We start from the raw sequence: 71,559 nt of genomic DNA on the forward strand, positions 1-71,559 counted from the left end.
AAAAGTCCCAGTCTTATTAATCTCTCCTCATATAGCAGCTGTTCCATGCCCCTAATCATTTTTGTTGCCCTTTTCTGAACCTTTTCCAATTCCAATATATCTTTTTTGAGATGTGGCGACCGTATCTGCACGCAGTATTCAAGATGTGGGCGTACCATGGATTTATATAGAGGCAATATGATATTTTCTGTCTTCTTATCTATTCCTTTCTTAATGATTCCCAACATTCTGTTCACTTTTTTGACTGCCGCTGCACATTGAGTGGATGTTTTCAGAGAACTATCCACAGTGACTCCAAGATCTCTTTATGTACAACCTGTACATAAACCGCGTGATTATATTCATGACCAGCATGTCACCAATTTTCATACGATACCTTACAAGACCCTTAGCCTTTGGCTAAGTATTCTGACGACAGCGTGTTGGGTGTGTCCTTTGCCAATTGGCACAAAGGGGCTGTTAGGGTCACACCTACTGTGTTACCTGTTGGAGATCTGGAACATAAATCAGCAAGTTCCTGCACTGGGCACATGCCACAAAGATGTGCCAGCATCAACTTGTTTGCCTCCATCCCACCCTACATAGACTACCTAGGAGTTTGGCCAACCCAATACCAAGCTCATCCAGGAACGAATCGGCACCCAGGTGAGAGAGGTGTGCGCCATCCTTCCGATAAAGCTCGACCGCGCTCTGGGCTGTGCAGCCACGTCCAACAACCGAGCCACCTTGCGACTTCAGCCATGTTGATACTTTCCAGCTGGCCTTCCTCCAGGCATCCTCTATCTTTTGTGGGTGGACTGCAGTCTGCTAAATCCTGCAGACGACTATCTCCAACCAAGCTATCCCCACACCAAGAAGCATATCCCCCAGCAATCCAATATCCCTCAAGACAAAAGTGCATCCTGGCTGAGGCCAAGCTGTGAGCTTTTCATTGAATTACACTCTCTCTTGTAAGCCCAATGCACAACACTGTGCCTGCAAATCCATATCTTCAGCGGTGGGCATGCTCTGATACATTCTATGTGATAGACATGGGGAAGGTTAAAACCTGTGGTGCCTACAACCCACCACATGCACTGGCCTCCCGTCAGGCACCCTGAATCACCAGCATCCTACGGCCTGGACCTCTGGCGCACCCAGACCCAACTGGGTAGCCACTGTGTGGAATGTGTAGGATCCAGACTCTCCTGGTAGCAAGCGCAAGAAGGACAGCCCCTTCCTGACCTAAACACTCCCATAGACTGGAAATTGGTTTGGAAGGACCAGTCCCCCAGGTAGGAACAGGGGACCCTCACCGGTGGCCATCCAGCCACAGAAGCCCACAGTGCCAATACAGGACACAGGTCCGTCTCACCAGAGCGGTGTAGAGCAATAGCCTTACCAAGTCCAGTTTGATCTGTTTTTGACCCACGGACTGAGACGGAGAGAGTCACCCTCCCACTGCACGGCCTGTCGTTTGAGAGCTGCCCTGAAGTGTCTCCCTGGTCGAAGTAGGGTGACCAGACTGCAAGTGTGAAAAATCAGGACGGGGATAGGGGGTAATAGGCGCCTATATAAGACAAAGCCCCAAATATCAGGACTGTCCCTATAAAATCAAGACATCTGGTCACCCTAGGTCGAAGGGACTCAGAAGGCTACGAAGAAAGCCAACCGACAGGCTGCATTGAAGAGTACAGCCTAACCTCACCACAAATGGCAGATCAGAGGAAGGACCTTGACTAACTGCCTAAGGACCTGCAAGGTAACTGGCTTCCTGACATCACTCCATGTCCCAGCTGTCCGGGCCCAACCCTCCAACATCTTCTGCGGACCATGAATCTCCAACAGGGGTCCAGATGACCCACATACCTGCAGTCAAAGGCCACCTCAGCGAACCAGTTAGCTATTGTAAATCATAGCACCCCCCACCTGTGTAATGAGCCCATGAACCACCACATTTGGGGTTCTGGTATAAGCCAGACCCTGGGTAGACCCACTCCCACCCGAATGCCTGAAACACCTCAAATACCGTTGTGTAACCTAAAAAGGTGCATGGTGCAAGTTGTGCCTTGGCTGCAGATACAGCTTCTAGCAACTAAGTTTCTATAGGGCTGCCAGCGTCTGTTCGGGCACTTCCTTGGTTTCTGGTGCTAGTGCTCAGAATCTGTTGGCCAGCAATTGAGAGCGAGCATCGGCTATGCCAGGGTTTCTCAAACTGGGGTCCACAAAGGTACTCCAGGGGGTCCGTGAGTCATGCTTAGGGCCGCTGGCCCTGCTGATCAACTCCTCCCCCTCCCTTCCAGCACCGCCTGCACGCCGCTGAAGAGCTGTTCCATGGCTCAGTGAAATGAACAGTGCATTCAGGGCAAGAGAAGGAAAGGCCTCACCAGCCTCATTACCCTGAGAAATTTAGCGGACTGAGAGTTCACCACCAAGACAATTGCTTGATTGTTGCACCAAAACCTGACTCTCTTCTCCCTACACTCCCCACCCCAGAGCGTGACCACCCCCAGAATGGGAAAGAACTTGAGGAATATGAGGTCCTTTACAATTCCAGCCTCCTCCCACTCTCAGGGTCACTTGTGGACATGCCAATGCCTCCTGAAACACACGCTGAAATCTATCCCACCTGCTGCATCTGAGTGGACCTGAAGTGCCAGAGTGGGGAATCAGCCTTGACAACGGAGCACAGCTTGAGGTTAATCGCCTTGTTCAGCGATCCCCCGGTAGGGCACAAGAGATGGTGAATGGGGCAATACTCATCAGGTACTTTCTCATGGACAAGGCCCAAAGGGGAGATATGGAGATTAGGCAATGGCATTTGCCAGAAAGGACCCACAACCTTGCCTAAACGAACCTCCTTTTGGATCTCATCCCTGGCCAGACCCTCCATGCCCTTAACCAATCTGAGGTTATTTGCCATGACGTTCACCCTCTCCCCTTCATACAGGATCCTAAAACCCTGAACAAAACCATCCCACAAGTATATCACATTCTCCTTCTTGGGACACTCCCCTAAAAGGGGGGGGCTAAGACACCCAAGTTAATTGGCGACATTACCTTTGTTAGCCGGGTTGGCCCCAGTCCTACTCCACATGCAGCAGCAGCCCACACCTTCCTGGGGAAGGTATGCTTACCACATGGGTGACCAGAAGATGCGTGCCCATCTCTACCATGCCCACACTCAGACCAAAACCTAAAGGATGCACACAAACATTTCCCTATCTCATTGTATTCCTAGCACGAAAGCCTTGGCTGGTCAGGTGGCACGAGCCCCCATCCCTCCTTTCACACCCTGACTTTACCACTGTATGGTCGCTATCGGAGTGGGGTCCCATCAGAGGGTGTCCCCAAGCCATGCACTCCAGCCATAGTTCCTGGTCAATTTTATCCCAGTACTGGGAGGGATTCAGGACTGCCCTCATTCTAAAGCGCTCATTGTACGAGAGCCATGAACTGAATTATATGCTCTACCTATAATATCCAGGTACCTCAGCAGAGGTCCATACGCTGCCAGATATAACTGTGCCTTCACCCCATGTAGGTGATGCAGGCTCCAAGCCAGGTGTCCCAATTCTCTCTCTCGGGATATCCTATCTTTTTCTCTTCTCTTGGCCTTAGCCCTCTCTTCCTGAACAGCAGGGAAGACACGTCCATGTGTTCCACCCGCCATACCTTCTCATGCGTTGACCAGAGAAGATGGGCCCCCAACTCACCAGAAGCAGCTGAATATGAGACCACATGCAGGCCAAAATTGGTACACCAGCTACATTGTTGCAGTAAAGGCTGTGGGGCCAGGAATGGGGGACCCAGAGGCTGTGGAGCCCTGGGCTGTGGGGCCAACAGCTCGCACGCTGGAAGCCCATCAGCTGAGGAGCCAGAGGCTAGAGGGCTGGTGCCTGGGGGCCCCGGGCTCCCCCACTCCATACCTGTAGATACTCGGCTTGTTCTGGGATTCCCCCCACCTTTCATATCTTCCCTGTGCTCCCCCACGGGCCTGATTCTGAGGACACCCAGAGCTCCACCATTGCTCCCACCAGCACTGCCTGCCTGAGACCCTGCAGACACATTGCGGGGAGTGTGCTGAGCCCCACCTCTGCCTGAGGGGACCAGACCACCAGGGCCTGCCCCCTGCTCTCCCTCTGGGCCCCGACCATTTGTGAAATCGCCCTGCTGCAGGGATCGGGGGGGGGCGGGGGTCCTGTTGCGCTCGGCCATTGTCTTCCAGGACTCCAAGCCGATCCCAAATGGACTGCGTCAACTTCTTGAGTGCCCCTATCCCTGTCACCGCTCCCCTCCTGTCTTCTTGCTCTTTCGTCTCTGCTTCCTGACCCTTCGGCTGCCTCCTGGTCTGAGATCTGCAGCACACAGGCCCCTGCATCAAGCGGTTGGAAGGGGTCGGTTAGCCAGCCCTGCTGCCCTACAGGGTCTTGGGGCGTCACAGGGTATGGCTGCCCTTCGAGCTCATGTAGCCCACCCCTGGCAGTTGCGCTGTCCCAGTCCTGCAGCCAGCTGGCTACAGGCCGCAGAAGCGAGCAGGATTTGGACAGTGTCTATGATCCATGCTGAACTAGGCTGCTCGACAAACTGGCAAACAGTAGGTGGCCCTGAGCACAGGGCTCCTTTTATGGCTCCAAATCTCATGCCAAGTCTCGCGAGACCTCCAGCCCACCCCTAGAAGTCCTGTGGGGGGCGGAGATCTCGCAGGGATCTGGCCCATCCTGTCCTTTAACGCCCTCTCCCCTTGTGGAAGCCACCAAACTCCCCCTCTCACTAGGCTCAGGACCCCGGTCTCCCTATTCTGGAGCCCCTGGTGACTTTCTTTGAGGCTCTGGAGGTTGGGACCAAAACTGGATTTACGGTGGAGTGCCTGCCATCAGTGCTTCCTCTCCTTGCCCCCAAGTGGGACCCAGCTCAGCTGCAGACAGCAAGTGTGACCAGCTGCCTGGCACAGCATCAGAGCTAGCCCTGATGCAGAACAAGGTGGGACACAGGAAGGTCACCCAAAGGTCAGGCAGTAAAAGAAACAGCTACTGAAAGTGCATCTCCCCAGACAGAACTAATGGAGGTAACGCGCTTCACTGGGTTCTTCTCATTCACCGCAGTTTTGGATGCCACTTCACAGGGGAATGATTTGCAGCAATTAACAGTGAGATAGCATCCGGTCTGGGTGTGACAGGGAGAGCTGAGGCTGCACTGAGTGATGGACGCTTTTAGCAGCACGTGCCCCTGACGTGTGCATGAAGCTTACAAGTCGGTTTAATGCCACTCCCCTCCTGAGCCGCGCCCTGAAGTCGCAGCCTGATGTTTGAAGTCGGCATGAGCTGCCGGAAACTAAAGGAATCCTACTGACTCACTGTGTGTCCTTCTAGCCTGCTGAAACAAGCCATGGCGTCAGACTAATTGGAAGTCCCTGCCAACGCCACTAACATGGCGATGGCAGGCTTTTTGCATCTAGATTGATTTGCAAGTTGAGCCACCTCCCAGAAACATGGAAGGGTGGGAGGAATCAGACAACCTGTGGCAGTGAACTATTCTCAGCCTTATAACCAGTTTGCCCTCTGATGGCTGGTTTCAGATGTGAGAAAACAGTAAGGGTCCTTCTATACCAGTGGCTCTCAAACTTTTGTACTGGTGACCCCTTTCACATAGCAAGTCTCTGAGTGTGACCCCCCTTATAAATTAAAAACACTTTTATATATTTAACACCATTATAAATGCAAGAGGCAAAGTGGGGTTTGGGATGGAGGTTGACAGCTCGCGACCCCCCATGTAATAACCTCACGACGGGGGTCCCGACCTCCAGTTTGAGAACCCCTGTTCTATATAGTTCAGCACTGACACAAAGGTTTGCCTTTAACTCAGATATTTGACGCCTGGTCTATCTGAAACTACGGAGCAGGTTTCTAATCCCAGCATTGCAGATGTGTGGTTTATCTATTAATGGGGTGGTTTGTTTATGACAATTGATCTATCACAGAATGGTGTCCAACTTTTATTTTTTTCCTGTAAAATCTAAAGACAATTAGTCAATCTGTTTTAGGGTTAGAGACCATTACAATTTACCATAACTACAGCACTACTCAGTAGCAGTTCCACACTAGAGGCTACAACCAGGATTTCACTATAAATCACTCACCTTAACTTCACACAGGAAAATTGTCCAGCTTTTTCTGAATTCATTATTTAAAGACAACTTGACTGTAAAACTTCAAACTCGACGTACAGTTAAATCACTTGAAAATCTAGGGCATCTAGGGCTAGGTTAAAATGTTGTTAAGGATTTATTTACAGAAAGTGGCCTTATTGCTTGATCTAGCAATAGGGGCTAGATAAAGTCCACAGGGCCCGATAGGTGCTCCATAATTCCCTCTTAAAGACGCACTTCTGCCAGGCTGTCTATAATGAATCTAGATTTGCAGTCAACATTCTCCATTTTTATTTCCCTTTCCTAAATTTCTATCAATCAATCTATCTGAGGGTTTTATACTGCTGTCCATCACTGTAATATCGGAGCCCCTGCCATATTAAATCAGTAGCAACAGTGAAATTCCTGACCTCGTCGACTTCATGGAGTCTCAGGCATTTGCAGGGTCAGGATTCTGCTTGGGGTAGGCTTTTTGGTGGGGAGGGATTGGAAAGAGTTTTAAAATAAAAGGGGTGTTCAAATTGTGAGCCTCACTTATGGGGGAAAGGCTTTCTCCAGGGGGAAGGTTGTGACCCAAGAACCTCTGCATGTCAACTGGCAAAGAGCACTTGGATACATACGATACAGAGATCCCCTGGGTTCACCAAAAGGGGTCACTAAGTCTCTAATGAAAACCTGTGTCACACTGGTCATTATATATATATATATATATTCTTTAGGTCTGTGACTATTGACTGGTCAGAAGAAAGGTGAAAAGCAGGTTTTATTTCAGGGGAGAGCCCTGTTTACAAGTAAGGACACTGAGCTTTTGGGGGTATAATGAAGTGATTCAGAGGTACATCCTTGTTCCTTCAATCTGTGAGGACAAAGCCACCAGCAGCTTGATCTTATGGCAAGTGTATCTCAGCCAAACTGGTTGATGATGCTGGGAAAAGGACTCGGGATAAACTAACTTGTAGGAGATAGGGGAATGTCTTGTTAGTTTGTCTCTGGGAAGCATGTTGCAGTTTTGTTCTGTATGTAATCAAATCTGCAGGTTTTTGTATGTAATCAAATCGGCAGCTTTGTATAATTTTTGTTGGTGCCCAGAATGGGTCCAAGTCCCGCCCCCCCCCCCCCACCTGCCTTGTAAGCCGATATATATTTTTTAAAATAATGTCAAAATGTGTGGGCTCTGGGGTGGGGCTGGGGATGAGGGGTTTGGGGTGTGGGAGGGGCTCGAGCAGAGGGTTGGGGTGCAGGGGTGAGGGCTGCGGGGTTCACGATGCTGGGGGCTCAGGGCTGGGGCAGACGGTTGGGGTGAGGGCTCTGGCTGGGGGTACAGCCTCTGGGGTGGGGCAGGGCCAGGGATGAATAGTTTGGGGGTGCAGGCAGGCTGCCCCCAGCTGGGGCCAGAGAGGAGGACTCCCCCAACCCTCCCCCCCTGGCAGCACACTTACCTCACACCACTGTCACTGCACGTGCTCCTAGGGCCCCTCTAAGGTCCGGAAGCCCCCTCGCCTCCCCCGTGGTAGGTGCCGCGGGGGGGGGGGGGGGGCTGCCATCACATGTGTGCCCCCTCCCCTGCTGCTGCCCCTCACTGGGGGCGGAGGATGGGGCTGCCCCTTGCCCAGCTTGGGGCAGGAGTGGTGATTGCGGGCGGGGGGGAGGGGAGGGGGCTGTGCTGGTGGATGGTCCTGCCGGAAAAGGGACGGGTCCGTCCATCCAAGGCAGAAGGGCAGGGGCAGGGGCAGCCTGCCCTGACACTAATGGAGGGGGGCGCTAGGACCCTGCGGCAGAGCGGAGCACAGTGCAGCACAGAGCTGCAGGAGACAGCCGCCAGCTGCCCAGGGCGCAGGCAGGGACGCTCGGGGGAGGCGCCTGGGGGCAGAAGGTGGGGCCGTGTGGGGGAGACCTGTCCCCGGACATTGGTGGAGCCGAGCCCCTAGGCCCTGAATATTGCTGGAACACGGGCACCACGGGCCCATGTAACTCGCCACCCCTGGGGACTCACACAGCTGCTCAGGTTTCAGTGGTAGCCATGTTAGTCTGTATCAGCAAAAAAAACGAGGAGTCCTTGTGGCACCTTAGAGACTAACAAATTTATTTGGGCATAAGTTTCGGGGGCTAGAACCCACTTCATCAGATGCTCAGACAACTTCCTGTGCTGCCTTCTTGGCTTAATAACAAGTCTGAGCCAATCAGAGAAGCTTCATGACTCCTTCAATTGGGATCTTCATGAGCAGTGCCTCTGGTGAGCTAAGGTCCACCAGCCCACGCTCCCTACTGGTACCAGTAAGGGATTAGGTAACAGCTGAAGTTTTGAGGACTGCCTGTGGATGTGGGTTTGAGACCTGAAATCCCTCCCAACAGGGCCTGGAAGGTAGTGCTGGTGTTGCCAGAAAGAGCAGAGACGAGGCTGAGGAGAGCATGAACTTCATGGGTGGTAGAGTCTGGGGTGAGGTAGGAAGCTTACTGATCTACAGAGCAGTAGAGGGAGGGGGAACCAGCAGAGCGCCTTAGTTCCCTGTTGAAGTATAGATGGGACTGTGGGGCTACTAAGCTCTTCACCAGCCCATTCGTTAATAAAACAAAGAAGTGGGCTGTAGTCCACGAAAGCTTATGCTCTAATAAATTTGTTAGTCTCTAAGGTGCCACAAGTACTCCTGTTCTTCTTTTTGCGGATACAGACTAACACGGCTGTTACTCTGAAACTAGACAAAAGGTTTGTTAACGGGTTGCTTCTAAGTACACATACCAAGGAATATTAGTTTAAAAAATAACAACATTCAACAATAAAGCATTTAAGAGTATAGAAATGCAGTTCCATAACCCACCAGCCGCGCCTCCTTTTGTCCTATGACTACAGGGGTGTTAACGGGGCACCTCACCTTGAATGATCCCTTAGAATATGTGCTCAACTATCTGTTTGATCTTGTATTTAGCTGGGACACGCTCAATAACATTCCCAGGCCTGAAGAGGAGCTCTGTGAAGCTCAGAAAAGAAGTTGGTGTAAAAGATATTCCCTCACCCACCTTGTCTAATATCCTTGGATGGACACGGCTACAACACCACTGCATTCAAAGAAAGCAGAGAAATATTCCAGTACACTCATAGCAAAGTTCATGTTGGCTCTTAAATAAATGGACAGGTGTAAAGTATCAAACAGAATATCCTAAAATCCAGTTTAACTCTGTTCCAGGCCCAGCCCCAGGTTTTTTTGTTTGTTTGTTTTGAATTGACACTTGGCTCTTTCCTTAACAAAGGACTTAAATTTCTAGGGCTGCAAATCTAGCACCTCTCATCTGCACAAAGTGCAGTGCTATTTTTGTAATGAAACAGACGCTCTTTAACCCTAGCATCAGCTTAAAATCACCCAAAGCAGCGTGCCAGAGAGCATCACAGGCCCATTTGGAATACTCTGAGCATTAAAGTCTCAGTCCTGTTCATACCCCTTTATAAATCCGAGTCGTCATTACTCACACAAGTAGACCCATTGACTTCATGGGGACTACTCATTTGATTAAGGGCCATTCACATTTGCAAGGGTTGCAGGATCAGGCCCTCCATTTGTATGCATTTATACATGATGGGGTGCTGCTAAGATGATTTCTAAAAGATGATGTTGTAAGAGCCATAATGCAGTGATTTCCCATGGGAATGCTCTCCACGTTGGGGTCAAATAGCTGGCTGAAAGAGAGGAAGGTCCAGGGATCAATGAAAAGCAAAACACCATAAATTCTAAAAGTTACAAAGCTACCTTAGCTCAAATACTATAGCAGATTAAAAAAAATAACAGGTTCCCTTTAGTCTTTAACACTTCCGTGATCTTCTCCAATAGGTATCGTGCACGGGAAGGATGACGTCGGAGGCAGGAAGGGCATGAGGGTCCTAGCGCTGTCTTGCAAGCAGGTTCTATGCTCAATTTTAAGACCAGTCACTTTAACTTTTGAAAATGTTTCTCTGTAAAATGTTAATGGTATGTCATTATAACATGCAAGGCAACCAAGGCCTCTGTTCTTGTGCTCACACTTGAGGACAGGTAGACATGTATGTGTGTATGTATGTATGTTTGCTCTATACCTGCAAATCAGGTTCTTAGATTTATTATAATAATTTATTACAGTACCACTGAGAGGCCCCAAATGAGATCAGAGCATTGTATGTGCATATAATAAAAGAGAGTCTCTGCCCCACAAGGCATGCAGTCAAAATAGACACGACAAAGAAAGCCCACAAAAGCTTATGCTCAAATACATTTATTAGTCTCTAAGGTGCCACAAGGACTCCTGTTCTTTTTGCGGATACAGACTAACAGGGCTGCTACTCTGAAACCTGTCAAAGAAATATCATCCCTCATTGTACAGATAGGGAAACTGAGGCATAGTGGCATCAATTTGGGGCTTAACTTTAAGTATGTGCTTAAGTGCTGTCCTGAACAGGAACGGACTTAGGGATGAGTGCTTTAAAACTGTCAGGGCTAGAGAGATTAAGCGGCTTGTCCAAGGTCACAGAGGTCGCAAGGGGCTGGGAAATGAACACACACCTTCTGAATCCCATCCACTACCTTGCTCACAAAGCCATGCTTCTTTCTCAAAGCCTTGATCCAGCAATTGAAGTCTCTCTGTGTGTTTGACAGTGCAGTCGCCTTCTGAATGTGGGGCTCAGACCCCCTTGGTTGTAAATGAAGGGCTAGAAACCCCCAAATGTGGGGCTCAACCCTTAGTGTATGTGTGCGTGGGCTGGGGGGTGGGAGGGATCAGACATACATAATATATAGGGGTCAGGGAATGTGTGTGAGGAGCACACGCTCCCAGAATAGAGGACTCTGCAGTGGCATGTTGTGTTGGGAGGCTGGCACAGGCACCCCCAGAATGTGGGACTCAAACCCTGCAGTGTGTGTCTATGGGGAGGGACAGACATGCCTGAGGTCATGTGGCTGAGATCTTGGTGTGTGTATGTGAGGGGGCACAGACACGCCCAGACTGTGGTGATCAGCCCCTGGAGTGTGTGTGTGCCCGCAGTGTGTGTGTGGGGGGGGGCATAGACATCAGGGGCACTGGAACAATTTGTATAGTGAGGGTGCTGAAAGCCACTGAACCAAATGGTAAACCCTGGATATGACGGAAACCACTTCAAACCAGGGGGTGCAGTAGCATCCCCAGCACCCCTAGTTCCAGCACCCATGACAGACATCCCCCAAATGTGGGGCTCAGACCTGTTGTATGTCTGGCACAGACACACCATGCTCAGGGCTCAGAGCCTGGGGAGGGGGGAGGAAGGGAGCACAGATACCATCAGGCTGTGGGGCTAGGACCCCTGGGGGGCAGAGACACCCCTGGGCTCAGATTGTGAGTGGGAGCACAGACACCCTCAAGCTGTGGGGCTCGGATCTCAGGGGAGGGCACAGACTCCCCCAGGCTCTTACCCAGAGAGGGGGCACAGACACCCCAAGCTCGGACACGGGCACAGATACCCCAGGCTCAGATCCTGTGGGGGGGGGCATAAACACCCCAGACTCGGATCCCACTGGGGGGGCACAGACACCCCAGGCTGGGATAGGGCACACACACCCGAGGCTCGGATGCCGGAGGGGGCACAGACACCCCCAGTCTCTTATCCCGGGGGGGGCATAGACACCACCAGGTTCGGATCTCGCGGGGGGGGCACAGACACCCCCAGGCTCGGATCCCGGGGGGGGGCACAGACACCCCCCCAGGCTCGGATCCCGGAGTGGGGCACAGACACTCCTCAGGCTCGGATCCCGGGGGGAGGCACAGACACTCCTCAGGCTCGGATCCCGGGGGGGGCACAGACACCCCCCAGGCTCGGATCCCGGGGGGGGGCACAGACACCCCCAGGCTCGGATCCCGCGGGGGGCACAGACACCCCCCCAGGCTCAGATCCCGCGGGGGGGGCACAGACACCCCCAGGCTCGGATCCCGCGGGGGGGGGCACAGACACCCCCAGGCTCGGATCCCGCGGGGGGCACAGACACCCCCCCAGGCTCGGATCCCGGAGTGGGGCACAGACACCCCCCAGGCTCGGATCCCGGGGGGGGGCACAGACACTCCTCAGGCTCGGATCCCGGGGGGGCACAGACACCCCAGGCTGGGATAGGGCACACACACCCGAGACTCGGATGCCGGAGGGGGCACAGACACCCCCAGTCTCTTATCCCGGGGGGGGCACAGACACCACCAGGTTCGGATCTCGCGGGGGGGGCACAGACACCCCCAGGCTCGGATCCGGGGGGGGGCACAGACACCCCCCAGGCTCGGATCCCGGGGGGGGCACAGACACCCCCCCAGGCTCGGATCCCGGAGTGGGGCACAGACACTCCTCAGGCTCGGATCCCGGGGGGGGGGCACAGACACTCCTCAGGCTCGGATCCCCGGGGGGGGCAAAGACACCCCCCAGGCTCGGATCCCGGGGGGGGGCACAGACACCCCCCAGGCTCGGATCCCGGAGTGGGGCACAGACACCCCCCAGGCTCGGATCCAGGGGGGAGGCACAGACACTCCTCAGGCTCGGATCCCGGGGGGGGCACAGACACCCCCAGGCTCGGATCCCGGGGGGAGGCACAGACACTCCTCAGGCTCGGATCCCGGGGGGGGCACAGACACCCCCCCAGGCTCGGATCCCGCGGGGGGGGCACAGACACCCCCAGGCTCGGATCCCGCGGGGGGCACAGACACCCCCCAGGCTCGGATCCCGGAGTGGGGCACAGACACCCCCCAGGCTCGGATCCCGGGGGGGGGCACAGACACTCCTCAGGCTCGGATCCCGGGGGGGGGCACAGACACCCCCCCAGGCTCGGATCCCGCGGGGGGGGCACAGACACTCCTCAGGCTCGGATCCCGGAGTGGGGCACAGACACCCCCAGGCTCGGATCCCGCGGGGGGGGGCACAGACACCCCCCAGGCTCGGATCCCGCGGGGGGGGGCACAGACACCCCCAGGCTCGGATCCCGGGGGGGGGCACAGACACCCCCAGGCTCGGATCCCGGAGTGGGGCACAGACACCCCCAGGCTCGGATCCCGCGGGGGGGGCACAGACACCCCCCAGGCTCGGATCCCGCGGGGGGGGCACAGACACCCCCAGGCTCGGATCCCGCGGGGGGCACAGACACCCCCCCCCAGGCTCGGATCCCGGGGAGGGCACAGACACCCCCCCCAGGCTCGGATCCGGCGGGGGGGGGCACAGACACCCCCAGGCTCGGATCCCGGGGGGGCACAGACACCCCCCCCAGGCTCGGATCCGGCGGGGGGGGCACAGACACCCCCCAGGCTCGGATCCCGGAGTGGGGCACAGACACCCCCAGGCTCGGATCCCGCGGGGGGGGGCACAGACACCCCCCAGGCTCGGATCCCGCGGGGGGGGCACAGACACCCCCAGGCTCGGATCCCGGGGGGGGGGGCACAGACACCCCCAGGCTCGGATCCCGGAGTGGGGCACAGACACCCCCAGGCTCGGATCCCGCGGGGGGGGCACAGACACCCCCCAGGCTCGGATCCCGCGGGGGGGGCACAGACACCCCCAGGCTCGGATCCCGCGGGGGGCACAGACACCCCCCCCAGGCTCGGATCCCGGGGAGGGCACAGACACCCCCCCCAGGCTCGGATCCGGCGGGGGGGGGCACAGACACCCCCAGGCTCGGATCCCGGGGGGGCACAGACACCCCCCCCAGGCTCGGATCCCGCGGGGGGGGGGCACAGACACCCCCAGGCTCGGATCTCGGGGGGGGGCACAGACACCCCCCAGGCTCGGATCCCGGGGGGGGCACAGACACCCCCCAGGCTCGGATCCCGGAGTGGGGCACAGACACCCCCCAGGCTCGGATCCCGGAGTGGGGCACAGACACCCCCCAGGCTCGGATCCCGCGGGGGGGGGCACAGACACCCCCCCAGGCTCGGATCCCGCGGGGGGGGCACAGACACTCCTCAGGCTCGGATCCCGGAGTGGGGCACAGACACCCCCAGGCTCGGATCCCGCGGGGGGGGGCACAGACACCCCCCAGGCTCGGATCCCGCGGGGGGGGGCACAGACACCCCCAGGCTCGGATCCCGGGGGGGGGCACAGACACCCCCAGGCTCGGATCCCGGAGTGGGGCACAGACACCCCCAGGCTCGGATCCCGCGGGGGGGGCACAGACACCCCCCAGGCTCGGATCCCGCGGGGGGGGCACAGACACCCCCAGGCTCGGATCCCGCGGGGGGCACAGACACCCCCCCCCAGGCTCGGATCCCGGGGAGGGCACAGACACCCCCCCCAGGCTCGGATCCGGCGGGGGGGGGCACAGACACCCCCAGGCTCGGATCCCGGGGGGGCACAGACACCCCCCCCAGGCTCGGATCCGGCGGGGGGGGCACAGACACCCCCCAGGCTCGGATCCCGGAGTGGGGCACAGACACCCCCAGGCTCGGATCCCGCGGGGGGGGGCACAGACACCCCCCAGGCTCGGATCCCGCGGGGGGGGCACAGACACCCCCAGGCTCGGATCCCGGGGGGGGGGGCACAGACACCCCCAGGCTCGGATCCCGGAGTGGGGCACAGACACCCCCAGGCTCGGATCCCGCGGGGGGGGCACAGACACCCCCCAGGCTCGGATCCCGCGGGGGGGGCACAGACACCCCCAGGCTCGGATCCCGCGGGGGGCACAGACACCCCCCCCAGGCTCGGATCCCGGGGAGGGCACAGACACCCCCCCCAGGCTCGGATCCGGCGGGGGGGGGCACAGACACCCCCAGGCTCGGATCCCGGGGGGGCACAGACACCCCCCCCAGGCTCGGATCCCGCGGGGGGGGGGCACAGACACCCCCAGGCTCGGATCTCGGGGGGGGGCACAGACACCCCCCAGGCTCGGATCCCGGGGGGGGCACAGACACCCCCCAGGCTCGGATCCCGGAGTGGGGCACAGACACCCCCCAGGCTCGGATCCCGGAGTGGGGCACAGACACCCCCCAGGCTCGGATCCCGCGGGGGGGGGCACAGACACCCCCAGGCTCGGATCCCGGGGGGGGCACAGACACCCCCAGGCTCGGATCCCGGGGGGGGCACAGACACCCCCAGGCTCGCGTCTCTCTCCTGGGCTCACCCCACGCCGGCCGGCGGGTGCCCCGCAGCGGCCCCTAGCGGCTCTGGGCGGCGGCAGCCGGTGCCGAATCTGCGGCGCGGCGCGGCGGGCTGGCGGGCCGTGCGGAAAGTGCCGCGCGGCGGCGGGGGCTGCGTGCGCCTGGCGTCCGGGATTTCATCATGCGGCGGGGCGGGCCGAGGCGCGCGCCGCTCCATGCCGCCCCTTAGCGCCCTGCTGCCGCCGCCGCTGCTGCTGCTCTGCCGCCGCCTGCCCGCGCTGCTGCTGCGCCCGCCGGCCGCCCCCCTCCGCTCCGCCCGGCCGCCGGCAGCGCCCCGCGCCCCGCCCCGCCCGGCCAGCGCCGGCATGGACCGACCCGCCGCCGAGGCGCTGCTCGACCCGCTCCGCCAGGCGGTGCGGCTGCAGGTACCGGAGACGGGCCGCCGGATCCCCCTGTATTGCTGCTCCCCCTTTACCCTGTGCCGCTGGGTCCCTACAGAGCTGGGCTCTAGAGCATCCCCTATGGACCTGTGTCCGTATGGGGGGGGGTGTCTCCCCTACAGAGCTGGGCTCTAGAGCATCCCCTATGGAACTGGATCTGTATGGGGGGGGTGTCTCCCCTACAGAGCTGGGCTCTAGAGCATCCCCTATGGACCTGTGTCCGTATGGGGGGGGGTGTCTCCCCTACAGAGCTGGGCTCTAGAGCATCCCCTATGGAACTGGATCTGTATGGGGGGGGGTGTCTCCCCTACAGAGCTGGGCTCTAGAGCATCCCCTATGGACCTGTGTCCGTATGGGGGGAGGGGGTGTCTCCCCTACAGAGCTGGGCTGTAGAGCATCCCCTATTGACCTGGGTCCGGATGGGGGGTGTGTCTCCCCTACAGAGCTGGGCTGTAGAGCATCCCCTATTGACCTGGGTCTGTATGGGGGGGGGTGTCTCCCCTACAGAGCTGGGTTCTGTAGCATCCTCTATGGAACTGGGTCCGTATGGGGTGTGTGTGTCCTTGGGCTCTAACTTGGGCTCTATAGCATCCCCCCTCCAATGAAGCCCTTATGTGGGGTGTCTCCTTGGGCTCCATAGCTTCTCCTTTACCTATGAAACTGGGTCTGTATGAGGTGGTGACTCCCCTATAGAATTGGTCTCTATAGTTTTCTCTACCCTACGGAACTGTGTCCATATGAATTAGGTATATAGGGTGTCTTTTCCCCCATAGAGCACCATGGTGTCTCTCCCTGTATAGAGTTGGTCTATATAGGCTCACTTCCCCCTGTTCAGAGGTGGGTCTATGGATTGTCTCCCCTTCCAGTCCATAGAGCTGGGTCTCTGTGGTGTTCCCCCCCCGCCCCCCCAATTTAAAGAGCTAGATCTGTATAGGGTCTTTGTTGTATATGTATGTGTCCCCAATGTAACAGTGGGGCTTCACGGTTCCCTTTTAAATAAGAATGCCTTGCTCTATCTCTCCTCCCTCTTATAGCTGGGCATATAGGAGCATACATTTCCTGTAATAAAGCTGGAAGTATATGACTGTGCCCTTCTATCCCTGTTTTCTTTCTCATCTAGAGGGATCTGTGTATTCCCCTTCTCCTTACACAGCTTGATCTCTGTGCACCCTTCTCATCTCTATCTATTTCTGCCTATACCTCTTACGGCTTGTGGATTCTTCACACCTTTTCATAGCTAGACCTAGAGCTCTATGTGCCTTTCATGCCTTCTTAGCATAGCTAGTTCTATATAGTCTCCCTGTTTAGCCACACACATGTACATGTATTCCTTATATATTGCTGGATCTGTGTGTGTGTTTGCCCCTTACATATTTCCGTTATGTAAGTGGATCTATTTTTTTTTTAAACTTACACCACTACTTCAGTGAGTTTTTGTTATGACTCATTGTACAGCAGACTGAGTGCCTTGGTGGGGAATCTCCGAGTAATTGCAATTATAATCGCTAAACCCAGCTGACTCACTTTCTTCCGATACCAGTAATTCGGGAGTTGCCACCTGCCTTTAAAACAGAAATATATGAATGTCCCTTTCCCCGTGCTCTTGGGAATGGGGCAGAAATGTGGGGCGTAAGATAGAGGTTGGGGTGGGAGAGATGAATGATGCAGGTGCAGCCTTCCATGGCGTGACATGCCATGGTAATAATAAAAGGAGGGTGTTTAAGGTGTCTTTGCAATAGAAAAAGATGCTCTCGTCCAATCCAAACGGAGGGTAGATGCAATTTAATTAAACCTGAGGGAGCCTTGACCTAGAGAGAAAGAGAGTGTCCCCATTCGGGGACCAAGCCGGTGTTTCTTCCTGCAGCAGTGCCTGATGCAATAATCTGCTGTGATTCAGGGGTGGGTCCCTCTCTGCTTCACTGTTGTTTGGGACAAAGCTGCAGCAAAATCTGCCACATCAAATAGTGCTGTGTGCTCCTCCTCCTCCGGGCTGGGCTCGTGTCTTTAATTAAATTGTGTCCAGCAAGCATAATTGTTGACTTCATTTTTTCTTTTTCTGCCCTGTGTGTCCGAGTCTTTTTCCTTGTCGTACGGAACAAAGAGCCACTGCATACCACTGTTTTGGTGCCGAATGCAAAGCAGTGCCATGAACTCTTTTGAGTCTGCAGTAGTTCCCTGGACCCTTTGTCTTGACTTTCTTTCCTTGCAGATCCCCTAACTCAACAAAGAGGGGTTTGGTTTACTACTTTTTTTTTTTCCTCCTTCAGATCCCTCCCTCTGCCACGTTAGCCTGGAATTGCAGTTCAACCCAGCAGCCTTGGAGTGAAATTTTCACATTTTGATTACACTGGTTAACAGGAAGGAAGCAGTCAAGTGCAGTTGCCAACTTTCTTTATCCACTGTGTTATAGTAGCTGACGTGAAGTTTATTAGCCCAGCTGGTCACATTTTTTTGTTCCCTCTTTATTTAATTCACTTACTGTCACTTCTCTGCCATTATAAAGTCAGCTCCCCTCTTTCCCCAACCTGAAACATGAAATCCTAGGTTTCCTGTCTCATTGCCTGTGTGCAGTGATTTCACTAGGGCTGAGCATCATGCCGGAGAAACAGATTGTAAACAAAGCTGACAGTGTAGAAAAAATAAACATCAGGTTCACATTTTTTTAAAATGAAAGAAGAGTAGGTACAGGAAAGATGCTAAACTGGGAGCATTAAACTAGGGAAGTTATTGATTTTTGCATGTACTTCACATCTGTAGCTGTCTCTATTCTCTTGTTCCTTGCCTCTCAACATTTCTCCCTCAGTAATTCAAGATAAACAATTTTTTTTGGCTAGATCATTCCTTTTTGGGGGATGGAGGGAAAGACTGTTCATTCACTTAACTTAATTCTTCTTCTTGCCTGCATTTATCTACAGCCACTGCTTACAGTTTATACTGATGCAGCTGTGTTGGTCAGGGGTGTGAAAAACACCCCCCTGATCGACGTAGCTATGCCAACAAACCTCCCTGTGTAGATGCAGCTATTGGCAACAGAAGAGTGCTTCTGTCAACATAGCTAATGTTGTTCAGGGAGATGGTGTTCCTACACTGGCAGAAAAACTCCTTTTGTTGGTGTCAGCAGCATCCCGCTAGGGGGCTATGCTAAATAGGCTCTGAAGTGTTGACGTAGTCCCCAAAAGTATTGTAAAGCCATATTATAGAGTATGTAGGGGTTAATAATTCCACATGATTGTTTGCCTGTCACATTTCCTGGGTCTTGGGGGACGGGAATCCTTACCATGTGGGATAGGGAAACCCTTCTAGAACTCTTGCAAGACGATGGTAATTAGTCTGGTTCCAAGGTCCTACTGTGTCTTGCTCTCTCATAAAGTTGTGTTCATTTCCTACATTGCTTTGATAACCTGCTGTCCTGAAAAAAGCATGGGTTTCTTTTCCATGAACATCAGAGAAACTCTAATAACTATAATAGTGCTTGTGCCTATTCAAATAGACTTTTTTTTTTAAGGGGCTGTAGTCACACATTGAGATAAAAATAATTGCAAGTGGGTGGGAAGCAGTTACTTCTGGGGTTCTTTAATGCTATCAAACTCAGCTGATGCTCACTTTCCAATTTCAAAGTGTTCCCCCACCTCCAGTACCTTGGCCAGTTTCCATGTGGTTATAGAAACTCTCAGGCAGTCTTTAGAGCGGACTGTCCCTCACACCTGCCTTTCAGAATGGAATCCATATCTTAGATTCTCCTGTGTTCTTCCTCAGGGGGAACTGGTAAGAAAGCTGAAAGAAGAGAAGGCTCCCCAGGTGGACGTAGACAGAGCTGTAGCAGAGCTCAAGGCTCGGAAGAAGATCCTAGAAGCCAAGGTGAGTCTGAGAATTAGATCTGTGGTCTAGAGGGTTTTGCATGAGCATACTTGAATTCCTACAGTCAAGTGGTGGTGTTTTTTAAATTTTATACATTTAAAAGAGGAGGTGGAGCTCGGGGAAAGCTTGCCTGTCTCACCAACAGAAGTTTGTCAATAAAAGATATTACCTCACGCACTTTGTCTCTCTGTTTATGCTAGACTGTCTTGACCAGTAGATGCTATGTTCCAATCTACTTTTTTAACCTAGGATTCATGTTATATCAGCATGGGACTATGTAATCTCTTACCTTTAATTATAAAATGGTCAGTTCAGTGGCATAGATGGCAAAGCTAGTGATTGACACCACTTGATAACTTCCCTTACCTTAGTTCCTCCTGTGCGGCTGACACATCAAGCAGTCCAGTTCCTCCAGTGATTATGGTCGCTGTGTGGTTGTGCTACTTCTTTCCAGGTGATGCCAGCGCATTCAGTATCCTCTGTCGCTGTCTTTGGACTGTTCTTCCTTGGCTTTCCTTGCTTTCTCTTTTCTTCCTTGCTGTTTGTGCCACAGAGATTCAAGAGCCAGTCACTGTTGTCAGTTTGGATGCCTTCCACTGCTGTGCCCATGACTCCTTCCCAGCCAGTAGAGTTGTTTTATAACTTGCAGTCAACTTAAAAATCACATGTTGTAAACAAATATATGTCTTCCCTACATTGCTGATAAGAGCTTAGATTATCAAAAGGGAAAGAATTTTTAAAATCCAATGTGCATGTCACTATTCTTTGTTTACTTTTTGCATTTGTCAGCTAGCCAAATGAAACCCCTGTAAAGTCACTTTGTACGTTTCACTTTCAGATTCTTTACACAATGTTTGAGTTACAAACCTGGCAGGGGGGATTTTTGTTTAAAAACTATTCTGTTCACTGTAACTTAACACATTTAAAAAAAAAAAAATTCCAGTTACCATGTTTTTTTTTCCAAATTGAAGGCCAAATTTAAGTGGTCCGTTTTTAAAATACAGTTCTTTTCTGAAAAGGGGCTCTAAAAATGACATTGTGGGGTTCCAGGTTTGTCTTGATTCCCAGATCAAATTTGCTCAATATGTGAGTAAAAATATATCTTCCTCACACACCCCTAACCAGCTCTGCAAACTCACCTTGAGATCTAAGAGCAGGTTCTGGGTACTTTCTGGCTTGTATATTACCAGATAAGAGAATCCGCCCCCCCCCTTTTTTTTTCATTAGATACATTTGTGTAACCTTATTGTCTTCAGTGGTGGTGTACGTAAACAAAGGGCGGAGGCTGCTCCTGTGCGTGGAACTCAGCTAATAATTAGAGCACCAAAATCAAATCTAAATAATTCAATTAGTTCTTCAAAGCAGGCCAGAGTGAGAAGCTATTTGTCTCTTAAGTCAGCAGCTATGACTGGAGATGCACAAGGAGGCAATCTGAGTAAGACTGAGTCACTTTTCAGAGTGGAACCACGCTTTAAAACCCACGATTTGCTCATGGCTAGTCTTGGTTATGGTGACTAATTTTTTTAAAATCTGTTCTCTGGTTATGTCTTGTAATCCTGACAGACTTCATTTAGAGAGGCTGTGAGTCAGGTTAGGAGTCTTGGCACCCCTTTCAGCCACTCCTTTTCCATGGGAAAGGCGTGTGTAGGATCTGGTGCAGAGGCTTGTTTGTCAGTTACACAATGTGTGTGGGCTGTATTCATATTTATTCCAGGATGACCTTGCAACACCATCACGTGTCCTTGTCAGCACAAGTGTTGATTATTGTCATTCCTGTTTGGCGAGGCTTCCAGCCATGCATGTTCATCAGTGGCAACTTGAGTGGAACGCAGCAGCGTGGATGCCTGCTGATTTGAGCAACTAACAGTATCACGCTGGCCCTGTGACTTCCACATTGGCTGCATGTAAAGGGGAGGTGTCGCTCTAAGCGGGCACGGTCGGCTTCCAAACCCTTAACGGTGTAGGGCACGTCTGTGTTTGAGAGCTCCTCTGAGAGGATATAGGCTGGGCTCAAATACCAACTTGTTTCCATTTTCTCAAGTCAGTAGATGGCTGAGCCCTTACGCAGGGCCCAAAAATGTAGACATCCCCCTTGCAGCTATCACATGCTCCCCTCTCCACTCCTTAAAAAGAGTGAAGCCAAATAGTTACACTCCACTCCTTCCTTGGAGTAACTGCAACATAGCCAGCTTAGCATTGCATCTCTAATAGTGATCCAACACATATTGGTGGTAGGGCCTGGAATCTCCTATATTCTCCTGTTGTTTTGGGTCTCTCCTGAAGCGCTGACCATTTTTTTGCCATTCGATGTCAGGCAATGCCTCTATCATTTCCCTCTTTCCCCCATCTCCTTGTCAGAAACTCATTCCTCCCACTGAGAAGTCCTGGCAGTTTTGAGATGTCTCTAGTCCTTACAGAGTGTACTTCTCTCCTTCCTCAGTCTGTACTGTAAAGCTATTGTTTTGGCACGGTCAGCTGTCTTCTTTTAAATTGATATCAGCTCTGTTTTTTTTAATCAGGCAGATTTACTTATTGGTAGGGCCATACCAAATTTATGGTCCATTTTGGTCAATTTCATGGTCATAGGATTTTAAAAATCATAAATTTCTTGATTTCAGATATGAAAATCTGAAATTTCACTGTAACTGTAGGGGTCCTGGCCCAAAAGAGGGTGGGTCGCAAGATTATTGAAGGGGGATTGCGGTATTGCCACCCTTCTGCTCTGTGGCTGGTGGCGGCGCTGCCTTCAGAACTGGGCAGCCAGAAAGCGGCGGCTGCTAGCCAGGAGCCCAGATCTGAAGGCATCACCACCGCCAGCAGCAGCATAGAAGTAAGGATGGCCTGGTATGGTATTGCTATCCTTACTTCTGTGCTGCTGCCTTCAGAGTTGGGCCCTCGGCCAGCAGCCGCCACTCTGGCCACCCAGCTCTGAAGGCAGCAGCGCAGAAGTTAGGGTGACATGGTATGGTACTGCCACCCTTACTTTTGCACTGCTGCTCGCAGCGGCACTGCCTTCAGCTCTGGGCGCCTGGCCAGCACTTGCCGTTCTCCAGCCACCCAGTTCTGAAGGCAGTGCAGAAGTAAGGGTCACAATATCACAACCCCCTACAATAACCTTGCAAACCCCCCCTCCCCCCTGTGACCTCCTTTTGGGTCTGGACCCCCAGTTTGAGAAACGCTGGTCTTCTCTGTGAAATCTGTATAGTATAGGGTAAAGGTGCACAAAAGACCAGATGCCATGGTCCGTGATGCACTTTTCATGGCCGTGAATTTGGTAGGGCCCTACTTATTGGACTGAAGTTAATGGGCACTACAGATGCTTTAGCATTCCTGAAAATCATGCCTCTTTTGTTTATATGCTTAAATGTGGGTTTAGGTACCTAACTGCAAGCACCCAAGTTGTAAAATGTTGGCCATACTTCTTTAAGTTAGTGATATAAGCCAAAGAAGATTCAGAGTAAAAGGTTTTAGTTTAACCTTGACAGAGTACCTTAGTCCACTTTATAGAGTTGTTTTAGAAACAAAAAATTCTGTAAGTCATTTGTCAGAATAGATTCCGTTGCTCTAATGTCTTAATGGGGAAAAAACCACTGTCAATAATGAATGGGGTGGGTGATCAGATATCACAGCAATGGGTGTGGTATAAAAATCTGTGTTAGGTGGGTAGACTGAAATTCCTATACACTTGTTTAATGAAAAGTAGGTGTTCTCTCTGCATATCTTTTGTCATAATGTGTGTTGATGATAGTTATTAAAACTTAATGTGGAAAGTGACATCTAAGGCATATGTTCTGAGTCTAAACTGTTGTTTTTTATTACCGGCATCGTTTTACAGTAATCATGTGGAATACATGCAATTGTATTTGCTCTGTCTGATATTTGAATTCAGATAACGAGGATGGTATAAAACATATTCCTAGTCTTCAGTCAAATGCTACCATTAGACATCTGATACCTATAGCTTATATTATGTTATACAGAAACCCTAAGTGTCTCAGAGGAAGTGTGCTTTAGAAGTAGTCGTTGCTCGTTGTACAGATGCCTAGGAAATTTCTCCTCAACATATCACAACATGGATGCTCTTCATAAGCCTCGTTATCAAAATCCCAGTAGCATCCAGAACCTCCCAATACTTGTGCAAGTGTTTAAGCTCACAGAGCTCGCTTTTCAAACTTGGTGGCTAAATCTGGCATTTGGACGTTCACCTTAGCAGTTAGGCATGTATCTTCCAATTTGAACGTCACAATCTGGGAGGTGCCTGTGAAGGCTACTTTCGAACAGAGATCATTTTGTCCCATAATGGTGATTGAGGAAGGATTCATTTTACTGCCAGTAACTGGAACCATTGTTTATTTTCGCCCTGCCTGTTTTACAGGAGCTGGCTTTACAGCCCAAGGATGACATTGTGGACAGAACGAAAATGGAGGACACTCTGAAGCGGAGGTTTTTCTATGATCAAGCTTTTGCTATTTATGGAGGTACAAGCTTAAACAAATTTAAATTCTAATCACTTTAGGGTAGAGTGTCTCTACACGATTATGAAGTGCCATGTTCACCTGACATGTTACATTGTTGTTGATGATGATGATAATTAGGGCTCCGTGTCTGTCATGGAAGTCGCAGAAGTCATGGATTCCATGACTTTCCGCAACTTCCGTGACTTCGGCAGAGGCCAGTGTGATTGATCCCAGGGCCACCCAAGCAGCTGGCTCTGGGGCCAGCCACACTGGCTATTGCTGGAGTGGCTCTGCAGCCCGCTGCTTGGGTGGCCCTACAGCCAGCCACACTGGCTGCTGCTGGAGTGGTCCTGGGGCCAGCCCGTGCAGCGGTCCCTTGGGCAACCGGAGCAGCCACTGCTCCAGCGGTCCCCGGCAGTTGGTTCTACATCTGGCCCCAGCAGCAGCCCCCTGGGGCGCTCCCCCCTGCGGGGCACCCCCCTCTGCACAGCCCTCCCAAGATTTAGTCATGGGTATTTATAGTAAAAGTTATGGATAGGTCATAACGTGAATTTTTGTTTATTGCCCGTGACCTGTCCATGACTTTTACTAAAAATACCCATGACTAAATCATAGTCTTAATAATAATATGAAACATCAGTGGGTTTTTGGAAAGTTGGCTTTACCCAGTCTCGAAACTTCTTTCAAGTATGTGTGGGCATGAGTTCCATCTTGTGCTTTCAGAATGCAAATAGGAAGATCAGAGAGGGAATGTATACTGTCCAGGGAGCTAGTGGAAATAGGGTGGCTGGGGATTTTTTTTGAAAGCCAAGTGATTGCCTTCTTTCCTAATATCCGTACGTCTTTCTCTGAACTTTCCTGGCCAAGTTAATGTTAACATCATTCAAATACCAGTTTCTGCTACTGCTCTCGATCTTGTTACTGCGGTGAAACTCTTGTCAAGGAGTTGCACTGAGCAAGTGGCTAAATATGGCAGTCAAACCTTTTCAGATAACCGGATGTGGTTCTCAACCAGGGGTATGCGTAGGGTATGGAGAAGGGATACATCAACTCGTCTAGATATTTGCCTAGTTTTACATCAGGCTATATAAAAAGCACTAGCCAAGTCAGTACAAACTAAAATTTCATGCAGACACTGACCTGTTTATACTGCTCTATATACTATACACTGGAATGTAAGTACAGTATTTATATTCCAATTGATATATTTTTAATTACACCTCTACCCCGATATAACGCTGTCCTTGGGAGCCAAACAATCTTACCGCGTTATAGGTGAAACCGCGTTATATCGAACTTGCTTTGATCTGCCGGAGTGCACAGCTACGTGCCCCTCCCCTCCCCCCGAGAGTTGCTTTCCCGCGTTCTATCCAAATTCGTGTTATATCGGGGTAGATGTGTATATGGTAAGAATGAGAGAGTCAGCAATTTTCCGGTACTAGTGAGCTGTGACACTTTTGTATTTTTATGTCTGATTTTGTAAGCAAATAGTTTTTTAGTGAGGTGAAACTTGAGGTACTCAAGACAAATCAGACTCCTGCAAGGGGTACAGTAGTTTTGGAACAGTTGAGAGCCACTGCATTAGAATAACGCTCTCTGTCAGGCTGCGTGTCTTTCCTGCGTGACCTCAGATTCCGGAGTAAATTTTCAATGTGGCGTTTACAGGCTGACAGTCTGGGCCTTTCTGCTCTTTTCTTTCATTGTAACATATTTGCTACTTTCCTTTCCTCATTAAGTATAAACTGGTGGGTGTATGTAGGATACGTTCTGTTAAAGTACAGCTTCCCCGCAGAATATACAAGTGTCCAACTTCTCTCTGTATTCAGCTCCCGCCTTCAAATACATTTTCTTCCACATACTCCCCAGGAATAATCCACTGGAGGAGGAAGTGTGGTTTGTATATTTATAGAACAAGTATCTGAATCTGGTTGAGTTTTGGCCACAAGCTGATCACCCAGTGCATTGTGGGACTGAACTGTATTAACTTTCTCACCTAGGGCCCAATTCTTGTGGGTGCTGAGCACTTCCAGCACTTGGCAGGATCAATCCTTCCCATTGTAAGCTTTTGAAGGCAGACCCCGTTTCACTCTGGTTCCTACGAAGCAGCTCGTACTCAGAGGGTGCCCAATAAATAACCTGGACTGACACCTAAAAATTGAAACATTGTAGTTTGTGGGCTTTGGGTTGTTTTTTGTTCGTTTTTTTTGTTAATCAAAACAAAATTGCTGTGTAAGATGGTGTGACCCATATTTTACTTCTCTTCTAGGTGTTAGTGGCCTGTATGACTTTGGGCCTGTTGGATGTGCTTTGAAGAACAACATTATCCAAGCTTGGAGACTGCACTTTATACAGGAGGATCAGATTCTAGAGATAGACTGCACCATGCTCACCCCAGAGCCAGTTCTGAAGTAAATATGGGCCCTTCTCTCTTGCAGTTTGTGTTCGTTTCTGCTAGTGATAGATTTCTTTGCAAGCCCTTGTAAAAATAACCACAGGAATATGAGACTAGGTCACCCAGTTTGCTACCCTGGTACCTTGTAGCGATGCAGAATATCTAGGTGGCTGCACTTAGCTAGGTAGTTAGTGGAAGCTGCTGTTCAAGTAGATATCTACAAGCCCAAAGGTTTGTATATGGGCCCCATTATCGTAATAGCTGAGAGCCCCACAATCTGTAATGGGTTTATCCTCATAACCCCCCCTGTGAGTTAGGGGGTGCTCATATCCCCATTTTACAGATGGAGGAACTGAAGCGCCGAGACGGTGACTTGCCTAAGGGTCTCGCAGGAAGTCTGGCAGAGCAGGGATTTGAACTCAGATTTCCCAAGTTTTAGACTAGTGCCCTAACCACTGAACATTGCTTCCTCTCCATGTGGAAGCCTGGCAGAAACCACCACTATCCATTAACAGTACAACTGTAGTACTAGTGAATGGTACCAGCCGTGGAGACTGAAGTCCTTTGTTTATCCACAGCACAGGTAGAGCACAGAAAGCAGCAAAGCAATAGGCCTCATACAGCTCCCGAAGTGTGCCTCAACCCTGCCCTGGAGGCAACACCTCGAAGGGTGAGAGTGTAATTCAGTCTCCATACCTCTCCCGTCCCTAGCACCTCTGCTAAAACTGGCAGTTTAGTATGCTCATGGTGGTGTGGTGTGGTGTGGATGCTTTCTGGGAATTGGATTGAGACCACTGAGATGGGTCAATGAGCCAGCACTGGATAGTAAAGACTTTCACCTGGTAACAGCTTGGGTCACACTCAAACCAATGACAGAAGAGTGAGTGTCCAAATGCCACCGCTAGTCACCTGACCCATCGAGTTCCCCACACAAATGCATCCTTATCTTGCTCCAGTAATTATGCAGTAAACAAAAGAGAATGGGCCAGTAAAATAGCACCACAATGTATGAACCTAAAATGGATTCGGGGGGTATCCAGGCTTTCTCAAGGATCCTTATGGCCACAGACAATTTCTAAATGAGGAAACTACTAAATACAGGTCCGTAAACTGAAGCAAGAATGAGCCTGCACTTTGGTTGCTTGGTTTAGAGGAGATCTCTTTAATGTCGGTCTTCATTGTGGGCTCACATGCTACTCTGGTGCTGTCAAGTGACAATATGTGTTTCTAAAGTAGTGTCTTCTGTTCCAGGACCTCTGGCCATGTAGAAAAATTTGCTGACTTCATGGTGAAAGATGTGAAAAATGGGGAGTGTTTTCGGGCTGATCATCTCTTAAAAGGTACATTCTGAGGGCAGGACTGGCTGAGAGATTCCTTGTGAGTGCTTTATGCTCCGTAGGGGAATGCCCTGCTTATGAGGATAGACGAGATGACCTAGTAAATCTCTTGCATATTAATGTCTATGCTTCACTAAGGGAAACAATCACCCAGCGTAGGTGACCCTTGCAAGCCCTCCACCCCATTTAAACATTGTATTAAGGTCTGAAGTGATGCACGGGACATCTGCAGTGGAATGACTTTCACCTAATAGAAATACTGTACAGCAAAGATCTCATTTTTATTTTCTAATAATTCATAGATTGAGCCACAAGGGATCATTGGATCATCTAGTCTGGCTTCCTGCATAACAAGCCTGACCTTCCATCTAACAAATCTAAACAAAGCACATAAAGGCCATGCTTTGGTCTTACTTTTCTTATTGTTCTGGTGTTGCCTGAAACTTGCTTTTTGATCGAATCTCAGGTTAAATTTACTAGAGAGATGGTTGCAGGACAAAGCTGCTGGCCTGGACTTGTTGCGTGGAGGAGGCATTTCAAGGGTACTGTTGAGCTTTATATGCTCAGAATCCAGCCAGGTTGCAAAATCAGTGTGATTCTTTACATTGATTTGTATTAAACAAGCCATGGAATCCTAGACATTGGAGATGGAGCAGATCTACGTCTTGTCCATCCCCTGGTCAAGTGAAGGATGGGTGCAGTCTAGCTTTAAATGGCTCATGCCAAAGGGCCTTCCATCGTTCCCCTGGTGATATTGTTCTGCATCTAATAGATATTAGCATTAAGAAGTGGTCTCAGAATATTCAACTTAATATTTTCTTTGCCTTTATGTAACATGCTAACCAAGAGTGTGTATGTCCCCTCTATGGCTGATCCACAGAGTAAAGCCACCTGTGTTACTATCTGCTAGTGGACCAAATCATTTTGTTCAAGTGGTAGAGAGCTATACTTTGGATCTAGAGGTCCTGGGTTCAACTCCCCACTGATCACTTGCCCTGTGGAGGGTCGCTACACTTAATAAGAAAAGAAAAGGCTGTGCACGCCAATAGCAGTGAATTTGTATGTATGTGCATGAATACACGATAGAAGGAGAAACCTTTCTGAAATGTGAATAGATTTCACCCTCACGCTTCCAATGCCTTACCCAGACGGGGTTTAAACTAAAGGGGGGCCGTGGGGGAGAGAGTGACACAGGTCCTGTTTGCTAAATATACACAACATTCCCCATTGTCCTCTCTCAACAGGAAACTAGAGAATGTCAGAAATGACAGATTGGAAACACTGGGTCACATTCTTAGCTGGTGTAAATCAGCATAACCCCACTGACTTCAATGGAGCTACAGTGATTCACAGGAGCTGGGAATCTGGCCCATTACGTTTTGTCCAGTGGGAATGCTTTATAATCCTTTTGATTCTTGTAATTTTAGGGGTAGAGTGGTTCAGTGATATTGCTCAAATGTGAACTGATTCCCTACTTCCAATGCTTACAGCTCACTTGCAGAAGCTGATGTCTGACAAGAAATGTACAGCTGAGAAAAAGACAGAAATGGAAAACGTTTTAACACAGGTCAGTGCTTGAACAGAGGATGATGAAAACTTGATAAATGACGTGGCAGAGATGCGGTGCGGTACAAACATCCAAGAGTGGCATCCTGTCCCATCTCCCTAAGAGAAGAAGCACATGCCGCTTCCCACGTCGGTTGTTAACTTTCCACTGGGCACCGTTTTTTCAAGCGGACATGAAGGCTGTAGCATTAGACGTAAATGTCCAAAACAAGTACATCCCCCTATATGCCCATCAGTCTCCTAAATATACTTAAGGTGCTGCTTTCCTTAAAGGAAATGTTCCTTTGGAAAACAGCTCAGAGGGCCCTGTCTGCATCAAGGCCGCTATAGCGTCACATTGCGACTGGGGGCTGGATTTGTGGACCTTGCTCAGATGTCTGCACCCCATGTGCCCATTACCTCATTGGGCTCACTGTGCCTCTGTGTACAGGAGGCTTTTTGGTTAAGCAGATCCACCACCTATTGCTCTTCAGAGAGAGACTGGTCTCATGCATGCTTCTGCAGCCAGACGGTTGCAGATCTGTCCAGAGAGCATCTCTGTGGCCAGCCTAGTGAGGAGGATTGCACCCCTGTTGAGCCCCCCAACCCCCATTCAGACACAAAGCTCAGCCATTTGGGCCGTATGCAAGGGACAAGAATTATATCTCTAAGGTTTGGAGGTAGCTTTTTAAATTTTGTACTGGATCAAAACCTGTGGTGATGTCTCTAGACACTTGGGAATTGTTTCTCTGTATAAGATTCTCAGTGTGTGGTTGCTCTTGTTTCCCATTACGTTGAGAATGTGAAAGTAGAAGACAGCCTGGGTGAAAGTGATCATGAAATCATAGACTTTGCAATTCTAAGGAAGGGTAGAAGGGAGAACAGCAAAATAGAGACAATGGATTTCAGGAAGGCAGATTTTGGGAAGCTCAGAGAGCTGATAGGTAAGGTCCCATGGGAATCAAGACTGAGGGGAAAAACAACTGAGGAGAGTTGGCAGTTTTTCAAAGGGACACTATTAAGGGCCCAAAAGCAAGCTATTCCGCTGGTTAGGAAAGATAGAAAATGTGGCAAAAGACCACCTTGGCTTAACCACGAGATCTTGCACGATCTAAAAAATAAAAAGGAGTCATATAAAAAATGGAAACTAGGACAGATTACAAAGGATGAATATAGGCAAACACAGGAATGCAGGGGCAAGATTAGAAAGGCAAAGGCACAAAATGAGCTCAAACTAGCTACGGGAATAAAAGGAAACAAGAAGACTTTTTATCAATACATTAGAAGCAAGAGGAAGACCAAAGACAGGGTAGGCCCACTGCTTAGTGAAGAGGGAGAAACAGTAACAGGAAACTTGGAAATGGCAGAGATGCTTCATGACTTCTTTGTTTCGGTCTTCACCGAGAAGTCTGAAGCAATGCCTAACATAGTGAATGCTAATGGGAAGGGGGTAGGTTTAGCGGATAAAATAAAAAAAGAACAAGTTAAACATCACTTAGAAAAGTTAGATGCCTGCAAGTCACCCGGGCCTGATGAAATGCATCCTAGAATACTCAAGGAGCTAATAGAGGAGGTATCTGAGCCTCTAGCTATTATCTTTGGAAAGTCATGGGAGACAGGAGAGATTCCAGAAGACTGGAAAAGGGCAAATATAGTGCCCATCTATAAAAAGGGAAATAAAAACAACCCAGGTAACTACAGACCAGTTAGTTTAACTTCTGTGCCAGGGAAGATAATGGAGCAAGTAATTAAGGAAATCATCTGCCAACACTTGGAAGGTGGTAAGGTGATAGGGAATAGCCAGCATGGATTTGTGAAGAACAAATCATGTCAAACCAATCTGATAGCTTTCTTTGATAGGATAACGAGCCTTGTGGATAAGGGTGAAGCGGTGGATGTGGTATACCTAGACTTTAGTAAGGCATTTGATACGGTCTCGCATGATATTCTTATCGATAAACTAGGCAAATACAAATTAGATGGGGCTACTATAAGGTGGGTGCATAACTGGCTGGATAATCGTACTCAGAGAGTTGTTATTAATGGTTCCCAATCCTGCTGGAAAGGCGTAACGAGTGGGGTACCGCAGGGGTCTGTTTTGGGACCGGCTCTGTTCAATATCTTCATCAACGACTTAGATATTGGCATAGAAAGTACGCTTATTAAGTTTGCGGATGATACCAAACTGGGAGGGATTGCAACTACTTTGGAGGACAGGGTCATAATTCAAAATGATCTGGACAAATTGGAGAAATGGGCTGAGGTAAACAGGATGAAGTTTAACAAAGACAAATGCAAAGTGCTCCACTTAGGAAGGAAAAATCAATTTCACACATACAGAATGGGAAAAGACTGTCTAGGAAGGAGTACGGCAGAAAGGGATCTAGGGGTTATAGTGGACCACAAGCTAAATATGAGTCAACAGTGTGATGCTGTTGCAAAAAAAGCAAACATGATTCTGGGATGCATTAACAGGTGTGTTGTGAGCAAGACACGAGAAGTCATTCTTCCGCTCTACTCTGCTCTGGTTAGGCCTCAGCTGGAGTATTGTGTCCAGTTCTGGGCGCCGCATTTTAAAAAAGATGTGGAGAAATTGGAAAGGGTCCAAAGAAGAGCAACAAGAATGATTAAAGGTCTTGAGAACATGACCTATGAAGGAAGGCTGAAAGAATTGGGTTTGTTTAGTTTGGAAAAGAGAAGACTGAGAGGGGACATGATAGCAGTTTTCAGGTATATAAAAGGGTGTCATAAGGAGGAGGGAGAGAACTTGTTCACCTTAGCCTCTAAGGATAGAACCAGAAACAATGGGTTTAAACTGCAGCAAGGGAGGTCTAGATTGGACATTAGGAAAAAGTTCCTAACTGTCAGGGTGGTTAAACACTGGAACAAATTGCCTAGGGAGGTTGTGGAATCTCCGTCTCTGGAGATATTTAAGAGTAGGTTAGATAAATGTCTATTAGGGATGGTCTAGGCAGTATTTGGTCCTGCCATGCGGGCAGGGGACTGGACTCGATGACCTCTCGAGGTCCCTTCCAGTCCTATAATCTATGAAAATTAGAATGGTTAGTACTGCAGGCTAACATTCCTGGGCTGCAGTGTGTAGAGATTTGTCTTCATTTAGTTGCTTGTTTTTAATGTTTGTTCCCATGGCTTTTAGAATAAGTGCTTTCACAGCCGCATGCAGCGCAGATGGGTCTCACGCAGTACTATATCTGGAATCTCAGTGTATTGCATCAGAGTGTCCTGGTCAATAACTCTTCCACAGTACAGTACTGAACTTTGACCCTGTTACATTTGTCCCCTTGTGCTGTCCCCTGCTGTAGCTGGAAACTTGATGTAAAGCTGGCAGTGCTCTTACAGTGTTAGACTCTATTAATATAGGAATCTCCCTGTCTGCTCCTAATTTGGGAGCACTCTCTGATATGCCAGGGATCATAGAAGTTAGGGATGGACAAGGCCTGTTTGATCACCAAGTCCAGTTCTCAATTATCTCTGCCACTGTGAGGTATGGTTACCTTGATAGAGGACCTATCTAATATTGAACACTACAGGTTAAAGTGTAGTAGTCCAGCAGTTCTTTCAAATCAGTCTCTCTCACAGCTGTCAGGGATCTCCTTCTGCTCTGATTTATAGGAGAGACGGGAGGAGGCAGGGCCCTGTAAGGGTGGCAACATCTCACTCAGGGAACCTCCAGTTAACAAATGGGGGTTAGAGCTAGTAGGCAGTACGCTTGTGCAACCTCTTTACTGCTGCAGTCAGCTTCTCTGCTGCAGATCTGCTCGGCAGCGCTGTCATGCAAGGTGTGATGCTTGGCATGTGTTGTGTCTGGTGCACCAGGTAATTACAGGGTTGTGGAAGGAAGAAGACCTGAAAGGAGGCAAAACATTGCAGAAATTGTAGTTGACTTTCTTCTTCTCCCTCCCAGCAATTCCTTTTTTCTGCCTCCCTCCTGCCCTGGCTGGTTTGATTGGAACTGTTCAGAAGGAGGTTCTCTGTAGGTGGTGGTGCCATCCTAGTGACTCTGTTGCCTCTTCATACCCAACCTCAGAGCTTGTACTTCTAAAAAGATTGCAGGGCCTTGAAAGGCTCTGGCCTGCAGCTGAGCCACGGGCCCATAGTTTTTCAAAACATGTTCTTCCATCCCTGCTACAAACCTTAGCCCTCACCCCCAAATAAAATACAGGGTTCCAGTCCTATAACAATCTCTTCCAGTGTTTTCCCCACCTCGTGTTTAATAATAGATGGGAAAGGGGTGAACCATCACTGCTTTAACCTTGTCTTGTCATTTTAAAATAACCATCCTTGTGTTTTGTTGCTAGTTGGACAACTACAGTCAGCAAGAGCTTGCCGATCTCTTTGTGAATTACAACGTGAAGTCTCCCGTCACAGGGAACGACCTGTCCCCTCCTGTGTCTTTCAATCTGATGTTCAAGACCTCCATTGGGCCTGGAGGAAACATGCAGGGGTAGGTAGCCGCCTCATGCGGCCCATTTTCTTTTGGCATGTGCCTAAGAGTGACCGTCATTTTCCATTGCCCAGGATTGGAAATGAGATCTATACAAAACTGAAAACAAACCCCATTTCATCTCCTGCAGCCTTCCCTCTGCAATTCTCTCCTGCCCAGTCTTTTCCCCAGGCTGATCTACAGCTGCTATTGCAAAATAGGCTCATGGACTCTTAAGATGAGAAGGACCATCGCAGCTGTAGTCGCCCATGCAGTTCTTGTACACCTGCTCTACTTGAGAGGCCGTAGTGGCTGGTGGATGTATGTCATTGTAGGCTAAATTGTGTGGCATGGGGCAGCAAGGCCCTGGACTCCTGTTCCCCATGCAACAGAACATTATTGGTTCCACAGGTGTCAGTGACCTCTGTGGCTAAGCAGGAAGGGGCGTGAAGCTAGTCTGTCGTAATGGTAGTTGCGTAGCAAAGGTGGCCGTCATGTGTGGTCTGTGGCCGCCATCTTGGTTGATGGACCAAAGATTGACCTGGGGACAAGCGTGGGCTGCTATGGCTTGAGCTAAAGAGTCAGGCTCTCTGTAACAGACTCATCCTCTGTGGACTAGCACAGAGCGGGACCTGGAACACCCACTCACCCGTGGGCTATGTAAGCATTAGCACCGGAAGCCTTAAATGAGCTTAGAAAAAGATGAGGCCATGGCTAATCTGTGTGTGTAATTACCCTGGGAGGGTTCTATAAGGGCAGCATTGCTGGACTTGCTTCACCTCCATATGTGCTAGTATTGGAGGGGTACAGAGAGGATAAGCACGGTCCCTGAATTTATAAGAAGAGAGCTGCAATCAGAAAGGTGAGTGGACCATCCCCTGCTCTCCTTGAACCCTAGATGCAGCACCTGAGTCAGCCTTTGCTGTTCTAAAGAAAACAAGTCTTGATGCTTGCTTATAATCTGTGGTTTCCTGTTGAACTCCACATTGCTGCTGAGAACGACCGAGCATGTTGCCTTGATGTTTGGTGCCTGGAATTAGAGACCTGAGATCAAATGAGGCTGCCTCATTTTTGCATCGAAACAAAGTTTGCCTTGCTTCCCCCTCCATTCACCCACCTATGTCTTGTTTTTTTTTTTTTTTCCAGTTATCTAAGGCCAGAAACTGCACAGGGAATTTTCCTCAACTTCAAACGCCTTTTGGAATTTAACCAAGGCAAACTGCCTTTCGCTGCTGCCCAGATTGGAAATTCCTTCAGAAACGAGATCTCACCCCGTTCTGGCCTCATCCGAGTCAGGTACTGCAAACCTTCTCCCCCACCAGAACATCTGGCAGGTGATCAGCTGCCTCTAGGGAAATCAAAGCTCCCTCTGGCCTGAGTGTCTTTTTCACTGATTTCCTGTCCACCCTGCTCTTTGGGAGAATGTCTTGTGCCTTGTAAAAGGCTCTGAGTAGCTGCATAATAAATGCCTTAAAGTAATCAGAGTTCACTGGCAAAGAGTATCTTGGTTATGAGACTCTTGCTTCAGAAACATTGATAAGAATTTGTATTAGGCATGAAAACTTGGCATTAAAACCTGGTTAGACCTTGGAGTAGTGTGTTTTTTGTTTTTTTTTTTTTTTGTCTCAACCTTAGATCATATGACAAAGAACAAACAGGGACTTTATCTCTTAGATAAGGTACTACGGGACATTAGTCAAGCAAGAGACCCTCAGATCTTCAAAGCCTTCTGCTTACCATATGTGGCATCTGAAGTGGGTACGATATTCACTTTCCCTGCCCTAGAATGCACTAGGAGAACCTCCTAAAATGTTCATGGAGTTTCCACAGACTTCAGTGGGTGAGAGATTGTGCAGCTAAAGCTTTGAGAAATTTACCCTTAAGCTGATTGCTTTGTGCTTGGCTAGTTGAAAAAAGGAAAAGAAGCCTGCCTACCTGACCAAGCTCATAAAAGCTTGGTCAAGAAACCAAAAATGGACCCATTTCACTTTTTAATGATGGCCTTAGTATTGAAACTGTGTCTTTCTTATGTAGATATCTTGTCCCCTGGTATGTTTGGCATTGCAGCTCTGGTTCACAGACCCAGATTCTGATCTCCGATTGAAACTACTTTAGCTTCTGATAGATGTCAGTGGAGTTACTCTGCAGTTACATGCTGTGCATGTTGTAAAATTGATAACTGATTAACATATTGACATTTTATGGCATTAACAGGGTGCAGTGGCATTACTGGCACTGAGGTTTTTTCAGCCCTCCTGTTCTCCTTATTACATCTGTAAACTGGCAGTTCTTGTTACCGAAGCCCTTATCCAATACAATATAAATTATAGGCTTGTGATACTTTCATAGGAAACTGTGCTGTAATTTTCTGCAATAGAATAACATCCTGGTGCTTGCAAAATAAACTTAAAATCTTTAGTGATTATACAAAACTCTTTCTTTAAGGTTCCTGATCACAAAGTAACTCACTGCTAAGCAATTTGAGGTACTGAAGTTAAAGACCTAATGTATAAATATATACATAGTGAAGCAATAATGTAAAAGAGAACATACACCATTGTTGAACAGGCGGGTTTGCTACATGTTGCTATCTTAGTGCTTCTGTTGTCTCAGGCTCTTTCACTTAAACACGATCTCTGAGGGGAAAATGATGAGATCCACCTTTGGGGAAATATGGCCAGCATTTCCACCATGAGTGCCTGAAGTTTAATGTATTTACTTTGTTTTGCTGCAGACAAACCGATTGCAAAAGTATCTTGCATGACAAGAGCCTTCATTGTAAACCCTCAAACAGAAGGCCTGGTTTTCAGAGGGGTGAGCCACCTGCAGCGTCTGCTGAAGTTACTGAGCACCCACGTCTCCCATTACCACCAGAAGTCCGGCTATTTAGGGATGTAAATATGGATTTAGGTGCCCAACTTTAGTCAGCCACGTCTGAAAATGTTGTCCTGTGTCTGAGTCGTTCCCCTGGCACAGCCATCTCAATGGCATGCAGTTAAAATTTGGCTTCTTAATGGGGGATCACGGACCATTTCTTAATTTCTGGGTTTACGATGCCATGCAGAATACTTTTGCCATCTGTTTGTTTGCAGTAAAACAAAGTAAGTAAACAAATGTTTGTTTTTAGACGGCCTGGGTTGAATACTGGTAAAGCTTGCAGTTTTAAATCTCATCTATGCTCTTAAACAGAATGGTGCTGGAGCTCCCAGTGTTGCATTTTTAAAGGTGTACCATGAGTGGTTCTTCCCCTCCACCCCCCCCCCCAATGAAGTTTTCTAACTAGATCTCGCAACGTTATCAGGGTGAGGCCAGGTCATAACTTGCGTGGGAGAGGTCCAGAGGACACACATGATTTAGGAAAAGATTTGGGTATTTCAGTAGGTGGCATTCTTCCCTCTGAGTCAGTGATGTGATAACTAAGGTCTAAGCAGTGATTCTCAACTTTCGTATTGGTGACCCCTTTCACACAGCAAGCCTCTGAGTGCAACCCCCCTTATGAATTAAAAACTATATATAAATAAATAAAATACACCCTCTCTCTCAAATTCTGGAGTGAAGTGTGGTTTGGGGTGGAGGCTGACTGCTTGCGACCCCCCCCCCCCATGTAATAACCTCATGTCCCCCTGAGGGGTCCTGACCCCCAGTTTGAGAACCCCCTGGCCTAAAGGCTTCCAAGAGAATTTGTAGGTACCTTTTAATAGAAGCTAAAGGGGGTGGGGGAACCCTCCAACATCTGAAGAAAAATGGCATGCTTTCTAATCTGTCTGTCCCTTTGGCACTGCACTTGTTGGTGTTTAAACTCCTGATTTGCGTTTTTTAACAGGCTAGAGCACATTTAAAAGGCTGGTGGGGAAGGTTCTTCCTGGGAAGTGTGCATTAATGCTAGCATGTGGCTCTGTGTGTTCTGCTTAGAGAATTCACCATGGCAGAAATTGAGCACTTTGTGGATCCCAGTGAGAAGTATCACCCCAAGTTCCAGAGTGTGGCAGATCTCCACATCCTCCTGTACTCCTCCAAAGCCCAGGTCAGTGGGCAGTCTGCCCACAGGATGCGTCTGGGAGATGCTGTTGAGCAGGTAATGTTACTCACATGACCATTCACAACTTAATTCTGTAGCATGCTTGCAGGGGTAAATTAATTCCAAACTTGTACATCAGGAGTACCTTCATGGAGTCCAGTGGAGTTACTCCACGTGGGCACCTGTGAGATCAAAATCTGGCCTTCATCAGTACTGAAAGGACACAGTCAAGTAGCACTGTTGCATAGGTTAGGCTTCCAGGTTAGTTTTTGGGAGAGGGAGCACATTAAGGGTACAAGACCTGCTAAAAGGCTGGGGGCCGCCTGAGAATCCAGACCCCCTTTTTGTATCACCTGACGCCAATACGCTGTGTGTTGGGTTTGAATCCCCAAAACCCTGGTTCTTCATCCGAGTGCGTTAAAGAAAGAACATGACTGGTCACCTAAAAATAGACACTGAATGATATAATACAGAAACGCATTTTGACTGAAAATCCTTAGGTTGGGGGGCCATCTTTTTGTTCTGTCTGTGCAGAGATTAGCACAATGGGGTCCGGTCCATGACTGAGGCTGATAGGCGTTACCACAGTGTAAATAACATGCACTGTTGTATAAAAGTATACTGTTACGTCTGTATGTGTTGGAGACTTTTGGGTACAATTCCTTGTTGATACTAGATGTTTGTAACAGAACGTTGGTGACTGTGTTGTATTGATGGTATAAGATGACTGGTAGCACGTGGGGAGGGGTTTGTCTTGCAAATTAATACAAAAAGAACAAAACAAAACCTCTCGCAAACTGTCAATATGATAATTAAAGATGATTCACCAATAACTGCTCAAATTCCCAGCAGCCAAAATGATGCCTCTTTGGAGGGGTGGAGACAGAAGTGGTGGGAGGGAGTAAGAAAACTTTTGTACACTCTTTCCCTCTCCCCTCCTTTTCATCTTAGCCTATACATATTTTGTTGTTTAGGGCCTGATCTGAACCCTTTGGACTCAATTTTATTTATCTGGCCCAGAACCTTTCCTCCTCAGTAAGTTCCTCCAGACCTTCTAATCCTGTTAATCGTTTTTCTTTGAACTCTCCCCATTATGGGGCCCGTACATTGATTCCCAACTGCCTTACAGGCATTCCAAAACACCCCCTGAGGTAACTTTGTAGGAATCCCATTTTAGAGGTGGAAGATCAAGCGCAGAGAGGCCGAATGACCCTCCCAAGGTCCCATAGCAAAGTAAAGGCAGTACTGGGAACAGAACCCAGGAGTCCTGACTCCCAGTTTCCCTGTCTTAATCGTTAAATCTTCCCTCCATAATCTACAGAGCTACACTTCTGAACTCCAGTATTTGAAGATAGCCTTTTCATAGATTCCAAGACCAGAAAGAATCATTGTGATCATCTGGTTCTGACCTCCTGTATAACACACCATAGAACTTCCCCAAAGTAATTTCTAGAGCGCCTCTTTCAGCAAAATATCCACTCTTGATTAAAAAATTGCCCGTGATGGAGACTCCATCATAACCCTTGGTAAATTGTTCCAATGGTTAATTACTCGCACTGTTAAAAATTTACACCTTGTTTCCAGTCAGAATTTATCTTGTTTCAACTTTCAGCCATTGGCTCGTGTTATACCTCTCTCTGCTAGACTGAAGAGCCCATTGTCAAATATTTGTTTCTCTGGGTACAGTGCAAAGACGTGGTATGGTATTCTGCTACGTGACAAGTTCAGTAGTTTCAGTCACAATTGATGTGCTCGCAGCACTTCCATTGGGAGATTTTACTGCGCAGTACAGAGATTTTGCTGTGCTGAGCTCATGATGCAGTGGGTTTCAGGAAACATATTGTATCTCAATTTACCACATGCTGCAGCAAGAAGTTGTCCCTCTAAAGGGAAGTACACCTCTACCTCGATATAACGCTGTCCTCGGGAGCCAAAAAATCTTACCGCGTTATAGGTGAAACCGCGTTATATCGAACTTGCTTTGATCCGTCGGAGTGTGCAGCCCTGCCCCCCCCAGAGAGCTGCTTTACCGCATTATATCCGAATTCGTGTTATATTGGGATGCGTTATATCGGGGTAGAGGTGTAGTATCTGCTGTGTCCAGTCTTTCTGAGGCAACAAAATGATGATGTGGAAATTAACGAAGTGTGTGTTTCTTTCTCTCTCTAGGGTGTGATCAATAACTCTGTACTAGGTTACTTCATTGGCAGAATCTACCTCTACCTTACAAAGGTTGGTGTATCCCCGGATAAGCTGCGCTTCCGACAGCACATGGAGAACGAGATGGCTCATTATGCCTGTGACTGCTGGGATGCAGAGTCCAAAACATCCTATGTAAGTTGCAGGATTAAACCTACCAGCAGGGTCTTGAGTTGTGCTTTCCCCATGCACTGATATGTTCCTAGCCTGGCACACCACTAGTAAGATGGTCTCCCAACTCTGTCTATTAAAATGAAGAAAGTCAACAGGTAGGTTTAAGGCTGGCTCTCCTCTCTGTTTAGCTTCATGCTCTCACAACTCCACTGACTACAGTGGAGTCACTCCTGATTTACAACTGCTGTAAGGGGAACGTGTACATCACGTGTTCCTTCTGCCCGGCGGTGAACCCTAGTCAGAGGACATAGGTGGCATGTGGATGAATTGCACCCAAGTGAGAAGAGAATTAGGCCTCTGTGGCTTCCAGCTTGTTACCCCAATAAAATCAATGGTGGAGAAGACAGTACTACTGGAACTGTTTGCCCAAGGCCGCTTCCTTCCTGCTCCATCCCCAGCCCCCTTTGACTATGAGGGCTAAAAAAAGGACTCCCTGTTGCTGGGCCAGCTAGTGCTACAGAGCTGTTTTCCCAGGACCTCTGTTCCTACTCCACCCCCGCTCCCACTTTGCTGCTGGAAGAATTTTGTGATGTCGGGACTTAGTGTACACTGTGCTTTCCTCTGTTTGTTTGGGCTTTTAAGATCTTGTGTATATATTTTTTTAAGTGACCAGGAAGGTTTGTTAAGGGTATAGCAGATGTTTAAATCCTCCTTATTGCATGTTTTTAGAGAGCTTATTGCTACTTCTAAAAATCTCGATGGCAATTTTTATATTAGCAGTGATATTTTTGAATGGAAGCTTCTTAGGGGGCTCTCCTATTGATCAGTTATGGCGACTGGAAAGAGAAGAAGCCTCCCGTGTGAGAGAATCAGATCAAATCCTTTGACTGGAATTGGGTAGGGAGAATGAGCAGCTCTCCCATTAGAGTAAAGCCTCTCTTTGCACCTGACTAGTCTTTTCAAGTGGGACGGGGTCCACTAATTCTCAGACTGATGAAACTACTTTGAGAACTCCATGGAATTGAATCACAAGACAGGGTCAGAAGGCCGATGGGATTCTGCCAGCCATTACGAACGTAGGCCCTACCATCGCAGTGAGCTTCTCATGGCAGATCCCTGCGAGAGGCTCCATTGAAGTCAAGAGGGCCAAACGGTGGTTTCTGCATGCCCAAAGGAAGACCCATGCAGAGCTCATTACAGGATGGGGACTTTAGGAACATAGTACCGGGAAGGGACCTCCTCAATCATGGAATCCAGTCCTCTGTTTTTCTAGGGTTGGATAGATGGTTCAGTTAATTAGGAGTTTGCTTTAGTTTAAGGTATGAGTAAGGATCTCCAGGTTTGGCTCTGTGTGGGGAAAAATACAAGTGTTCTGGCTGAACATTAATCATCTCGACTCCTTATTGAAATAGCTGTGGGGTTGGCCATCAGCAATGTGTCATCACAGCCCACTAATGGATGTTGTTACTATGTGTAAGGTTGTACCAAACTTTTAAGCTCAAGAATCACTGGAGCTTGCCTGAATCTGAATCATCCCTTCATAGAAAAATCCGGTAGAACTGAACAGAAGGATTTCTCTGTTCCTACAGAACGTTTAAACCAACTTACAGAATTGTGTAGCAGCGGTATAATTCTACAGGATGGTTTAAAAATTCTGTAGAAGGGTTATCATTGTCTGGTATGTCTAATAGGTTTTTCTGTCATACCCTATTGGTTTCCTCCCTGTGAAATTCTGTAGGACTTTCCTGCATGGAATGTGTTGGAGCATAGGGATGTTTCCTGTACACACATCCACACTGAAGAAGAGCTTTGTATAAGCACGAAAGCATCTCTCTCACCAACAGAAGCTGGTCCAATAAAATGCATTACCTCACCCCCCCCTTGTGTCTCGAATATTCTGGGGCCAACACGGATACAGCAACACTGCATGCAGCACATCTAGACGTACCCGAGCAAGCTTTGAGCTAGCTAGCTCAAATAACAATAGCAGTGAAGCTGCACAAGCCTGCCCTGGATTCTGATACGTACTTGAATGGCTAGCCTGTGCTGCAGTGGTATCTGGGCTATCTTCCAAGCATGCTTGGGTATGTCTGCACATGCTGCATTCACACCTCTGATTGCAAATTAGACATGCCCTTGGAGTCCTTCTCTTGCCAATTGGAATTTCATGCAAGCAGGTTTTGACTGCATGTACATTTACACGCGCACACACACACACACACACACAAACAAGCACAACAGAATGAATGGAGAAGACCAACGCACCTTGTCTCATGCATGGCCACACTGTAAACCAAACAGCTCATTGGTTTTGCTAAAACGATTTGGAATTCATGGGCAGTGCTTCATGCAGATTAATTCATTTACAGACTCTTCCTTTCCACAGATATGAACGTATGCAAGGAAATGCTTCAGTCAGTTGTGACTCGTGTTACTTAGCAGCTCTTAAGCGTGCGTCTTTGTAAAGAGGCGAGTTGGTTACTCTGCCCCAAGCTCATGAAGTGATAAAATCCCCAGTTACTCAGCCCATCTCATGCATGCTGATGTGAATGTAAAAAACGTACGCTGTTACCCAGGTCCTCAGCTGGCGTAAGTCTGTGTAGTTCCACCAGCCTCGCTAGAGAACCTGGCCCTGCATGTATATGCACCTTGTATTTTTTTACATAGCTGGTTACTTCTCGAAGCAAACAGAGGGCCATTCGGATTAGGGAGGAGCTGGTGGAACTAATGCTGCTTATCATAACAGAGCTAATTAGGTAGAAAAACCGGCCCTGGGAGCATGGTGGGCTTAGGGGCAAACAAACATGTTTGATGGTTAAGCGAACAAAAAGACAGACTGTTAAAAGCTTCCACTTTTGCTTTTCTAGGGTTGGATTGAGATTGTTGGTTGTGCTGATCGCGCCTGCTATGACCTCTCCTGCCACGCCAGAGCCACCAAAGTTCCTCTTGTCGCTGAGAAGCTTCTGAAAGAACCAATATCCTTTGTGAATAAAATAGTTCTCCCTAAAGCTAGGTAGCATCTGAAACGGAAATGTCCTAAGGCCCCTGCAGGTCTGTTCAAAGTTAGACTTTTGAGTGAGTGCCCTGGTCCACACTAACCCCCCACTTCGAACTAAGATACGCAACTTCAGCTACGTGAATAACGTAGCTGAAGTCGAAGTACCTTAGTTTGAACTTACCGCGGGTCCAGACGCGGCAGGCAGGCTCCCCTGTCGACTCTGCGTACTCCTCTCGCGGAGCAGGAGTACCGGCGTCGACAGCGAGCACTTCCAGGATCGATTTATCGCGTCTAGACAAGATGCGATAAATCGATCCCAGAAGATCGATTGCTTACCGCCGGACCTGGAGGTAAGTATAGATGTACCCAGTGTCTAGATTAAATCAGGAGACCTTGATGCTCATAGCAGTGTAAAGAATATCTTTGGGGCTGACCCAGCAAAGACTTCAGCATATGAGTAACTTTACTCAGGTGAGTAAAGGAAATACAGGCCAAAGTTTGTTTCCTGGGTTCTTGTTTTCAATTTGTTTTCATAAACACAGTTTAAACATTACACAAGTTACTTGAAAAGAACTTTGGAGCATTTAAAGAAGGGTGTGAACCCATTAAAAGGTAAGCGGGTGTGGTCTGCTCAGAGGATTCAATCTGCCAGGTTCTCCACTGGCTCAGAACCACTGATTTCCTGCCCCTCTTTGTCCCCTTCAGGGGATTGGGAGGGACTGCTTCCCAGATTGCCCTGGTACCCGTCCGGCACGTTTCCACTGAGGTGGTGAGCTGCAACTGGGTCGGTGGGGAAGGCCTGGTGGGCCTGTTCTTGAAGATATTATATTAGATTCTGTTCTTGGGTGCACCAGTGTAAATCTGGAGTAACTACACTGAAGCAATTGGTGTCACTCCAGATTACTTGGGTGTAACTGAAATGAGAAACCAGCCCAGTGTGTAAAAGTTTTATTCTCGCTCTAATAGCGACCATATTAGCTGCATGTATATGCTGATCTAAAGTACTAATAGGGACTGTTTACTTCCTGCTCTGAGGTAAGTTACTCAAACCGGTGTCAGTACTGAATAAGATACAATGACAAAACATGGACCCAGATTCTGTAGGTGCTGCAGTAATTACATTTGTTACCCAGTATGAACTAATGAAAGTGTCAGGTCACAGTGTCCTCTGAGCTCGATTTCCTTAACTGCTCTGTACAAAACAGCCAATGTTGTTCAGTTTGAGGCAAATAAGGGAGCCATTGGCAAGGCCTACAAGAAGGATGCGAAGCTGGTGCTGGAATACCTTTCCATCTGCGATGAATGTTACATCAGCGAGATGGAGAAGCTGCTGAATGAGAAAGGGTGAGAAGGCACTGGGTGTGGGGCTGAATAAGATTTTCTTAGCAATTACCTATGCCAGGGAGACCCAAAAAGCCGCTTGAGTAATCTCAGTGCATCCCGCACCAGCCTTGCCAGTAACTGAAGGCTGTGATAAAATGCATCATCTGCAGTTTTTGCTGCTGGTGGCTCAGCCAAGAGTCAATTCTTCACTGATGGACAGAATACAGTTACATGTCCATATTAGGGTGATGTGCATTTATGCTTTGGTTTAAGAGGTATGTGCGTTTACATGCAAACTAGGTGCAGCCTGCTGGCTCCTGGCAAGCTGCCCTTTGTGTCACGTAGGAACCAGTCCTGCAAGGTCCCGAATGTCACCTATGAGGGGGGTGAGAACCCTCAGCTCCCACTGAGTTTGCTGGGAGAGGAGGCTGTTCAGCGACTTGTGGGTTGGGGCTCATGAACTGGCCAGCTCTGACAAAGGCAGTCAGGTCTATTTCAAAATAGACGTTCACATGGGAATGATTCGTGCCCAGTATGGCTTGGTTCATCAGTAGGCTCATAAGAATAAGAAAATGAGACTGGCCAGACTGGGTGAGACCAATGGTCCACCTAGCCCAGTATCCTGACAGAGGCCAGTGCCAGATGCTTCAAAGGGAATGAACAGAACAGGGCAATTATCAAGTGATCCATCCCCTGTCATCCAGTTCCAGCATCTGGCAAACAGAGGCTTGTCGAACTATCATTTGGTAAAACACCAGTGGGAGTAGCCCAGGCGGCAGCAGTCAGTCTGACGTTAGGTGCCGTTTGGATTATTGCGGTGCTAGAGAACTGTGAATATGGAGCGGCTGGGCACAGCCACGGTTAAGTAGGTTTTCCAGTTGGTGAGTTCGGATTCTCTGCCTGACTTCAAAAAATGCTTCGTTACATTTCCGAGCAGTGTTAGCTTAAAAAAATAAATAAAGCTGTTGCTCCTATGTTATTTGAAATAGCTTGTGCAGAACAAGTCCAATGGAGTAACTGATACACTGTGCGTTTTCCCCCTCCCCCCACCGTATTAGAGCCAATTTGGTTTTTTTTAAGTGTTTTGAGTGTCAAAGTAACCAAAGTGCAAGAAAAACAGTACTTGTAATACATCCAAACCAGGCCTACAAGACTGAGAAATTATCACTGGGTGCATTGGTCCTACAGAAGTCCAAACCAGAAGCAGGTTAACCCAGTTCCTTAACCCTCCAATTTGAGCATTTTTCAGTGTACGTAGCTTTTACCACAAATGATGGCAGTAGTCCAAACTCGACTCCCTGATATAGCCACATTCAGGATGTGCCTCTATAAACGTAATCTCCTCTGGGAAATAGGTCTCGATGTAGGCAGCTTGGCACGTAGCCTTTCGTAAATGCACCCATTCCTGTATTACACAGGCTCCTGGAAGCCATCAGTTTAGTATACCTGAGACGCCACTACTGATTCACCAGCACGGGTGCACTCAGCCGGCTGTGTGCTGAAGTGCCTGTGGTTAGACCTGTTTTACGGATGGTTACGTTTAGACGACTCTCTTCTGTAGGCGGCTGCCATACAAAATGAGGCAGAGTTTGTTCTGCAGCAGCAATTTACCAGCTGGAAGTTTAATAAAATAAATCTTCGCTGTTTGTGAATGGGATATTTAGGGCCGGGTTGACATCAGTGGGAATTCTGCCTGACAGGACAGCTCGGGGGTCAGGAAGAGATTTGCTCCCCCTCCCCGATGTATTTTGGGGTGTTTGTGGGTTTTTTTAAATCTCCTTCTGAAGCATCAGGGACGGCCATGGCTGGACATGGGACATTGGGTGGGGAAGGCCAAGGCTCTGAGGTGGCACCATGCAGTCTCTCTGGTACTTGGCTGCCTGGTTCTTGCTCAGATGCTAAGGGTATAACTGAGCGCCATACGTGGGGTTGGGAGGGAATTTTCACAGCACAGGTCAGATTGGCAGTGACCTAAGGGTTTTTGTTGTTGTTGACTTCCTCTGCAGCATGTGGGTGCAGGTCCCTTGCCAGGATTATCTGGCTGTATCTCACTCATTTCCCTGCCATAGCGGGGGCCTCAGACTGGTCCCTCCTATTCTCTGCCTGTGGCACATGTCTAGTCTCCTGTGGGCTGTAATAACTTGGAGTAAGTTAGGTTGTTGTTTAATGTGTGGGTGCTGGGTGGTGTGGTGGTGGTGACCTGTGCTATACAGGAGGTCAGATCAGTTGATCTGGTCATCCCTTCTGGCCTTAGACTCAGACTCTGTTACTGATTTGGCCCTCTAGCAGCTGTGGGTTAACTTTTTTGTGCGCCTTGAGAGAGCAACACCAAAAGCTGTAGGAATCAGTCAAAAATGGATTTTGGCCCATCCACTTTAACAGATCAAAAATATCTTTGATTTTTCCAATTCCCATGCAGAGGTCAGGTACTCGCCATCAGAACTAAATTGACAAAGTATGTGTTTGTTACAATACATGAAAAGTCTGTAGTGAGTGAATGAATGTCTGGTTGTCTTGTAATTAATTTTTTCTTTTTATGTATTTCAACCTGGAACCCTTCCATATTGTAATTGAACTTGCTCCTGGCTATTAACCACATTGCTTTTATGTTAAATTTTATTTTACAAGAATAATAAAAATGCTAGATTAAAAACCTTGAGTATTTAAAAAAAGAGACATGCTACATGTTTCTTCCTTTGATCCCTGGAGTTTGAGCTGACTTTTCCATATAGCCCCCAAACCAGTTTTTCTTTATTTAAAAAAAAAAGTTTAAATCAGTGAAACCACCTAAGGGAAAGTGACATAACTAGTTTTGTTGACTAATACTAAAGCCCTGGTATTTTCTTTACAGGGAATTCACTGTTGAAACTGAAGGGAAAACATTTACATTAACAAAGGACATGGTCAGTGTGAAGAGATTCCAGAAAACACTGCATGGTAACTTTTATTTACTTTTTAATCTTAGCGATGGGAAGCTGATCACAATACATTTTGAACGCAGGAGAGTTAAGCGAATCTGAAAGTTGTGGCCAAAAGGTTGAGACTTGGGTGCATAAAATTAAGCACCTAAACCAGTATATAGGTTCCTAAGTAAGTGGCTCAATCCCAGAGGTGCTGAGAATCTGCTGCTTTCATTGACTTCAATGGAAGCACCTTGGTCAATCAAGCCGTTTTGATTATGATGCCTAAGTTTAGGTGCCAAGCTTTGTGGCTAATGGTTTTTTAAGAAATGTTCCCTCTGTTTTCAGATGAATTATTTCTTTTCAGGATAAGTTCCAGCACAGGATCAAAGTTGATCAGACAATTATTTATAGGATTCCGTCTTATAAAAGAATCACTTTCTGTAATTAACAGTAGACAGACGGTCTTCTATCTATGGTACTTACATGGCCCCCGTTGCCACTATAGGTGAGGCACTCACAATGTTCAATGTATTTAGCCTCATAACATCCCTGTGAGGTACGGCAGTGTTATTCTCCCCATTTTACAGATGGGGACTGAGGCCCAGAGAGTCTTAAGTGACTGGAGCTGGTTGGAAAAATTCCCCCAAAACATTTTTTCATTGTTTGCTGAGTCATCAAAATGTTTCGCGAAACTGTTCAATTTTGACAGACTTCCGACACAACCCAGGCTTGGTCTCCTGCCAGCTCTCCCACCTGGGCCCGCGGCTCCAGGATGGCTCGCCATGAGGATGGCCTCAGAGTCGGGGACCCCTGGGCTTCCGAACTCTGGGGGCAGCTGGCTCCTCAGTCTGCTCTAGGAGTTGTGGGGCTGTGAGTGTCTCAGCTCCCAGCTCCTCAGCAGCCCACCATGAGATGGGCTGCGGCAGGGCCTGTGTTCCCAGGGCCTCCAGGCTCCTGATTCCCCACCAGGCTGAAGATAAGAGCTTGGTCACTTTCACTGCTGTCATTCCGTGATGGACAGTAGTGAACACTGACAGTCGTGTCAGTTTTAGTCAGAAGCTTCCAGGGTGCTGGCCTCACTGCAAGTCGGGGGCTGGGGATCCCAGGAGGCATATGTCACTTTGGAAATACCATGTGTCTGAAAGGAAATATTGCAGGATTTCAGTTCTGCAACATTTTTAGAGGATTTGGCTTCGTCCCAATTTTTCCAAAATCTTGACAACTTTTGTGGAAGTGAACTTTGTTTTGCCAGCCAGCTCTATTAATGACTTGACCGAGGTCACGTGGCAAGTCTGTGGTCCTGTTAGAAATTTAACCCATTTTCTAACCCAGAGATCCAGGTAAGCATCCTAACCACTGGACCATTATCCTTCCTCACCTTTTTCTTTATCATTTAAGAGCCAGTCCTGCAAGATTCTAAGTGCTTCTGTTAGGTGCAGAGCATCCTTAACTCTTACTCTGCCTCGGAGGCATACGCAGTCTGCAGGCATTAGCAAGGTCTCTAAGTGCCTGTCAGTCAGTGATAGAAAGTAATTACACTCCTCGTCCATCTCCGTTTTACTATCTCACAGCAGTCAGTTGGCGTTTTGGTTGCTGGTCACTTAATTTGTATGTGTACAGACTACGAGTTCATCTTATCCAGGGCTGGAAGGGGAGGCATAGCCAGAGTGAAGGAATCTAATGTTCTGTATTCACGTTCCATAGGGCTATGCTCTGAGAAACAAATTAAAAATGGCGTAAGATGTGCTGTAAATATAATCCCGGAGGGAGAAGGTTTTTGTGGCAAAGTGGCTGGCAGAGCAGAACTGGCCTATTTCACAGAAGAGTTATTTTTCTAACCAGTGAAGATGGGAACATGAGGCTAGTACCTCAGAAATGAATCATAGAATCATAGAATCATAGAATATCAGAGTTGGAAGGGACCTCAAGAGGTCATCTAGTCCAACCCCCTGCTCAAAGCAGGACCAATTCCCAGCTAAATCATCCCAGCCAGGGCTTTGTCAAGCCGGGCCTTAAAAACCTCCAAGGAAGGAGACTCCACCACCTCCCTAGGTAACGCATTCCAGTGTTTCACCACCCTTCTAGTGAAATAGTTTTTCCTGATATCCAACCTGGACCTCCCCCACTGCAACTTGAGACCATTGCTCCTTGTTCTGTCATCTGCCACCACTGAGAACAGCCGAGCTCCATCCTCTTTGGAACCCCCCTTCAGGTAGTTGAAGGCTGCTATCAAATCCCCCCTCATTCTTCTCTTCTGGAGACTAAACAATCCCAGTTCTCTCAGCCTCTCCTCATAAGTCATGTGCTCCAGACCCCTAATCATTTTTGTTGCCCTCCGCTGGACTCTTTCCAATTTTTCCACATCCTTCTTGTAGTGTGGGGACCAAAACTGGACACAGTATTCCAGATGAGGCCTCATCAATGTCGAATAAAGGGGAACGATCACGTTCCTCGATCTGCTGGCAATGCCCCTACTTATACAGCCCAAAATGCCGTTAGCCTTCTTGGCAACAAGAGCACACTGTTGACTCATATCCAGCTTCTCGTCCACTGTGACCCCTAGGTCCTTTTCAGCAGAACTGCTACCTAGCCATTCGGTCCCTAGTCTGTAGCAGTGCATGGGATTCTTCCGTCCTAAGTGCAGGACTCTGCACTTGTCCTTGTTGAACCTCATCAGGTTTTTTTCTGCCCAATCCTCTAATTTGTCTAGGTCCCTCTGTATCCGATCCCTACCCTCTAGTGTATCTACCACGCCTCCTAGTTTAGTGTCATCTGCAAACTTGCTGAGAGTGCAGTCCACACCATCCTCCAGATCATTAATAAAGATATTAAACAAAACCGGCCCCAGGACCGACCCTTGGGGCACTCCACTTGAAACCGGCTGCCAACTAGACATGGAGCCATTGATCACTACCCGTTGAGCCCGACGATCTAGCCAGCTTTCTATCCACCTTACAGTCCATTCATCCAGCCCATACTTCTTTAACTTGGTGGCAAGAATACTGTGGGAGACAGTATCAAAAGCTTTGCTAAAGTCAAGAAATAACACATCCACTGCTTTCCCCTCATCCACAGAGCCAGTTATCTCATCATAGAAGGCAATTAGGTTAGTCAGGCACGACTTCCCCTTCGTGAATCCATGCTGACTGTTCCTGATCACTTTCCTCTCCTCTAAATGTTTCATAATTGATTCCTTGAGGACCTGCTCCATGATTTTTCCAGGTACTGAGGTGAGGCTGACTGGCCTGTAGTTCCCCGGATCCTTCTTCTTCCCTTTTTTAAAGATGGGCACTACATTAGCCTTTTTCCAGTCATCTGGGACCTCCCCCGATCGCCATGAGTTTTCAAAAATAATGGCTAATGGCTCTGCAATCTCACCCGCCAACTCCTTTAGCACCCTCGGATGCAGCGCATCCGGCCCCATGGACTTGTGCACGTCCAGTTTTTCTAAATAGTCCCGAACCATTTCTCATGAAATGGCTTTTCAGCATCTAAACAAAATAACATTGTCGCTTAGTTTCTAGAACCAGCTTATGCGTCTAACAAATTGTAGCTTCTCAATTTGGCTGCCACGGCTTTTTTTAAAATGCTGTGCCGTCTTTAGCCAGGGCAGGCATTAGTTGGGCTAGGCTGTGAAAGCTCCTATACAATCAAAGAACGGTGCTTTTGTAAACTGCCTTTCTGAATGCAATGTGTTTTGTGTTCTAGTGGAAGAAATAGTCCCGAATGTGATTGAGCCCTCATTCGGAATTGGAAGGATCATGTATACAGTGTTTGAACACACATTCCATGTCCGGGAGGGAGATGAACAACGAACGGTGAGCTTTCACGTGCCTTTGGGTTGGTTGAGAAGCAGCTGTGGGGTTTGATTACATAAACTCCCACCACCAGATGCAGCTGTGGGATTTAAATTAGACAGTGAAATACACAGCAGATATGGGAAAACCCTGTTAGGTCACCTAGTTCCTCTCCCTACCAGGGCAGGTGCGAATTGTGCCCAGGCACTTACAATGATCTGGGCGGTTTGCACTCGAAGCTCCTACTGTTCTACTTCGGAGGGGAGAACTTTTCCCTGTGGACTGAAACTTGGCAGGTCTCCTGCTAGGGGAGTGAAGTCCTTTTAAATGATTTGTCTGTGCTCTTTCACAGTCTCAGTACCATGCAGGCAGCCTCACAATCCTGGCTTGGGAGACCTCCCTGCAGCTGAGGTCAGAGGGAAAGAGTGCATGTTCTATGTCAGACTGTGGTGGTGTCATTGATGCCCACACTGCAATCCAAAGAGCACTCTCTGATGGTCCATGGAGAGCTATCTAGCGCCTGGTGCCAGCTCCCTTTCCTCGTTCCCCACTGCTAAATTGCTTTTAAAGAAGCTACATTCCTTTTCCGGCTGAGGTTGCTACTGTGATGGGATTACAAGTGGGTGGGTGGAGAGAGGAAGAAATGGTCTGTTATCTAGTCTCCTTGCTAAGATGTGATCCACCTGTACAAATACTTGGGTGCCTGCGTTGTGTGCAGAAGGAAGGGATGGGATGAGGTGGAGTAAGATGAGAGCATGAAGGCTGGGGAAAGAATCGTACTCTCAATTCTCCTCCCGTTGGAACGTTTTTTTTGTTAACTTTGTTAATAATGAACTAAATCTCAGCAGAGCGGTTTACAGGGATGCTCCCTATCTTAATCAAGTCTCTGTTTGAATTGGAGAGGGGGTGTGCTAGATCCTAAGCACCACCATTGAGGGAGATGCATTGGGACTAAATATTTTAGGCCCCCCCACACCTTCATTTTCAGGTGTTTCGGGTGAAGCACGCCTTTACCTCTGCCACGTCAATGATTTAGAGGGCCAGCTCCACAGCTGGAAGAAATTGGCCCAGCTCTGCTGATTTCACTGGAGCTGTGCTGACGTACCCCAGCTAAGAACCTGGCCCAAATTGTAGCTGCTTAATAATTAAATTGGCGTGTGTTTGTTTTGACTCTGTTTGTGTAGTTCTTCAGCTTCCCTGCTGTTGTAGCGCCCTTCAAATGCTCTGTCCTTCCTCTGAGCCAGAATCAGGAATTCATGCCTTTCGTCAAGGAGCTATGTGAGTAAATGCAGCGCCGCGGATACCACTGTTCTTTTTCAGGAAGATAGGAAAGACCCAAGAGTGGGGCCTTTTCACGTTGCTTGTTTATGCCAAAGGTAGTTGCACACACCTGAGGTAGCAGGAGCTCCAAAGCTTTCAGCAGCTTCTGTCATTTGAGATCTCCGCATTGATATGAGCCAGCCTTGCAAATTTGTCATATAAACTTATCAGCTTAGGCACAAAATCTGCTCCTTTGCTCTTTACCGTGAGTCCTGGTGAAAAAACTATTATTTACTTGCATGTCAAAAAAGTGACCCACCCCGCCCGTGTAATGGCTGTGGTGAGTAGTGTGTTTATTGCTTAGGCAGGGCAGGAGCCCAGACTTCTGCGTTCTGTTCCCAGCTCGGCCACTCGCTTGCCACGTAGCCTCTGAATAAAACCCAGACCTCCTTGTGCCCAGTCCTGGGCTTTCGTTTCAAAGGTAGTCCTTCCCCTCTGGGTATGTCAAAGCACTTTGCAAAGTGGTACAGAGAGCACAGTAGCGATTGCTGTGTAAGTCAGTGGGACGGCCGCGATGTTAGAATCAGGGCTTGCTTGGAGCTTTTTGTTTTCAGCTCTTTGAGATAACCTGTCTGGGCCCAAGTATCAGGGGGTAGCCGTGTTAGTCTGTATCTACAAAAACAACAAGGAGTCTGGTGACACCTTATGCCCAAATAAATCTGTTAGTCTTTAAGCTTTCGTGAGTAAAAACCTCACTTCTTCGGATGCATAGAGTGAAAGTTACTGATGCAGGCATTATATACTGACACATGGAGAGCAGGGAGTTACTTCACAAGTGGAGAACCAGTGTTGACAAGGCCAATTCAATCAGGGTGGATGTAGTCCACTCCCAATAATAGATGAGGAGGTGTCAATTCCAGGAGAGGAAAAGCTGCTTCTGTAGTGAGCCAGCCACTCCCAATCCCTATTCAAGCCCAGATTAATGGTGTTGAATTTGCAAATGAATTTTAGTTCTGCTGTTTCTCTTTGAAGTCTGTTTCTGAATTTTTTTGTTCAATGATAGTGACTTTTAAATCTGTAATAGAATGACCAGGGAGATTGAAGTGTTCACTTACTGGCTTATGTATGTTACCATTCCTGATGTCCGATTTGTGTCCATTTATTCTTTTGCGGAGGGACTGTCCGGTTTGGCCAATGTACATGGCAGAGGGGCATTGCTGGCACATGATGGCATGATGGCATATCTGGGCCCAGACACCGAGGTGAACCGGTTCTTCAATTAGTGTTTCGCTGCTGACCTATAACGTCAGGCTTGAGAGACCTGTGATTCAGTGTCTTCTTTCAGAAGAGACTTAGCAACCATAGAGTGCTAACCCTGCACTGTAGTGTCTGCATGGTGCGTGGGTATGAGCCTGAACCCTTGTGTGGGCCTCGAACCCAAAACCTTCTGTCAAAATAGTCACTTTTTACTTTCTAGCCCCCAAATGCACAGAGTCTCCCCCCCCCAAATTATTACTAATACTGTACCCGAATTGCGCTAGGTGCTTTATAGACATAGAATAAAGACCAATCCTTACCCTGAAGAGCTTAAAACATAAGGGCCAGAATTTCCCACCCTTGCTTCGTGGGCAGCCCCACTGACCTCAGTGGGACTGACTGCAGCCAGGTGGCGACACTGCACCCTGTGTGAACAACTTCCAGTTAAGAGTTGGGCTGAGCAGCAAATAACCGGCTTCGGGAGTGGTTGTGGGTCTGCCTTGCTGGGACAGTAATGCCTGTCCATTGGTACTCCCCTCCCCCTTTTCTGTTTATCGCCCTGTGGTTCTGTGTCCTTCTGATCCTCCAGCCCGGCCAGGCTGTTGCTAACCCTGGGACTCTCCACTTCTTCCAGCTGAGGCGCTCACTAGGAACGGCATCTCCCACAAAGTGGACGATTCCTCCGGGTCCATTGGCCGGCGCTACGCCAGGACCGACGAGATCGGCGTGGCTTTCGGCATCACGATAGACTTTGACACGGTGAACAAGGTGCCTCACACAGCCACTCTAAGGGACCGTGACTCCATGCGTCAGATACGAGCTGAGGTAAAATGCCTGCACGTGTGTGAGGGAAGGAGTTAAATGTATTTAACTAGAGCAGGGGCTGGGCCTGCTGCCTCTGAACCTGTGGGCGTACTGGCCTTGCTGGGACCCGTGTAGGACTCTTCATGTACGAGCCGTGTGTTCTGAAGGTGAGGGGGTATTGCCCACCAGCCTGTCAGTGAAATGAACAGAGGAGTTGCTTTCAATAGCCAGAGGGAGAGGTTACCCCAAAGAAACCTTGAGTCATTTAGGCCCCTGCTAGAAGGCCGACCCACTCACTGTGAGCGTGGGCCATTGTGGGTGTAGTTGCTGACTTGTGTATGTAGCGCTAAGCTGTCCTCCAGACAATCCTGTGGTGACCTGTCACTGTTGTTGGGGGGAAGTAGGCCTCCGTGAGGCCCCAGCATGGTGTCTCTGCAGGCCGTTTTGCAGGCTGTTCAGTGAGCTGTGACATACAAGTGACCATCTTGGACCCCCTCCTTCTGGTGAACTAACCCCTGTGGCCTCTTGAGGCGCTTTAAAAGCCCAGTTTTCACTTGCTCAGGTAGACTTTTTCAAGTGACAGCTGATCTGACTGTCAGGGTTACTGGGCTGGCCCCTCTCTGGTCTCTGAGTGCAGACCTCTGAGCTCTTGGGTGTCCTGCCCTTACTTCTCTCAGGGAGGAATCTCTCAGTCCTTGTACTCAGGCCAGGACCTGGGTACGCCACCCTGTGTACATCAGCCACTTACCGCCCTGCAGGTCCGTCTGGGTTTCAGGCACCTGCATTTAGTGATAGTGACCAGCAGCATTTTTGAAATGCAGGATTTTTATTCAGCACTTAGAACAAAGCATTAGAGAAAAAAGATTTTCAAACAACCAACACACATAACTAGTCTAATCTTAAACCCTTAGTTTGTAGTGAAATTTATCTACATGGGGAGATTTACCAGCAGACCTATACCAGTATAACTCTAGCAGTGAAACTATGTCAGTATAGTTCTGCTGGTAAATTTCCCTGTGTAGACAAGCCCTTGATTACACAGGACGACTTCTCAAAGTACAGGAGCAGAACAGAACCAATGTACATTCTCCCAGCAAGCCCAAATTTTCCTGTGTTTCTGTGGGAGTCTGTCTGGGTCTCTCAGGGTTGGTCTACACTGCAGATGCTACAGGGGCGTGGCTGTGCCACTGTAGCGCCATGGTGTAAACACTTGCTACAGCGACAGAAGGAGGTTTTCCATCACTGCAGTGATTCCAGCCCCTTGTGAGGCAGTAGCTAGGCTGACAGAAGAATTCTTCCATCAACCTAACCTTGTCTATACCGGGGCTTAGCTTGGCTTAACTACATCTCTCTAGGTCGATCTAGGGTTTAGGTGTAGACCAGACCTGGGGGGCTGTCTGACCCACCACCTAAATAATAATATATGGAGATATACCTAGCTCATAGAACTGGAAAGGACCTTAAAAGGTCGAGTCCAGCCCCCTGCCTTCACTAGCAGGACCAAATACTGATTTTTTGCCCCAGATCCCTAAATGGCCCCCTCAAGGATTGAACTCACAACCCTGGGTTTAGCAGGCCAATGCTCAAACCACTGAGCTATCCTTCTTCCCCCCCCCCCCCCCCCCCCATCCCCATCCACCTGTTCAAAGTGGTTTGGATGCTGCCCAGGAGAGTGGACGAAAGCCATTCAAGCTATTTGCTCTTAATAATCCTTAGTGCAAGCTGTTAAGTGGCTATTAGAAAGGGTCTCCTCCCCCTTTCCTGAGGTGGGTAGGCTCAGCTCCCCAGACCGCCCCCGTGATGAAATATCCACCCCCCCGACATGGCACAGACACACTTGAGACAGCTGCAGCCAATACTGCTAATCATTCAAGAGCATTCAGGCCATGGTCACCGTGACATCCTTGGGATTCTCCAGAAGGAAGGGAGCCAAAATGGTGGCCCCAGATGATGTGGGGGACACTAGTGCTCCTGCAATGGAGGAGTCTCCTGTTGGTCACATGCCTAAAGGGGAGGGCCCAGCATGCATTGTGAAGAGCAATCGCTTGATGGGCTCTCATACAGGCAGCACTGTAGCCGTTCTGGGCCTGATCCAAAGTCCACTGAAGACACTGGAATGACCCACATTGATGTCAATGCACGCTGGCCCCAGTGTGACTAGTATGTCTGATTTTTTTTCCCATTGACCCTTCAATCAATTCATACATGGTCTCTGTGACTCTGAGCACACAGTCACGATAGCAGAGAGAAAACTCAGCAGGTCCTGAGGCAGCCTCTGTTTGTACTCATGTTACATTGCCCCAGGGCCTGTCAAAATCCCCTGCTTGCAGGTTCATTTGGACCTGTCCCAGAGTGTTGTGTGACATTGCCATGTGTCACTGTGCTCCGCCCAAGTGATGGCTGCATTTCACTAGTGAATCTCCATGCTATGAGTAGCTGATCAATATTCGCTATGGTGAAAAGTAATCTAGAATTAAAATGCCCTGTTGCTTGGAGGCACGACCACTTGATGTCCCAGAGTTTGAGGCAGAGTTTATGGCTGTAAAAATATTACATGAAAATGTTGGACAGATCTGCTCTTGTCAGATGGTAACAGTTGATCATGTGGCAGTATTTGTAATACAGTGCTAAATGTTATCCATGTACACCAGTGGCTCTCAAACTTTTGTACTGGTGACCCCTTTCACATAGCAAGTCTGAGTGTGACCCCCCCCCTTATAAATTAAAAACACGTTTTAATATATTTAACACTATTATAAATGCTGGAGGCAAAGCAGGGTTTAGGATGGAGGCTGACAGCTCGCACCCTCCCCCCCCCACATAATAACCTCACGACCCCCTGAGGGTCCTGACCCCTAGTTTGAGAACCTCTGATGTACATGTACGACGAAAGAAATCAACTTGGTGGTTGTGTGGTCTCATGTCTTGCCTCTTTCTGTACGCTCTCCTCCCAGGTCTCTGAACTTCCTACCATAATCCGTGACCTGGCAAATGGCTGCCTAACTTGGGCTGACGTGGAGGCAAAGTATCCACTCTTTGAGGGACAAGAGACTGGCAAAAAGGAGACAATAGAGGAAGACAATTACCTGAAATAAGCCCCATACGATGTCCACTTTTTACTGTTCATGTTAATATGAAATAAACTATCATGTGTATTATTCAAAGCTGCATTGTTTGTGCACCCAGGGACTATGTTTTTTCCTCAATTGCTGCCTGATTTTAACTTTAAACTGAAATAACAGCAATTAAAGGTGTTATGAATAAAAAAGCCATTGCATTTGCTTGCTTTTCCGTGTTTGTGCGGCCTTGTACTTTGAGACCTTTGACTTTATCAACCACTTGTTTGGTTAGTTCTTGTGGGTCCAAATGCGAATTGTGGGTGTATAAAAGAAGGCTGGTCCAGTCGTTAGACATGGGTTCAAGCCCCTGCTCTACTATAGATTCCAGTGTGATTTTGGACAAGTTCCTCTGTACCTCACTTCCCCCTCTGTAAAATGGGGTTGTGAGGATGAATACATTAAAGTATGAGGCACTCGGATATTATGGGGGATGTAAGTACCTCAGATAGACACAGTTGTGGGCTAAATTTGGCCTTGTGTCCAGAAGGAACTCCTTCACTCTTTCTGGAGAGAGAAATACAACAATCTATTGGGTTGTTGGCAGGAGTGGTTATTTCTGAAACTTCATGGAATGCCAAGTAGCCTCAAGCCACAAAGCCTAACCTCTAATAGCCATGCTTTGCACTCTCCAGCTGGAGAGCTTGACGTGCTTTGTGTCTCCGGTTAAGTGGCATTACTCCTGCTAGCCTTGCACCACCGACCCCGCTAAGCAAGAGAGTTGGATTGGTCCTTGTACAAGAGAGGGCTTGGTTTGCCCCAATTGACGTGAATGGCAACACTCCTATTGACTTCAGCGGCACAGGGTTGGGTGCTCACAGCATGGTTTACTAAGTGTCAGGTGCACCTGTCCAGCCCCATTGATAGTAATAAGGCTGCACAGAGGTCAGAGGCCTGCAGAACCATTACCCTTGCGGACGAAGTCTAAAAGGGAAATAAATCCGCTTGGCTGATGGAGAACAAGCAGAGTGCAGCCCTGGCAGTTAGTAAACATCTTTTCACGTGTAAACTCAGCCGGGCCAGAAACTTCCCATCCCTCAAATACTTTTAAGAGAGTGAAATTTTGTCATCCTCAAGTAGGGCCAAAAAATGAACCTTAAAAAATATTCGCAAACTGAAACAGAACTTTTTGTTTCAGGTCAATCAAAACATCAGTTTGATTTTTTTTTTTTTCTTCCATTGGTATTTTCAGTCTAGTTAGCTTACATTTTGAAACAAGAAGTCTTTAAACCAGAAGTTTTCATTTAAAAAATGTCAAAACACACACTTTGACAACTGAAATTTTTCAACATTTTTTGTTTTGGAAATTTGTCAAAACGGACCCTGTTGCTAAACAAACTCAGGTTTGACACATCAATATCTGATGAAAGGATTTGTGGGAAAAATTCCCGAACAGCTCTGTAAAGCAAGCACACGTGACATGGCAACTGTCATAGGGCAGTGAGCATAGAACCGCACAATGCCATTGTAACGAAGTGCAGCTCTGCTCTGAAAACCCACCCTGATAATCTTCCTCTTCTCTAATACCAACACCCTGAGACAAGTCGGCACTTCAAGCTACTGTTGCTCAGCCTATGGGTCACAAACAGGCTTCAGATGGTTGCAACTACCCTGCCCTTCTCATATTGCTAAACACATGAGAGGCCTTAGTAGGAAAAAGGCAGAGAACCACAGCTCTAAACCACCCATTCTCCATCTACAACAGGTTCACTTCAGCAGAGACTGACATTAGAATTCCACCTTTCTAATGACATTGGCTGAGCGGAGACTCCCCTTATTTACAGCGATATACAGATGCACTCCACCAATTTCTAAGTCGATGCAGCAGATTGAAGGCCATTCACACCATTCGCAAAGATTGCGTGCCACTGACTGCACAAATAGCATACACTGCAGCTAGTATAATGCACTGAGACTGTGACAGTGAGACACTACCCTGGAAAGAGCAAAGGTTAGTGCAGTGACAGACTATGGCGTGTGAGACAGGAAGTTACTTTACCAATACGCTGACTTTTCTAATCCAAGTTGTCCCCAGCGGGAGGGTGGAGTTTTCTTTAAGCCCAATGAAAGTCTTTGATCAGAAACTAACGCATCTCCCAAAGGATGGGAGATGGGCATCCCAGGGGGAGCAGAGTTAAGGATGTTTGGGTGAACAAAGCAGGGTTTCCATAGGAGGGCACCCGAAGGCAGGGAACGGGAATTCTGCAGAGCCTGAGACCTCCACAGGCTCCCTGGCTGTTTTCCCAAGCTTGCTCCTCTGAGCTCCATACCTTGACTCCTCCCATCTGTGGACTTTTTACTGATCTCTGTACGTCAATAGGAACCATGGTTCCTGATGTGGACTTCGTAAGGACTTCAGAAATAGTCTGCAGGAAGCACCTGTCCAGCCATGGTAGTTGTGGAGAAGATGATGTGGGCAGATTATAGGGGTTGTTAGTGCCAGGAAGTCTGAGCTGTGGAAAACGGGCTAATCAATAACCTTCAGGCTTTTGCTGTTGCACCTTAAAAGTCTGCAGAGACCTGACACCCATCCTGCAATTCCAGATTCCCCATCAAATAACTTCCTAGCTGTGTCTAACTCTGCTCCCCCATCTCACAGCGGCTCCTGGGCACTTGAGATTGCCCAGAGCTTTTAAACAAAATCTCATTTGAACTTTCTAGGAAAAGCCACATTTGAGCTAACAAAACCAACCCCCCACTACCTCCTGGAAGAATTGTCAAATCAAGATGAATATTTTTCTTCTTTTGGCCTGACTTCCCACATCTCACAAACAGCTCAGATTTAGGCAAGACCTTGGTCACGTGATCACCTGTAAAACCGGGAGTCGAAGAGAACTTTATCGAACCTAGAAGAGGAGCGGTCAAAGCTGGGTTTGTCAACATGATGAAAGCATCAGTTCTCATAAGCAGACCTCTCATGCAGCGGAGTTAAATTTCCTAAGGTGCCTATACAGCAAGGAGTTGATTATAGTATAAAAACCAATAGGGTGGGATTTAGGGGGGGAAAAGCCTATAGGACATTGCAGCACAAGTCCCACTGACTTTAAATAGGACTTGTGATCCTAAGTGAAATGCCCGCACATTAACGATCCAGGGACTACCACGTCATCTGAGGGGAGGGCACCAAGAATGTGCCTTTCATGAAGCACGGGGGAAGGAGAAAAGCCGCCAGGAGCATGTGTCTGAATCCCTTTGCTGCAATTCTTGGGGGACACGGGGAAACAGTACAGATAGTGGGGCAGCCTGAGGCTGTTTAACAAGGCACAGCAGGTTAGGACAAGACTCCAAAGGCTGGATTATTTCATGACTCTAATGGATTAGGCCAACATTTTCCAAAGTGACCGGCGATTCTGGATGGCTTCTTGTTTTGGGTGCCCAACTTGATGCACCTAAAAGGAGCCTGATTTCTGTAGCACAAGTGCTCAGCACTTTCTGAGAATCAGACCCATAAAAATGTCTCAAATCAGGCACCCAATATCACAAGTCACTTTGGAAGATCTTGGTCAGCGGCCACAGGGCCCCTTGAACACCATGCCAGGGCCTCAGTTTACTGCTGATGGTGAAAGAAGAGCGCCATCTACTGAAACACTCACCTCTTCCTCTTCGTAGGGCAGCGGTCGCAGGGCTATCCTTGAAGTTACCACCACTCTGTCAGCCAATGGCAGAGTTGTGAGACTGGATGCAGGGCCAAATGCAAAAAGCAAAGAAACCCAGTATTGCTGCTCTTTATTCCAACTGTTGTATTGATGGGTTTTCATGATGCTGTTCAGTGGAGCATGGCACGGAGAGCAACTTCCTATTGGCTCAGGAGAAATACCCCAGCCCCATTCCCACCGACACCCGAAGTCATGGAACATGCAGGCAAAATTGCTCAAGCTCTTTGGTGAAATACATAACATGAATTCACTGGAGTTTCTCCCCCCCGCACCCGCATTAGGAAATTAGACAGATTCGTAGCAAGACACAGGGTAGCAGAGCTGGAAACTGCAAAAACAGTCCAACCACCCAAAAGAATCACCTCTGATTTACCCCTCCTCCCCGCCCCCAGCAAATGCTGCTTCTGATGCTCAAGTGGGTGGATCTGATAGCAGTTAATTATCTTTAAGGGACCGGAGTGGCTTTATAAGAAACATAAAATCCTGTCGGCATTTCAGGTGGCAAATTGTGGCCAGCTGATGTGAATCAGAGCCACTTCTATTGAAGTCAATGGGATTCCTAGCAGAAGGGTGCTTTGGGGGATACCGCGGTCAATTGAGGCAACAGAGGGAGCTGTGCAAGGATCTGCTCCCCATGCATTCAAACCAGGAGGCAAGGTGTATGTTCACACGACATGCTTTGAAACGAGCATACCCCATCTTACTGACTGAATTCACTACAGCTGTACTGTAATATAGATCTATCAACCACCCTGATGTTTTTAGCCAGCTACAGTGCAGTGCAGTATACAATTAGGTTGTGCAATACATTGTTCCAGTTGAGGGTAAACAATCAAATACAATGAAATGTATTACAAGAAGTGCCTGTGCTGGGCCAGCCCTAGCCTTGAGGTACTGTTCTACAGCATGCCCTAAGGATCATGCCTGCTAGGCATCCCGTTTTTGCAGGTCTTTTGGTGATCATTCAAAACAGGGTTGGTTGGTTGGTTTGTTTAAATCGGATCATTCAGAACCTGTGTGGCTGATTGGCTCCACGGGCTCCACGGCTTGTTCTCACCACCTGATGGAGCTGTTGCTCTATAACTCACCCTGAAAATGCTGTAGGTCATTTGGGAATACAGTCAGCGCCAAGCTGCCAAGTATCTTGTCCCCTAGTAATAGAGATTGTGGCGTCCCTCTAAATCTTGCAATATTTGGTGCTTCTTTAAAAGCCCCAGCTCCTGGAATCAGGTGATTACAGGAGACTCTCAGCTTTCAATTAAATTAAAAAATAAGTTTCTAGCTCTCATTCATTTAGAGAAAAGCTTGAAAACGTGAACAGCAACTGCTCAAAAACCCGTAGGTAAATAAAAAGAACCCGACATGATTGTAACTTTATATCTCATGATTTTTAAGTCAGTCTCATGATTTGGCTCTTGGTTTTCAGATGGCTGGGGCTAGCAGTACTGGCATTGTTTATAACACGTATTATTGTAGCATCTAGAGGCCCCAATCAAGATCAGGGCCCCATTGTGCTAGGTGCTGTACAGACTCCTGGTGAGAGGCAGTCCCTGCCCCACAGAGCGACAGTCTAACGTATCTGCTCAGCAGAGTTATGCCCGGGATCAATTTGGCCCAACATTACTAAGCACAGGTGTCCCACTGAGCTTCCCTGCCCTGCTTTCTTTTCCTGACATAGGATCCAGGAAAATCCTTAGGGATCACAGACTACAACACGGCAGTCCTTGCTGCTTCCCTCTTTTCCGTGGCTCTGGGCTGCTTTCTGCATTGCTGAAACTCGAATTAAACCTGGGAGGCGTTGGCACGGATCCCTCGCTGAATGGACAGATGAGGTGCTGAGCTGTTCCATTTGATAGAATCTCCTTTGCCATGGCTACGTCCTCCGAAATGTCACTGGGGAGGAAAGCAGCGAAATCTGACAGCGCCACGTCGGCTTTTTGAGAGACAATCCTGTCAGTGCTAGCCAGGGTGGGAGCCCTATGCCTTACCCCCACTGGGGATTTGTCTGAATTACAGCCACTGGTTAGCAGCTACTGAGATAGCTGCACCAGCACCACCTGCTAGGGTAAAGAGGCAAAGTGCTACTTGCACTGAAGGAGTTTTCCCCTGCTTGACACTGAGCTGCCTAGGTACAGAATGCAATTTATCCTGCCTGCCCTGGCAACTGGCCAAAATTGGAGCTCATCCCTGGTGTAGCCTAGGCCCTAGTGTAGCCAAGACTCCTGCAGTTGCTGCTGTTTTGAACAGCATGTTGGATACACTTGCTCTGAGCAGTGTGACAGAGCCTAGTCCCTCGCCTGAATAGGCACCACTGTTCAACGAGGAACGCTTTTAAAAGAAATGCAAAGGAGGGTGCCTGGAAATTCTGTTTCAATGCAAGCCCAGAAGCCGACTCCCCTGCAATAGCTGTTGCTGGGTTCTGTGGCTTGGCAGCTAAATAATGACTAACAAAGGCTTCTGAATAATTTTCTTTGTATTGAATTAAACTTGTGCACAAGTAAATGGGGGTGGGGGAGGGCGGAAAAGCACCAGCTTGACAAAGGTTTCGGTGAGCACGGCATGAGTCAGAGCGTGCCTGTTAGCGAACAGAAGTTTGCTTAGTGGAGCCACGCAAATACTCCCAGCCCTGGTTATTTAGTTTTGTTTTCAGGGCATAATTTGCATGAAGCCACGTGAGTGCTGACAAAAGGCAGTCAGCTGCGTTTGGGCAGGGAGTCAGGTGGATGCCCTGGGTTGAATTAGCTCAGCTTTAATAGCATCTCTCCTAGCCTAAAACAATTGCAATTGCTTTCGCACGGCGCCTTGCATGTGGTCCAAACAAGGCAGGTAAATCGCACCTTCTGCTCAGTTCTTAGTGGGGTGCTTAATGTCATGGCTGTGCTGTCTTAGTCAGCTTTGCCACGTTGCTATATCTTCGCCACTGGAGGCCTATACCAACGATTGCCCAAGAAATGCCAGCATAGATGCACTACGTCTCAGTTCCGGGTAACAGCCCCCGTATCTCCACTCGGGGCTCCAGCAAACGCCATCAACTCGCTGGCTTTCAGCTCCCCTGGCTGTCACCTCTCTTGGGCAGAGAAACGTCTCTCTCTCCAGTCTGACCATGAACCCGGTTCCCGGCCTTTGCTGCGTTATTCCCAGGAAACAGTCTGCTTAACAACAGGGTAAGTGGTCACAATTAAGCTACCACGAGGCTCTTTCTAAGCAAGCACATTTGTTCTGAGAAAACCTACTAAAACAGTAATACAAGCTGCATGCATGCTAATAACTTACCAGAGATCACCCCCAACTCTGACAGGGGCTCTGGCCTGGTCATATCCCAGGAAGGGGTCTCTTCTATGGCCATAAGACAGCCTCAACTCAGAACTAGCATGTGCATGGAACATTTTAGCCCCTCCTTTATACTCTTCAGGGGTCTTTGACCTGGAGTTCCCAGGACCAGGGGATCGGTAGACGATGGGTTTTTCTCCCCAGGGCCGAGCTACAAAAGGCCCCCCAAGTATCGCCTCGGAAACCCATTTTGCACGTGTCATCCCAAACAGTTCTTCAGAGATCCTAACATCACCCCACGGTTTACATTCGTCTGTCTCCCAGACCAGTTACATAGGACTATACAGTGCTCCGATAACACATACACAGTTGTTCAGATGTCTTGCATCTGAAGAAGTGAGGTTCTTACCCACGAAAGCTTATGCTCCCAATACTTCTGTTAGTCTTAAAGGTGCCACAGGACCCTCTGTTGCTTTTTTACAGATTCGGACTAACACGGCTCCCCCTCTGATACTTGACATACACAGTTGCATGTGAATACAATGGACCCCGTAGGTATTACCCTGAATCAATAAGATTTTTTTTTTTAAATTAAATTAATGGAGATATCCTATCTCCTAGAACTGGAAGGGACCTTGAAAGGTCATCAAGTCCAGCCCCCTGCCTTCACTAGCAGGACCAAGTACTGATTTTGCCCCAGATCCCTAAGTGGCCCCCTCAAGGATTGAACTCACAACCTTGGGTTTAGCAGGCCAATGCTCAAACCACTGAGCTATCCCTCCCTCCTTGTTGGTTTTGTGGATACAGACTAACACAGTAATGGAGAATCCACCATGACCTTGGTAAATTGTGTCAATGATTAATGACCCTCACTGTTATAAATTTGCAGTTTGAGTTTGTCTTCAGCTTCCAATTGCTTCCCCCACAAGAACTTTTCAACCATTTTCTGGGCTTCCCCGAGCTCATGGAGCCGCCTCTCCAAATCAATGCGCACAGCCGCTACCCTCGCCTCCTCCCAATCCCTTCTCAAGAGCCACTTCTACCTCCCTGTCCATTTAAACCCCGCTTCTGAGAATGGCTAGTGCAGGTGGCGTCTCCTGACTGTCCCGTGTCCATTATCTTAGTGAAAGGGACAAAACTTGGAAGCTTCCAAATTGTTCCCTGAGGTAAGGATCTACATAAAACAAGGCTGTGGTGGGTCCGATATTTTGGCTTAAGCCCAAAGAAGAGCATCCACACATCCTTTTACACTGGTTTAACTAAATCAGCTTGAAACCCCACTTGCAGGAAGGATGGTCCAGTGGGGAGGGAGCGAACCTGGGGCTGTGGAGAGCTGCGTTCAATTTTCTGCTCTGCCACAGACTTCCTTGGGCAAGTCACTTAGACCCAGATGCTCAATGGGATTGAGGCACCTAATTCGTTGGGAGTTGGCACCTCAATACCTTTGAGGATCTGGGCCGCAGGGTGCCTTCCCCGAAAAGAAGAAGAAAAAACCAGCAACCCTGTCAGAAACAGAGCTAGAGCAGGGGTCAAGAGTAGGATCAGAACAAGGCAAGCACAGGGCTGGGAGCTGGGCTGGCGCAAGCTAAGGCCTGTGGCATCTGTCACCACTAGGAGGCAGGGTTCAGTGCCAAGCCATGAAGTGATACCAAGGAGACTGAGTTGCTGTGTCTGCTGCGAGGCTTATATACCTGCCTGAGCGTCACCAGCCCTGCCCCCGGCTTGTGGATTCGCTGAGCCTGGCACAGGAATGACCCGTCCCCACTTGTGGCTTAATCAGGCCCTAGCTCAGGGATGACTCATCACCTCCCAAATCCCGGCTCCGCTGTAGGCGTTAACTGGAGCTGTAAAGCCAAGTAGCCCTGTCGTCACTGCTCTTTTAACCCAAGTCAGCTAACTAGAGGTAAGGACACCCCTGAGTCCAGTGGTCCCCAAACTTGTCAGGGTCATGACCCCCTTACTCCTATCCATGACCTCCCCCTGGATGGGGGATGGACAGGGGTAAGGGGGCCGAGGCTGGGTGCAGAGCCACGGCCGAGCCGTGGTCGGGGGCTGAGGCTGGGGGAAGGGCTGGGCACAGGGCTGGAAGCAGAGCTGGGAGAGGAACGGGACTGGGTGGTGCTCCCGCCCCGCCGCCTAGGGGGGCACACCCCACAATTTGGGGACCTCTGCCTTAGTCCCTTCTGTCTAGATCCTCAAAGGTATTTAGGCTCGTAACTTCTGCTGCAATCAGTAGGAGCCGGGCCTCAATTCCTCACCCATCAAAGGAGGAAAATTGCACTTCCCTCGTGCGCAGGGTTGCTGGGAGGGAAAATACATCACAGACGGTGAGGTGCCCAGGCTGACAGGCATACTTAAACTGGTGCCACTTGCTCATACAGATGGATGCTCCGGCTGCTTTGACCTCTGAGGTTCCTTGCTCACAAGAACGGACCCATCCTTCCTGGGACCTTTCCAAGCCTGTTTGATTATAAACCTGTTGCATCCTGTCAGGATCCTAGACTGTGAGCTCCAGGGCAGGGACTGTGTTACCTGCTTGCACAGTGCCTAGCACTGTTAGCTGCTACTGCAATATAAATACTCATAGTGGTGATTTGCTGTGTGACTTTGTATGAGTCATTGCATCACTCTGTGCCTCAGTTTCCCCACCTGGCGATAATGATATTTGCCTTCCTTTACAAATAGCGTTGAGCTCTGTGGAGGACAAGTGCTGGGGCACTAAGTATTATTTATTATGCATCTGGTGGGAGTGCGTAGCAGCCCCAGTCCTGAGCCAGGACCCCACGGTGCTGTACAACCAGTGTAGAAGTTGCATTAATAGTGGAGAAGGGGTAACAAAGGGCAAGGTTTTCAAACGTGACTAGTGATTTGGGATGCATCCGTTTTCTGGGGAGGATCTGAGTTTTAGAAAGTGCTAAGCACCTGCTCCCTGCAAACCAGGCCTTTTTAAGGCACCTCAAGTTGGACACTCAAAATCACGTGTCACTTCTGGAAGCTCTTGACCCCCAAACTTTTCCTTTCCGGCAGCTGGCAGAAGCTTGGAATTTAGTGCCTGCTCTTCGTGCAGTTCTGCCTCCCCTGACCCGTCTACCTTCTCCCGACGCTTATGCTTCCATCCGGAGGCGGCTTCTTTTCATCCCTGCTGCTTGGCTGACAAAAAAAAAAGAGTCTGCAATGACAAGGTTTTTATTGTTCCCTCCTCAGCTGCCACTTCTGAAGGCAGAAAGAGGAGAAGCTCCGCTCAGTCACTGTCAGTTCTCAGCTCTCGTTTCAATACACTAACAATAATAACAGCCTTGCTAATGCAACACAGCTCGACAGTTACAAGAACAGGGGCTTTTCAAGTGGGTTTTATTTTAATTTAAAAGGACTTTGTAGGTTCTTATGTTCTTCCCTCCTCCGCCCTCTTCCCCTGCCATCTACCTGCCTCTAGCCCAGGGATGCCTGGTTTTTCTACTCGCTTTGTCTTGTCTCTAAATGTGCAAAAAGAGCCGCACAACACCTGAGTGAGCGGTGGGGTCCAAGACACTGCTGGTTGTCCTGGTTAGAGCTGGTATATCTCGTGCATCCTTTACTCCAGTGTTTCCCAAACTTGGGACGCCGCTTGTTCAGGGAAAGCCCCTGGGGGGCTGGGCCGGTTTGTTTACCTGCCGCGTCTGCAGGTCCGGCTGATCGCGGCTCCCACTGGCCACGGTTCGCTGCTCCAGACCAATGGGAGCTGCTGCAAGTGGTGCGGGCCGAGGGACATACTGGCTGCCGCTTCCAGCAGCTCCCATTGGCCTGGAGCAGTGAACCGCTGCCAGTGGGAGCTGCGATCGTCCGAACCTGCGGACGTGGCAGGTAAACAAACCGGCCCGCCAGGGGCTTTCCCTAAACAACCGGTGTCCCAAGTTTGGGAAACACTGCTTTACTCTGAAGAGGTGCAGGGAAGAAAATGCATGTCCACAGCTGATTAGATTCTCCAGACAGAGGGATACTGTGGGTCAAATCCTGCTCCAAGTTAAGTCAATATCCAAACTTTAACCCATAGTCCATAATACCAGCACGATGAAGGGAACCACAGTCTTTCTTACACGAGAAGCATTTCTCACAGAAAACAGCTAAAACTATATAGACCGACACAAACATCTTTCCACACAGCTCAAGTTCCAGCTTGTTTTTTCTTGTTTGCCAGCAACCATACAGTCTGCAATGCTATATAGTGATATCTAGTGGTGGAATAATATACTGCAAGTAAACAAGTCATTACAAATTCCTTGGAGGTAAACATTGCTACAAATTTGGAGCCACCAATGGGAATCCATGCCTGCAGAACTAATTAGGCTACTGTTTGTTTCTCAACTTCTCCAAATTTGTTTGAAAGGGCAAATAACATGGGTTGTAAATAAGGGTTGCGTCTGAATTGGTTTATCAGGTGTTGCTTGCAACACTGGATTCAGCTACACTACTGTGCTAGGGTGGGTAGGACCCTGGGGTAGCTCAGTGGTTTGCGTATTGGTTTGCTGAACCCAGGGTTGTGAGTTCAATCCTTGAAGGGGCCATTTAGGGATCTAGGGCAAAATCAGTACTTAGTCCTGCTATTGAAGGCAGGGGGTTGGACTTAATGACCTTTTGGGGTCCCTTCCAGTTCTAGGAGATAGTCTATCACCCCTGTCCAGAGCATTATTAACACTTTGCATAGCTAAGCAACATTATTGCCAGAGATGAGATGCTAGGCTGCTGGAGGGAAATAGGATGGAATGTACAGTATTGAAGATAAGGGAATAGCTGCTCTGTGCAAACGTAAAGACCCTCCCTGTGTCCTGCAAGACACCCCAGTATCTTAAGAATCTCTGCAATGAAGAACGATCGTCTCTGTAGACTTCATTATTTTAGACACATTAAGAGAAAAGTAGCTAATTGTGCATGTTCTTCCCTGGATTTACATCTATGCCTGTAACCTCAAAGCGATTCACACAAAGTCAGGGCCTCAACTATTTATTAAGAGACTTAAAGAAAAAAGCTGGATCATGACCTAAGAGGTGTATTTAGTCCGACTGGAAGGGCCATGTTCATCAGAATGCTCCAGTGGCTTCGTGCAGCTCTAGGACTGCAAAGCAGCCAGGAGCCAGGCTTAAACTGCTAGCAGAGCTGGCTTCACAGCTGTTTAGAGTCACCGGAGAAGCCCAAAGCAGCCATAAAGTACCAATTAATCTGGCCCCAAGCCTTTAATTTTGAACTAGGGGGCGTTTACACTGTGCTTCACCATCGCACCACAAGAGGGCGCTGTGAATAAGACAATAGCAAGCCCAGCTGAGGTTGCATTATTGGAGGATAGAAATCCTTTGATCAACAAATCATCATTTTAACTCCCTTTCTTTACCCTCTGTGGCTGGCTCCCTGCTCCTAGCACCTCTTACCCCTTAGTTCAAGAACAGCAGTGTTCTGAATAGCACTGAATTCATTCATGACTTTCAACTAAGCTGCTGTAGTGTTTCCACTAAATCAAGGGGCCTTAACACAGGAATCTGGTTCAGCTCCCATGGAGTCATGTGAGGGGGCAGGGGGCGTGAACCCAGGTCTGCAGGCAGGCTTCAGCCAGCAGTGTGCTAGTACCAGCAAGGAGTGGGCGGGCACACCCTAGCTTACCACAGCTGTCCCCCTACAAAGCTCCCAATTGGCTCAGTCTCACTATTTAAGCCAGAAGGAGGCACAGGAAGTTACCTGAGAAACCTGGGGAATTCCCTGGTTAGCAGCTGCATTGGACCCTGTCTGACTCCTGTTTGGGTCCTGGTTTCTGCCTTTTTTCCAGATTCCTGCTTCTACACCTCATCCCTGGCACCTGATGCTGGCTCTGACCACTAGTCCTGACTGCCAACTTGTCTCCAACAAGTGCACAGGGCTGGTGGTAGAAATGTTAATTTTCATTGAGATGCCCTATCTGATGGTTGTTTTCCCCTCTCCCCATCCCTCCATCCCCCCACCGTGGAGTCCAGCCCAGGGGATTCCCTGATAGCACAGAGCCAGATCTGAATTGCAAACAGGCAGTTGGGTTTTTAGTATGGGGGTTCTTTAATTAATAAAGTTTTAACACCAGACAAGCCTCTCATTGAGCACTGGGGGAAGGACAAGGCTGACTATGTGAGAGGCTGATGGAGAAACACGATTCTGCTCTTTGTGGTGCTGGTGTAAATCTGGAATAACTCCATGGTGTCACTGGAAAGGTCCCAGATGTGCACTGGTGTCACTGAGAACTGGCTCCAGCCCTCCGCCTGTCAGAGGCCCAACTCAAGCCCTGTGTCTGGAATCAGAGAGCTCTGTTTCTAGAATGGGATCCGCTCCCCAGCAGTGGTACATGGGCCCCAGGGAGCTAAGACCCATCACTGCAGTAGGTGACAGGCAACATCTAGCAGTGAGGACAGAGAAAGCAAGAAAAAAGGTACCAATGTGGATTTTTTTCCTTAAAAGGCCGGATCCTGCGTTGAGCTGAGCGCCCTCCAATCCCATTGACTTTAGTGGAAATCGAGGGTATTCTGTACCTCCCAGGAAGTGTCCATTGCTAGACCTGGTCCCACATGTCGTGTGCTAAGGGTCTAAACCATTTGCTATGGAAATCAATGGGAGTGTTTGTGATGGCTTCAATAGGTGCTGGATCAGGAGGGGCCGAGTGAAATGAACATTGTAAAATGTTGTAAAATGCCCCCTACCTTCGGAGAGTACCAGAGTGAAGGGAAAGAATTTAGCAAACCCTTGACCTGGTCTGGGTAGTGCAAGGATTTGCTTTCCTGCAGAAATGTGCAACGCTCAATGCTGAAAAACAGGTGGCGCTGCATAAGGGATCGTTAAGAACTGGGGTAAAACGGACAGATGTACTTTGGAAATTCAGCTTAATCCCTTTGGACTCGTATCTTTGCTGTGACCTGCAATTCACCTTTCAAAGGAGATAACGATGCTTAAATATTTATAGGCAAAGGCTACAGAATATGCTTCTAATTCATTCTTCTGCCACATGCATTTCCATGTTCATGTCCTAGCTGATCATGTAATGCGCTGTTGTCTGCTTTAATCTGCTGCTCTCTCCCCTTCGAGTGCATGGGGAAATATTGTTCATTCGCTCCATTTTAATCTGGCTAAAGCTATGAAAAGGGAAATCAAGTCAGCTGGGAAACCCAGGACCTGCTTTCTAACTAGATATCTAGGTCATGCTTATC

General features: G+C 48.7%; 1 protein-coding gene across 1 annotated transcript; it reads left to right on the forward strand.

Moving 5' to 3' along the window:
• The first annotated feature begins 15,467 nt into the window (after positions 1 to 15,467).
• On the forward strand, positions 15,468 to 57,618 carry GARS1 (glycyl-tRNA synthetase 1). The gene is made up of 17 exons (XM_054016591.1): positions 15,468 to 15,606; positions 19,378 to 19,479; positions 23,855 to 23,957; positions 26,203 to 26,344; positions 27,580 to 27,668; positions 29,156 to 29,232; positions 33,530 to 33,675; positions 34,801 to 34,950; positions 37,567 to 37,729; positions 39,842 to 40,006; positions 42,853 to 42,960; positions 44,182 to 44,327; positions 47,158 to 47,243; positions 50,918 to 51,027; positions 52,191 to 52,284; positions 54,158 to 54,348; positions 57,282 to 57,618. Exons 1-17 carry the CDS (start codon positions 15,547 to 15,549, stop codon positions 57,420 to 57,422), a joined length of 2,073 nt encoding a protein of 690 aa, XP_053872566.1. The 5' UTR covers positions 15,468 to 15,546; the 3' UTR covers positions 57,423 to 57,618.
• Positions 57,619 to 71,559: the final 13,941 nt, after the last annotated feature.

This window comes from Malaclemys terrapin, chromosome 2 (assembly GCF_027887155.1).
Source record: "Malaclemys terrapin pileata isolate rMalTer1 chromosome 2, rMalTer1.hap1, whole genome shotgun sequence".
NCBI lineage: Eukaryota > Metazoa > Chordata > Testudines > Emydidae > Malaclemys > Malaclemys terrapin.

Bases quoted from the DNA above. Each gene is read 5' to 3' on its own strand.
- GARS1 (XM_054016591.1), top strand. From the start codon at position 15,547: ATGGACCGACCCGCCGCCGAGGCGCTGCTCGACCCGCTCCGCCAGGCG. The intron at 37,730-39,841 runs GTAATGTTACTC...TTCTCTCTCTAG, and splicing joins TGGGAGATGCTGTTGAGCAG to GGTGTGATCAATAACTCTGT. The intron at 44,328-47,157 runs GTGAGAAGGCAC...TTTTCTTTACAG, and splicing joins AAGCTGCTGAATGAGAAAGG to GGAATTCACTGTTGAAACTG.